The sequence below is a fragment of the Pongo pygmaeus genome, chromosome 22 (genome assembly GCF_028885625.2).
Source record: "Pongo pygmaeus isolate AG05252 chromosome 22, NHGRI_mPonPyg2-v2.0_pri, whole genome shotgun sequence".
Lineage (NCBI taxonomy): Eukaryota > Metazoa > Chordata > Mammalia > Primates > Hominidae > Pongo > Pongo pygmaeus.
The window spans coordinates 40,373,410-40,445,498 of NC_072395.2; the positions used below are offsets into that span (position 1 = coordinate 40,373,410).

Here is a 72,089-nt window from a genome sequence, read left to right on the forward strand (position 1 = left end):
ATTAGAGGTTAGAAAATATAGGGGAAAAAGAGATAGGGACAGATTTATTAAAGAATACAAAATTACAGCTAGATAAGAGGAATAATTTTTAGTGTTCTATAGCACCATAAAATGACTATAGTTAACAATAATATATTCCATAGTTTCAAATAGCTAGAAGGATGACACTTAATGTTCCCAACACTAAGAAACAATAAATGTTTGAGATGACACATATGCCAGTTACTCTGATCTGTATATGAGTATATAGTAAACTGTAATGATCACTATACATGGCATGCATCACAACATGGCTATGTACTTCATAAACATGTAAAATTACTATATGTTAAATTAAAAATATATTTAAAAACTGTTTGGATGTTCAAAATGAAAGAAACACCGCAATGCCTTCAGAGATAGGTCTTTCACAGTTCTATTCTCAATACAAATAAAAACTGGTACTTTTTCAGAAAAGAGCATGCAAGGCAACCAAAGACGAAACAGTATCATGCAAATACATTGAGATACCTGCCACTGTTTAATACACACCAAAATATATAGAAAAGCTCATTGTTAGTTCATATGCTCCTTCTTGAAGTAAATTGAAATACTATTTGAATTAGCTCAGCAGAAAGAAGAACAAATTTTAATGATAATGAGCTGTTTTCCAAAAATGAGACTAGGAAAGCAGTAAATAATAATTTACTGTGTATCCTATAGATGTGTGCAATTATTACATATCAATTAAAAAATGTTTGAAAAAGAAATATAGCAGATTGCTCAAAATTAAGGAAACAACATAATGCCTTCAGGGAACGTAATAAGGGGATCTTGTTTTTACAAGGACTCTCTTTAGATCAGTGTTTCTCAAACTTGGCACGATTGACATTCTGAGCTGGATAATTCTTTGTGGCAAGAGGTTGTCCATGTAAGGTTTTCAGCAACATCTCTGGCATTTATCCACTGGATGCCAGGAACACTTTCACTCAGTTGTGATAGCCAAAAACTTCCTGAAGGCAAAATTGCCCCTGGTTAAAAACTGCTGCTATAGATATACACACAGATTGTCAGGTATTAGATGAATATAGACATTAGATGCAGATAACTATAGATGGAGACATATATATATATATGTATTGGTATAGGTACTACTCGCTTCTCATCATGACTTCATTTTCAAAGTGATAAATGTGAACATAGAGTCTCACAATTTAAAATTTAGTACCTGGACATAAAATAGTTTTAGACATTTTTCTCATGCCATGTTCAAAAATCTCAGGAACTGATTGATTCTTTTTGGTTCACATGCCTCCCTCAGATCAATGAACTTTACCCAGGGTATATGGAGTAATATAAATACAGTAAATCCTAACAAAATACGTAAGGATGGTGTCGTGAGAGGAATAATTAAAAGAAAGAGTCAATGCTCTGTCCCCCTAAAACAGAAGATTACAAAGAACCTAAATGAAATGGAAGAGGGAATGCTATTACAGAATTTAACACAGGAGATTTTTCTGAGCAGAAAGCAGACAGAGGTCTTCAATGTGAAAGGGCTTCACCAACCTCCTAAAAAAATTAACAAAAATAAACACATAGATTGATGTCTAGCATATCAGTTCAATGTATCAACTAAAAAATTTCAAGAGAAAAGACAGTTTACCTACAACAGAATGAGTATTAATTTATATTATTAATCTCATCTACAGTAGCTCAAAATAGAAGAAAATGGAGCTTTAATTTTCTGAGGGGAGTTGTTTTCAACCTATAATTTTATACCTATCAATCAATGAAAATAACTGAGAAATGAAGACATTTTAAGAACTCAAAACTTTCAGCTCACTTCATCCAGTTTAAGGATTTAATGGTGAATTTGTTTGTAAAAATAAGCAGGAAAAAAGAAAACATGAGGAGGGGACGACGGATTCAATGAAGTAGAAAAGCAAAGGGAAGACCCAGAAGGACGTTTGTGCTGAGAACCTAAATTGCAACAAATCCAGACTAGAACAGGAAATAGCCATAGAGAAAAGCGTCTTCATGGGATGATACAAATAATATTTTAGATATTATTGAAAGTATGACAATGCAATTGTTTAAGAAAAATAAAGGTCATCACTAACTCTAAAGAAAACAAGCTACAAGAGGATGTGAAGCCTATACAAAGCAAATTAAAAGAAGTCATAGTATACATATGTAATTAACCTGCATGTTGTGCACATGTACCCTAAAACTTAAAGTATAATAAAAAAGAAAAAAGAAGTCATAATGTTGAGCTATTGCTGGAAAATTCATAGAAATATATTTCCAAATATTCTTCTTTAACTGACAAAGAACTTGTAAATTTGAAACTACAGAAAACAAACCCTCGAATTCTGTAATGAATGATATTTCTCTAACCATAATATTCTTTTTTTTTTTTTTTTTTTTTGAGATGGATTCTCGCTCTGTTTCCCAGGCTGGAGTGCAGTGGCGCGATCTCAGCTCACTGCAAGCTCCGCCTCCCAGGTTCACGCCATTCTCCTGCCTCAGCCTCCCGAGTAGCTGGGACTACAGGCGCCCGCCACCACGCCTGGCTAATTTTTTTCTATTTTTAGTAGAGGCGGGGTTTCACCATGTTAGCTGGGATGGTCTCTCGATCTCCTGACCTCGTGATCTGCCCGCCTCAGCCTCCCAAAGTGCTGGGATTACAGGCGTAAGCCACCGCGCCTGGCCAACCATAATATTCTTTTAAAAAAAGTCGAATTTTCTCTTTCTGGTTCAGATTGGTTAAATAATAATTTACATATCTTAAGATTCTCCTTTTTTATAGATGTACAGTGCTATGAGGTTGATAAATGTATACAGTTCTGGAACCAATACCACAAATAAGATATGGAATATTCATTTCATCTCAAAAAGTTTGTTCGTGTGGATTTGTATGGTTCTCCTCACAATCACTGATCTCGTTTCTGTCCCATTATTTTTTCAGAATGTCATATCAATGCAGTGAGACAGTAGAGAGTCTTTTCTTGTATAGCTTCTTTCACAAGAATACTGTCTTGGGATTTATCCACATAATTAAATCTATCAGAAGTGTGTTTCTTTTTATCACTGATAAATATTTCATCTTATGGAAATACAAGTATTTTTAGGTATTCATCACTTGATATGTACTTATTTTCATGTTTTTGGCAATGTATTTATCAGGATCCCATCAGAAGAGATGGAGTTTCAATAACTGAATAACAGATTTCAGAAAAATTATGAAAAAAATTATAGACATGTTAATATAAAAAGTGTAATTTAAGTGCATCGGTTTCTAGTTCAAGGGGTCCTAAAATCTCTACCAGATTTTAATAAACTATGATAACAGCCTTCAGATGGAAAGCAGGTCACATTAAAAAAAAAAACTGGGAATTAGAATGGCATGGTAATTCTCACAGGAAGCACTAACTACAGAGTCTGAGTAAAAATATTTTTCACCCATCCTATACTCATACATCTTAGAAAATACAGCATCATAAATGGAATATTGGTAGAAATACAAGCATTAAAAGCATGCCTAGTGAGGGTTCATAAAGAAATGAGGAAAATGCTATTAGAAAGTGGAGGAAAAGGAATCCTTATTATGTAGTAACAGAAAGCTTGGTGGAATTGTGTCCTACAGTTATGTGGAAAGCAGAACCTATAAGAAATGAACTTTAATATCTAGCTGAGGGGATTTCCAAGCAATATGCTGAAGGTAGAGCCTTGTTTCTTCCCGTTGCTTACAGTGAAATGTGAGAAGAGAGAGAGATTGAGGGAAGCAGTATCAGGAAAAAGGGAAACAGGACCTGATGACTTGGGAAATTCTCAGCCAATCCAGACTGCAAGGCACTAAAATTAGGAGATTCATAATCAAGAAAGCCTGTTCTGGACAGAAAGCCAAGGTGTGGCTGGACAATCTTTTGCTAGTACTTTGGAAGGATCAAAGGATCAGAGTATTCAATTACACACATGGCCTTTTGAAGGGATTAGAGCAGTGAATCATGGTTCCCCTCAGCCCTCCAAGCAGAAGCCAGGAATAGAGATGGTATTATAAAAAAAAGATTTGTGGATGAGCCTCTTGTCTAGTGGAGAGAATCCCTGAAACATACAAGGAACATTTGCAAGATTCTTAAGAATGTTGTGCCAACAGACATACTCAATGTCAGCTTGAACTAAAAGGGAGACAGAACAAAAGGAGGGAAGGCTATTGAATTCTCCAAATTCTACATGTAGAAAACAAAATGATAAAACTACAGCTGCAAACATATAGAGTCTCTACAATAGCAGCAGAGCCAGGAAACAGAGAATGATTCTCAAGCTTTGAAACCTAATGTTGAATGCAAAAAAACAGATTTTGAAATTGCTCAGCTCTGGTGATTCCTTTTGTGAATTGGATATCTATTCATGTTATCTGATCCCTATCTCGCCATAGTATTTTAGGAGCCAATAGTATGTTTTATAGTTTCACAGATCTCCCGATGGAGAATAATTTTGCCCCAGAGTGGATAACAGTGAAAGCCCCACCCATGACTAATTTAGATAAATTAGATTATAAGATTTGGGCCTTCCATGATAATGAGACCTATATCCTCATTCCTGGAACCTGTGAATATGTTATGTGTAAAGTAGGAGACTCTGGGGATATTAAGTTAAGGATCTTGAGATGGAGAGATTATTCTGGATTATTTGGGTAGACCCAATGTAATCATGAAGGTCCTACAAAAGGGAGGCAGGAGTGTAAGAATCAGAAAAGACCATGTGATTGAAGACGAACTGAGAGAGAGACAGCATGATTAGCAGATATTTGCTGTTGGCTTTGAAGATATAAGATAGGCCACTTCTACAATTCAAGGGTGCAGAAAATATCTAGAAGCTAGAAAAGGCAAGGAAACAAATTTTTCTGTAAAACCTTTAAAAGGAGTGCAGTTCTATTGATCAGTTTTAGACTTCTAACCTCCAGAACTGCATGATAATGCATTTGTATTGTTTTAAAACACTAAGTTGTGGCTTCCCCTTCCTAACTCCACCCTTATTACCACAGCCACCTTGTCCCTCTCCCATTCTCCTACTCTGGGGTAGAAAGAATAGGGGAAAAATAAACAGAAACCAGAAATTTTAATGCAATATGGAAAATGTATTTTATGGAGTTTTCAGAAACTTGAAACAATTACAGCATTTCAATAGAGGGGTTTATCAGAGTCAGATAGATTGGGGCCCCATTGCTGTCTTTCCTTCATAGAATAGATGTAAATAGGGTGGACATTGGACCACACAGACAGTGTATTAAACTGGTGAGTGTCATCCAGGGGCTCTATGTCCCGTTCTGCAATGGAAGGAACTACCATGTAAGTAGAAGGTTAAGTAATGCTGTCAGGTTTACCAGTCTGGCTCAAGGTCATAGTAGGAGATCCAGGCACAGGTATCCTTTTGGAAAATACTTGAAAAGGAGGCTTTCTCAAAGCAAAAGTCTCCAGGCCAATACAAAGAAATTTGTATTGTTTTAAATCATCAACTTTGTGGTAATATTTTAACAATAGCAGTAGGGTGCTAATATACCATCCATACTATTAATCTAGGGTGAAAGCAACATAAAAATAACCTCAGATATAGCTAGATCCAAAAGTTCATTTTATGTACTCTTTTTCTAGGAGGATCTTGAAGGATGTGTCTTCTAAACGGAGTATGGTTCCAAAGAAGACATGGTATCCCAGCAACCAAATATACAACACAGGAGACAGATGAATTTCTCATTCTTGCAGGCTACCATTTCTTTTGGCTTATTACAAAACAACAGGATGCTGCAGCTTTATCAAAGTCTACTTATTTGTCCACTAAAAGTTTATGGCTATACATTTCCAGCCAGAACATCTGAACACCAATATATGGAATTCTGACAAAGTTAAAACCAGGAAGAGATCCTATGAAGGCTGACATTGATTTGTACATCCTTTTTACAGAACAAGAAAAATAATAAGAACAAGAATAAGAACAGCAACAACATTTGCAGTGAGTCTGCTCTCTGTCTATCAATGAGTTATATTCTTTAACACACACATACACACACACAAAATGGGTTTGATATCATTTGGTTATTAATCACATGTATAGATAAGGAAACTGGATTTAGAAAAGTGACATCACATGCTAATGTCATTATATTATTGAAAAAAGAGATTCAATGAGAATTGATGTATTTCTATTTATAATTTAGGGCTATTGTGCCAGCTTCATACTAGAAACCATCAACTCATCATACAGGAAAAAAAATCCAGTTTTACTTAAAGAATAAGGAAAAGATAGAATTAGCCACAAAATCAAACAATATCCCCATATGCCTAGCTGAAATCTCATTAGTGTCACAATCATTTTAAAAATTTAAAATAAGACCACTCACCTGGAGGTAAAGAGCCATAGCATATATTTACTTGCCATGAAAAATGTTTTTCTTATACATAGTGTCTAGGAAGTATGGGATTTTATTTCCTTTTTCACAGCTGGAAAGGCTTAGTAACCAATTCGCTTTTTGTAGTGTAATATCGTCTGGTTTTAGGCAGTGCCAGAAAAGAAATGAAAAAACAATTGAGCAAAATATATGGTTTTAAATGAATGTAAACCATGTGCATGGGTTTCATATCAAATTCTGAAATTTTTTTTAGTTTGAATGTGAAACTATTTAATAAGGACAACATTCCAGCTAGAGATCAATTAACTTATTTGTGATATTGCCTTTTATTTAAAAGAGTAAGCAAATATGGATTGGGTGTCTACTGTGTACTTGTTTCTATGATACCTTTCATTTACTTTATAATACTAGGACTAGTAACAATGCTATAGCATCATTTGAAGCAAGTATCTGACTTCTGTGGTAGTTGTCTTGAAGGCTTTTTTCCTAACATTTTAGGAGAAAACCGACTTAGGAAGATGTATTCCATCCAAAATATTTAAGCGAACTGACCTCTATGAGATGATGGATGCCAATAAGCTAATGGATAAATTCATTCTCTTTTCAAAGAGATAAAATCTTTTTAAAAACATTTATTACTATTTTGGTGCAATTAGAGAGGCAAAAGTCTAATTACAAGTGAAACTAAGAACATCAGAGTGTTACATAAAATAGGTTGATTATAATAAAAGTGTTCTGGAAAGTTATAAAAGAGCTGCTGCTTTTGCTTCCAAAGCTCTAAAATATTTAATAAATTAGAAAGAAAACACATTAGTTAAGTGTTAATTTCACTCAATTGTTTATCCTTAATTTCAATTTCCAGGGGGAAATTATTACTTGGTTTACACAGCAGGACTTTTTTTAACAATACAGAACTTTCAGGAAATTATTTTATAGAAGTAACGTTTGGACTACTAGTGGAAAGTGTCAGGTTGAGGATAGGAATTTACCTCCTTCCCTCCCAATATCCTGTGGAAATGAAGAAAAACTCATTTTAAGGTGTGTAAATCCAAAACATAGTTCTGGAAAGCAAGAAAGTGTGCTATTAATTCATTGCACTAATTTTGAGGACTTTCCAGAGCATAACACTGATATTGGATTAAAGGAGCAACTGAGTAGAACCAGTGTAACCCAAAACAAATGCAAGATCATTGTATTGGAGAGAGTCATCCTTCCCAACTCTACTTTAGAGAAACTAAACTCTAAGTGAACATTCACGAAGAACAGGGAATGATCCTAGGGACATTTAAAGGCAGAACCTATAGAAGGTTCTATAAAGGATTCTATAAAGTCTATAGAAGAATTTAGCCTAATGTAACTCCCCCTCCTGATTACCAGCTATACAGATGAGTGAGATATTCTTTTGTCAACTGCTTTACTGACCTCTTAACATATACCCAAGCTTTATATTACAGTTCCACAGGGCTAGGTAATGTGCTGTTTATTATTCTCTGTCATCTCTCCAACTTGATTTAAACTTTCTGCATTGTTTAAATATCATCTATCTCTTGATGACTTCCATTTTTCAAGTTTCCAACTCATAGCTAGATTTGAAGTCTGATTGCCTACTGACATGCCTACTTTGATGTTTCAGGACTTCTGTAGTGACCACTCATTGGTCAGGGTTCATTCACCCATTTTGTAGTAACAATTCATCAATCGCCCTTTAGAGAATCAATAGTTTTCCAATCTTCCCATGTTGTTCAAATTAGGTTGATTTCTTTTCTGCTCCAAGCATCAACCTATATTCCAGATTTAGTCAATCACATGAATCGGTTCTGATCAATGAGAGACAAATAAGTGGTTTTTGCAAAAGATATTAGAAAAAAAGAAAACATTACTGGGGTGGACAAGGTGAAAATAATATAAGCATGGATTTTAAAGGGCACACGCAGGCACATACGTATACGAGGACACATATATAGACATAGGGCCCAGGGTAGAGGGACAAAGACAAAATTGTTACAAAACAATTTGAACCTCATCTTCTAATATCTTCCTCACATTATCACATTTTTGTCACCTTTGAGATGTTGCCATGTAGTTGGATTTTTCTTTACCAGGAATGCTCTGTGACCTTGGTCTTTGCCTGTTTCCTTCTCAAACTTCAGGTCTCAGTTTAAATACTAACTCCAGAGAGATTTTGCTCAACTATCACTCAAAATGGCACCATCAATATTCTCTGTAAAGGCTAGAAGATGTGGCTGCTATATCACTGTGTAGTGGTTTCATTCATTTGTTTATTTTTATTATCTGTCTTTTCCCTTGAAATTCAAGCTCCGAGTCAGTAGGCACCAAGTCTGTGCTGTTCCCTGTTATAGTCCTAGAAGCTGGGACTATAACTAGAAGCTAGTGGCACATAGTGTGCTCACTAATTTTTTTTTTTTTTTTTTTTTTTTTTTTTTTGAGATGGAGTTTTGCTCTTGTTGCCCAGGCTGGAGTGCAATGGCGCCACCTCGGCTCATTGCAACCTCCACCTCCTGGGTTCAAGCGATTCTCCTGTGTCAGCCTCCCGAGTAGCTGGGATTACAAGCATGTGCCACCATGCCTCGGCTAATTTTGTATTTTTAGTAGAGCTGGGGTTTCTCCATGTTGGTCAGACTGGTCTCAAACTCCTGACCTCAGGTAATCCATCCACCTCAGCCTTCCAAAGTGCTGGGATGGGATTACAGGCATGAGCCATCCTGCCCAGCCTCACTAAATATTTTTTAATGAATGAATGAATAAATGAATAAAAACAAAAATTGTATAACTACCAAAAATTGGAAAGTTGAAGAGAGAGTCCTGAAATTATAAGTATACTAAATTCCTCATCTTATATAAAAACAACTTAATAAATATTGCATAAAATTGGTAAATTTAAAAAGGAAGGTATAATTATATCAATGTTAGGATAGCAAATAGCAGAATAATTTATACAGAAACTTAACAGGCTTCCTTTCAAATGTAGAACTTGATTAATCATAGTGTTAGTCTGCATAGTCTGGTATTTTTTTAATATGCGTAACTAAGGGTGAAGGTAAAGGAAGGAGGCTTTTAAAATTAATTAGATATGCCTCTGCTTTATTTATTGACTTTTTCACATGTATTTACTTTTTTCACAAGTTTTACTATTCTAAATTACAACAATCTTCATATCAATTTAGTTTAATTCATAGAATAAATTCAACTCAGCACTAAAATCTGAAGTATTCCCTATATTATAAATTGATAAGCTTGTTTGTTTTACAACATAAATGAAAATTACTTAAAATATCTTACTAAAATTCTAAAAAAAAATTCATAGAAGTTGGATAATAAATCAGTGTAAAGTACAGCCATGTATTTTCTGTCACTGTTTTCAAGACACCAGCATATCTAAGGATGATCAATACTTTGGTCCTGTTCTAAGGGAGAAGAAAAACAGAAAAAATCTGACATTCATTTAGAAGGTACCTATATGTGGCCCTCTGCTATGTCCCTGTCCTTCATAAATTCACACAACAACCCTGACAGAAGATTTTGTAATGAAAGGGACATTCAGATATTGAGAAACTACTCTAGGTTTCTACAGTTAAACACATAACAAAACTAGGTTTCACTATTTTTTTCTGGCCTATTCTATTTCCCTATAACATATTGTTTTTATTACAAAAACATGAACATTTTGAAAATTTGTATTTAAAAGCATAAGATGCTTACTTTAAGGTTTATTTTCACCTTATGCTATTTCTATTTGTCATTTAAATATGTGATGTTTCTTTATACTTATGTTGCCCTAATATAAAGTATATTTTGGAGAAAATACCTTGTATATTTATGGAGGTGGGCAGGTATGTATGTGTTTATGCAATTTACTTGGAGTGAAGTTGAGCACATTCCTTAGTATTTTTTTCAGTGAAAAATGTAGGACTATCTTCAATGGCAAAAAGTGAAGAAAAACATTAATGGTTTTTGAAACACAATGTTTCAACAAACATTTAAATGAAATTTACTTCGGGCAATAAGATTTCTTGATTGTGTGATATAGACAGATATTTGTGAAGATGGATTTGGCTTTGGTAAAGGGAAATTAATTTATAATATTTAAAATAGAGTTATTACAACTGATTATTACAAAATAATTTGACTTTTTACTTATGCCAACACTCAGATTCTGAAGAAAGCTCAGCAACATTGTGCAATATCAATTCTTTCCTACTCTGTGCATAAATAACATTTTTTCCATGTGCAGGAAATTTGCAAATTTCCAAATGGAGGATTTGAATATACTCATACTCCACTAACTAAAAACAGTTATATGTTTTTCATGAGCCCTATAGCAATTCTTATACTGGAAGATGCACATTGACCACTGATGGTTTGGCTCTGTGTCCCTACCCAAATCTCATCTTGAATTTTAATCACCATGTGTTGAGGGAAGGACATGTAATCCCCATGTGTGGAGGCAGGATGTTGATTAAATCACTGGGGCAGTTTCCCCCATGCTACTCTCATGATAGTGAGTGAGTTCTCAGGAGATCTGATGGTTTTATCAGTTTTTTGCATTTCCCTTGCTTACAGTTCTATCTCCAGCTGCCATATGAAGGAGGTCCCTGCTTCCCTTTGCCTTCTGCCATAATTGTGAGTTTCCTGCAGCCTCCCCAGCTATGTGGAGCTGTGAGTCAATTAAACTTCCCTCCTTTATAAATTACCTAGTCTCTGGTGTGAGAATGAACTATTAAAACCACATAATCAAAAAGTCAAATCTGAAGGTCATGTTAAAAGAGATGCCATGGATTGTTTTCCAAAAGCAAAAGAAAGGTAAAAATTAATCTGTCTGCCTTCATGTATTTGTCCTCTAAGAGTGATACGGCTTTGAGATTTCCTCAATGAAAACATCCATGTCATACTAATAAGGAAAAGTTATGTCTGAGTAAATTTAACTTATTATGTTTATTTAAATATTCAGATAACATTATATCACTAGTTAATATCATTCAAAGTTTATTGATATTTAATTTCATATGGGATTGTCTTCAATAATTTGGAAAAACTTTTCCAAATTTGACAATCTTCAAGTCTAAAGTTAGAGGTAAAGCAAATATGTGTGTAACTACGTAAAAATTATTTGAAAGCTAGTGTGTGTGTTTGTGTGTGTGTGTGTGTGTACACTTGAATCATGAGGTTCTTTGACATTTATCTTTTACAAAAAAATTTGTATTATTTAGTTTTTAGTTCAGATTCTCGGATTTAAGACTTCAAAATACTTACATTGAGCATGCTAGGTAATTATCCTTTATGTTAGAGATATGGGTTAGAAGTCAGAAAAAAAAAAAACAGGGAGAGTAGAGGACAACATGTTTATTCAGCTTGTGTTCTCTCTTTATAAATAAGCAATTGAATACTAAGTACCTTACAAAATACTTCTATTGTTTGCATCCAGTTTTAGTCTGCTCTCACTCTGCTATTAAAAACATACCCAAGACTGGGTAATTTATAAAGGAAAGAGGTTTTATTGACTCATAGTTCCACATGGCTGGGGAGATCTCATAATCATGGTGGAAGACGAATGAGGAGCAAAGTCATGTCTTACACAGCCGCAGGCAAGAGAGCTCGCGCAGGGGAACTCCCATTTATAAAACCATCAGATCTCGTGAGACTTATTCACTGTCAGGAGAACAGTATGGGGGAGACCCCCCCATGATTCAATTATCTCCACTTGGCCCCAACCTTGACATGTGGAGATTATTACCATTCAATGTGAGATTTGGATGGGGACACAGAGCCAAACCATATTAGACGTTCAAAGTAAATAAGCCCTAAGAAACTCAAATAAAACCATTGATTAACATTAAGTACTTGTTATTGAAATAAAACACACAGCTATCCTTTTATAATTAAGTAAATATTTAATGTCCGTGTTTATGTAAAAATATACACTATGTTGTAAATTAATGTGCAGGAATTTTTTTAAATTTTTCAATTAATTTTATACCTGAAATTTCAAATCATAGCTTTAAAGCTGAAATAGGTAAATAGGTGCTGAAATTCATTATGTTGATTTATGCTGAGTACATGTCCCAGTTACCAACTATCGCATGACAAATAAAAGCAAACTTAGTGGTGTAAAGAATGACTACTTTATTGTGTACCCAGATTATGTAGGTCAAGAATTCAGTGTGCCAGCAAGAATGGCTTATTTCTGATTCATGGTATCTGGAGACTTAACAGGGAAGATTTCAATGTCTAGGAGTAACTGCAACCTAGAATCATCTGGATACTTTTTCATATACATGTCTGACAAAACCAGATTGGGAGGATTCAAAGACCAGGCTCACCTGGGGCTGTCAACTGAGGATCTACCCTGGCTTCTGTCACAAATTCCACGTGATGTGAACCTCCTTGAAGCATGTCACACTACAATAGTTGGTCTTTCTATATGAAGCTTAAGGCTCTACTGTGATCAGAATGTTTGTGCCCCCTCATAATTCATATGCTGAAATTCTCACCTTCAAGGTGATGGTTAGGATGTGGGCCTTTGGGAGGTTGATTAGGTCATGAAAGAGGGGGCCTCATAAATGGGATTTGTGCCTCTTTTCCCCTTCCCCCATGTAAGGATATAGCAAAAGGACATCATCTATGAATAAAGAAACAGGCCCTCAATAGACAAAATCTGTTGGCATCTTGATTTTGGACTTTCCAGCCTCTATAATCGTGAGGAATACATTTCTGTTGTTTATAAGCTGCCCAGTTTATGTTATTTTGTTATAGAAGCCTGAATGGACTAAGACAGGCTTCTGAATGAAATGTTTCAATGAATACAGTAGAAGTTTCATGGCATTTTATGACATAGCTTAGGAAGTCAAATAGTATCTTCTGCTATATTTTATTGGTTGTGACAGTCAATTCAAGGGAGAAGGATACATCCCTACCTCTTGCTGGAAGATTATCAAAGAATTTGTGACCATGTCTTAAAATCACCAGAGTAGGCCTTCTATTCACAAATGATTTGCATTTCTTCCACATGCAAAATTCACTTCTTTCCAAGACCCTCCCACCTAAAGTCTCATTTTATTCCAGTATCATCAGGTTCAGACTCAAGGTTCAAAATCTCAATCTCAATCAAGTCCAGGTGTCCATAACACTTCCCAGGTATAATTGCTCTTGATGCACCAAAAAAACAAGGTATCTTCCTCTCCTCACACCCAGCATGCAATGGTGAGAGAATCAAGGACAATGTAAAAGAAAAGACCTATCAGAATAATTGCATTTAATGTAAAGTTATTCAGTTATTTCTGCTATATGCAAATTCCAATGATTGTATTTTAATGTGACCAGTTTTGAAATGTAATTTTAAGTATTTCATACTTACAAATATCTACTCATCATCAGCATTGGCACATTATCAATAAGATGTCATTATTTCAAAGTGGAAAAGGAAGATGTTTTAAAACTGTATTCAGTTTCCCAGAAACAAGAAGATGAAGACAAAAGCTAGATGATCAAACAGTTTTAAAAATATTGCCAATAGCTTAACAATATAAGACACGTGTGCAAGGGAAAACTTGCTGAAGCTTGAATTGTGTCTTCTGGGAAATAAAAGGGGCAATGACTAATTGCCACAGGATATTGGCAATTGCAGATGCCAGATTGTTTCACAAAAATAGGAAAAAAATAAAACTACCAATCTCAGATACTTTACCTCACAAACAAAGAGCCAATTCCTTTGATCTTAAATATTATAATAATCAAAATGTATCCCAAGGTAAAGAAAATAATACTATGCAGTGATCATGGAAGGATAAAAATATTAGTAGGTATATGCTACAACACAAAACCTTTGGTAGAAAACATTCTAATCTGGAAATCAATGACACAATGGCAAAATATTGCAATTCTGAGCAGGAAATAAAGAAATGCTTTTTATTGTTCTTTAGTTCCAGAAATAATAACAATAGAAATAGGGTGATTATGTGGATTAAGTCAATCAAGATTTTTTTTCTAGTCATATTGTATAAGTACTTGAACTATACAGAAATTAAAATACAAGGAAGACAAAACTTCATGGCCTGGAGCCTGTGAGAATTCTCTATTGTCTCAAGTCCGGTGTTTGAATTAAACAAATCCCATCTGTTCCAGTTCTACTATCTTGAAGTCAATAAATTTTTATTCTAAAATTTAAAGTTACAATATCAGACTCCATTTGATAATACCAGTATGTTTAAACTCTGGCCCATTTCCAACATTTTACATTACTCCATTGCTGTACTTACAACATCTGACTTGAGTACAACTATCTGATTTGGCTTGGTGTATATTTCACTGGTGTACTCACCTGCTCCCTTGATGATTCTAATAACACGATCTCCAAAGAATGGAAAGGAATTCCTGGAAAAAACAGTGTGCTCCTAAAAATTAAGTAGAATTTTCTTCTGGGGATTGCCTTGGCAAAAGGAGGTAAGAGAGGGGATTCCCTGACAGTGTACAGGAATTTCCACTGCATTTCCTCAGTAGTGCAGGGAAATCAGAAACTTCTAACAGTCATTCAAGAGTAGAAATAATTAAGGGGAATATAATAATTTACGTTTTAAAAAGAGACATATTATATAGTTCATAGGACCTAGCAGTAATCAAGTTAAAAAATCACTACATAAATAACTTGAATATATCTACTTATATGTTATCTATCTATCTATCTATCTATCTATCTATCTATCTATCTATCTATGTAAACTTTATAATACCAGAGAACAGAAACTGATTTGTTTTTTGTTAGTTGGTTTTCCCCCCGGAAACGTTAATGGCATTGGGATGTACTATGGTTTAGGTAATTAAGATGTTTCTGAAAAACAATTACTTAAATGAAATTGCAGTAAATTATTTATTAAAGAGAAATTTAAAACAAGTTGTATTCTATAAGTAAATAATTCAGGTCTCATATGATGGTTTTAAATCAATATTTGGTTTTGTGTCTTAGGTTTTCTGGTAGTAAAACAATTTGATTAGATAGACGATAGACAGATAGTTGTCATTAAACAACACAGTATTTCAAATAAAATTCCCCACCATGAATATTAGCAGATTTTACCATATTATAAATTTTTCAAACATAATTATATGAACGTTAAAACTAAAGATTATAAAGTGACAAGTATTGTAGTTCATGAAATTCTTTCCAGAACATGCCTGACTAGACAATGAGCACACACACTAAATATTCACTGTTGTAACTTAAGATGATAGTTTGTACACAAAAACATTGAAGAGTGTTGAGACAATTTTGAAAATACCTAAATAAGCAATATTTACATATTATGGCTCAAGGAATAGATATTAACAAAAATTATCCTCTCTCAGGCCACTGTCTAGACCACAGGAAACCTGGTCAACAACATATGGGATGTCACCAGATTCAGACTCAGAAGTTTCCATAATGCTGTGGCCAACAGCTAGACACAGTGAGTCATGGCTGCCCCAGTAACCAAACTCTCATCACACACAGGCTGTTTAGATAGTAATGGAACTAACATGAAATAAAATCAGGCCAAATAACATCTTAAGGTTCTAAAGAAATATTTTAGATTCAGCAGATCTTCTAAATTCAGCAGTATCCAGAAAGTTTTGCCAGAGCAAGAGAAGTATAATAAATTAGAAACAAGTTACTTTCCACAACTCAGGTTGCTTTGAAAAAGAAATTATTAGAAGAAAAGGATTTAATCTAGACAGTTACAGGTAGTCACATCCATGTCAATATTTATATCTCTGTCTATATAGTAAGCTTGATATCTGTGTACATCAGCGAATAATAGTACCTACCTCAAATGAAATTAAATAAAAAATAAATGAGATACCACAATTGAAGTTGATTAGCATGTTAGTTGTGTAAACAGTCACATGTAAGCACAAGTGTATACACACTACTATTATTGGGTCCTTATATTTCTTGGAAAAAAATTACATTTATATTTACCAGAGGAGCAGAGTTATAAAACATAGCAATATGCTATTCCACATACAACAATAAGCATGTCTTGGAAGGCAAGCTAGATAAAAAATTGACGTATAAGATGGAGTTTAGAAATCAACTGTAATTATATCTCTGGAAAATTCGTGCACTTTAGGGAAATCTAGCTCCTGCCAGCTTTATTTGTATGCTTTGATTTATCTTAAAGTAACGTCATGCTTCATGCCAGTGACTGATTCCACACATAACATTCTACAAGTCACAGGAGTCCATTCAGGAAGGAAAGATATGTGACTCACTCACTATCATGAGAACTCATTCACTATCATGAGAACAGCAAGAGGGAATAATCACCATAATCAGCACCTCCCACCAGACCCCTCCTCCAATTCCACGTGGAGGAAGAATTTGGGCAGGGACATAAATCCAAACCATATCAACCTTGCTTTTACATAATCTACGTTTGTCACCCAGATTTTCAGTAAAACTTTCCCTCATTCATCACCAATGTGTTCAAGGCACTTCAGGGAGAAAAATATTTCAATATATTATTTAGAAAGGGAAGAATAAGTTCAAAATACATGAACCTGATATGGATACTGGTCAGGAGAAAACAAACCCACTGGACAAACTTGGAAAGACAGGGGAAGTTTTTTGCACATGAGTGGGGACAATGTTTCATGACTTGGATGAGTTGAGTTGGATGATGTTTCATGAGTTGGATGAGTAGGGAATAAATATAGCAGATCTAAGGAAACGGGAACACACTGCACATACAGTGTATGTGTAATTATGAACATACAGCAGCTGTAAAATGTAGTCTATCCAGTTGGAAATAAGATTATTTAAATGTAAATATTCTCTAAAAGGCACATTACTTACCTGAAGTTTTTCTGATTTGAACATGTATGTTCTTAGTTGCAAGTATTGGTTGAGTCACATAGTTCATGTATATGTGTATATAAGGGGCTTGAAATGAGGATATAATAAACATAAGAAATGTATATAAATACTCTTCTCTATATGATAAAACTAAACATATCCCAATATACAATTCTTATGTACATCTAATATGGAAACAGTACAATGATAATGTAATATAGTCCACTCACTACTCACCAAAGAGATGGTGAGAATCCTAATCTAGAAGAACCAATAGAAAAATAAATTAATAGTGTGTTATACTCATCTTCTCTTTTTGGTATTATGTCCTCTGCTAATTCTTATACTTTATAGCATTATCATTACATGTAATCTGCAAATTTTATAGTTTTTACTATAACTATAACTTACAGTTTGATTTTAGAGTTGAAAGGCACATAAATCATTTTAAGTAGAGTATTTACACAGATTTTATTTCTCTCTACCATGAAGTGCAAAATACCAATAGCATACTTTCCTGACTAACCTGGGGTAGCTTTTCTTTTATTCTTTGTCCCTGGAAATCACTCAGACACTGGTGTTCCATGAAGCACCTAGTTAGGGAGTGTACCTGGTTAGTGACTGTTCTCACGCTGCTAATAAAGACATAATTGAGAATGGGAAATTTATAAAGAAAAAAGAGGTTTGATGGGATCACAGTTTCACATGGCTGAGGTGGCCTCAATCATGGCAGAAAATGAAGGAGGAGCAAAGGCACATCTTACATGGTGGCAGGCAAGAGAGTATGTGCAAGGGAACTTCCCTTTATAAAATCATCAGATCTCAAGAGACTTAATCACCATCATGAGAACAACATGGGAAAAACCTCCCCATGATTCAATTACCTCCTACTAGGTCCTTCCTACAACATGCGGGGATTATGAGAGCTACAATTCAAGATGAGATTTGGGTGGGGACACAGCCAAGTCAAACCATATCTGGAAGTATATTTAATTTTGCCTCATCTGACTAAAGTTTTTCCTTTTTCTGTTATCCAAGCTGGATGTGTATTTCCTTTTCTCATTGTTCTATTACACTGATGAACAACATTGTGAAATAACAGTAATTGACTAGTACTAGTTTAAGAATGCTGTTGTTTTCTTATGATACATTCAGTATCTTGTAGTCTGCACAAATGCTGTAATTAAATTTTATTTTTTCCTCCTCCCTCTAAAAAAACTGAGATAAAAATAGAGGTGCCTCTATGTTCCAAGGTAAATTTCTTGCAAAAAAATGACAATCCATCTCTAACCTTTCTATGGCATTTTATTTTTAAAAAATGGTTGATGAACTAATACCAGAAGATACTGAATAAATATATATAAATGAATGGAAGAAAATTAATATTGTAGTGAACCATAGGGTGATGATGCATGTTCCCCACTACTGTGACTGACTTAATGATGGTTTCTTTTTTATTGAATAATTTTCAGTGTAACTAACAGATCTGTAAATTATAAACTTCACTTAATTAATTTCTGTAGTTTCTTCACAAGACATTTAGCTCTGGAATTTTATTGAACTCTACATTACTAAAAATATATTTGCAAAAGTAAGCTATGAAAAATATCTGGATGATTTCATTTCATTGAAGTTTGGTAGAAAATGAAATCAAACTTCTTGTGTATCTTAGAATGATGTACTAAGTTGACCAATATATGTTGCATTAAACAGAAGTACTGGAACAAACAAATTAACAGACAAATATGTTTACAAAGCCCAGATTTAGAGTCTTATTTTATTAAATCCAGATCCTTCTAGAGGATCATTGAAAGCATCTGTAATTATTTCAAATAACATTATCTCTTAGCCTTGCAAAAAAATACAGTAGCTTTTTTTTTTTTTTTTTTTTTTTTTTTCTGAGACAGAGTCTTGCTCTGTTGCTTAGGCTGGAATGCAGTGGCATGATGTCAACTCACTGTAACCTCTGCCTTCCAGGTTCAAGCGATTCTTCTGCCTCAGCCTCCCAAATAGCTGGGATTACAGGCACCTGCCATCATGGTCAGCTAATTTTTGTATTTTTAGTAGAGATGGGATTTTGCCATGTTGGTCATGCTAGTCTCAAACTCCTGACCTCAGGTGATCCGCCTGCCTTGGCCTACCAAAGTGCTGGGATTCAGGTGCAAGCCACCACGCCCAGCCACAGTAGCACGTCTTATCTGCAATTTAACTTTCTGTCCTTTCAGTTATCCAGGATCAACTACACTTCAAAAACATTAAATAGAAAATTCCAGAAATAATTAATAAGTTTTAAATTATATGTTGTTCTGAGTACCATGATGAAATTGCGTGCTATCCCTCTCCATCTTGCTCTGGACGCGAGTCATCCCTGTGCTCAGCAGATCCATGCTGCAGACACTCCCAGCCTGTCACTAAGTAGCCTCTTTCAGTTATCAGGTTGACTGTTGCAGTATCACAACCTTGTGTTCAAGTCACCCTTATTTTATGTAACAATAGCTCCAAAGGTCAAGAGTAGTGACACTGCATATTGTTGTAATTGTTATATTTTATTATTATTGTTGTTACTCTCTTACTGTGCTTAATTTACAAATAAACTTTATATTAGGCATGTATGTATAGAAGAAAAAATAGTGTATATAGGATTTGGTAATTTTGGTGATTTCAATCATCCACCAGGGGTCTTGGAATACATACCGCTAAGACAATTGAGGACTCCTGTAACAAAATTTATTTTCTATTTACATCCATCCTGTTCTAGGCGACAGGTGGAAATGGAGAGTGGCAAAGAAGAACATACTCTACATTTGAAGGAGTCTTGTTCACAATTCTATCCAGGCTACCAGCACACTTCCCAGGAACTCTTGTTTTTAAACAAGTAAAAAAAATGGAGGCAGTCTTGGAGGTGAGTGATGGGAGAGACACACCATGGATACATAGCTGGTGGTCTTCTCTACCTATTTTTGCTGAGATTCTCTATGTTCATGGAGTTGGAAGTACCATCTTCAGTTAAAATACCTACATTAACCAGCCACATTCCCTCTGAACTAGGGTTTAAACTTAGAAAAATATGACGACAAGTAGGACTGCACCTCAAGCAAGAAAAATAAAATATGATTTCTAACTTTTCCATTCCTTCGTGTTGGAAATAAAAAAATAATAAATCATTGTTATTGATGCCAGATTTTGTGTAAAGAGGTAATGTTTATGTGAATCAAAATAGATTTATAAACCTTTCAACACTGCAGCTTGGCCTTAGAACCTTTCCTGAGATACCTCCTTTTTGTCGTGAAAGCAGATGGCACACATATATGCAAATTAAAAATAGACTTTGGTTATAAAACAAAAAAATAAGATTCAACAAGCTCAACTTAAATTATTAGCTCACCACAGGTGAGTCCAATAGTAGCTATCATTAAATTCAGACCAGCCCACCATTGTAAGAAAGACAGTAATAGTTATGCAGTATCTGCAAGGCATTTTGAATCCATTACATAAAAATGTGTGCTTGGAATACTATGCTATAGTAAGCATTATGAGAGTATGCCCACTTTTACCCTGAGGAGTGTAATTAAGTGCAATGCTCAAATGAATGGTTTGCAGTGACATGTATTATCCTCGTAAGCTGGCTCAAAAGAAGCTCTGAGTCTGTGCTATAGCTTTCACTTCTACCTATCTTTAACATGTATTATGCTCCCTTAAGCCTCTGGGAATGATTCAACGAAAATGTGTTGCTTGCTTCAGTTCACATTATCTTACGGCAGCCACAAACCTTAGACTATTTTTACACAGATTCTCAGTTTTCCTAGTTGAAATATAAGACCATTAAAATGAGAAGAAACAACTAATTGAACACTGCAGATCATTTTATGTGTTTGAAGCTTCCTCAATGTGACTTCTGCACAGTTACTACTTTAAGGAGTAAGCTGAGAACATGAAATTGCATGTCTTCAAACAGTCTAATGACATCTATAATTCCATAATAGTTTGGCCAAAATCACTGCCGGATGTATAGCACAAAATTAATCTCATACAATGAGGGTATGTTGACATTTTCAGGTCGACCTGGGCTAATGAACTTCTTGCATTATTCGATGTGGAGTTTCCAATTGAATATGACAAATTTGGAGATGAAAATTGTTACTGAAACATCAAAGATATTCCTTTATAAAAGTGAACTCATATCAGACCTACTCAGAAACCCAGTTAATTTATAAGAATGTATAAATCCTACATAGGCGTTAAATGGAGACTAGGAAGGGTGGAGTGAGAGGAGAGCAAATGATGAGAAATTACCTAAGGGGTACAATGTATGTTATTCAGGTAATGGATGCATTAAAGCCCTGATTTTACCACTACGCAATAATCCATAAATTAAAATTATACTTATACCTCATAAATTTATACAAAAAACAATGTTATAGGCCACAAGCAACGTCAGTGAAATAAATAACAATTTTAAATCCCAAGTTTTTTCAGCATTTCAACTAATATTTATGGAGTTTGCAAATATTGTAATATATTTGTTTAGAAGTTTAGATTAATTTATATAAAAAATATCTTCTATGATAACATTTGTTCTCTGAAGATTATGAGCTTAAGAAAGTAAAATATGGATAAGAACAATCATGTGATAAAAATCTGGACTATTAAAAAAATAAGAAAAAAATACAGTACCAAATCTATTTTTCTGGTACAAATAAGTTGATTATAATTTACTTCCAATACAGTAAAATAGTAATATAAGGGAAAGACGCTTTACTTTTGAAATTCAGGCATCTTTATTTAAAGTTAATTAAAATTTCTCATATGCTTCCAGAATGTATTATATTTACAAGTAACCTTGTGCCCAAACATCTAGTTATATATTGCTACTGTTTCACTATTTTTTTTCCTCGGGTTTTATTAAAATGACTGTTTTTATCGTTTTTCATAAATACGTGTAATCCTTTCCTGCTAGAGCATTATAGTGTTCATGCAGTTGAACTCAAATGGCAAGCTAGCTTTACACAATAAAGTGTGAATGGCAATGACAAGCTCGCCTTATTCCTGTGAATTGACACCTGCCATTGTTCCAGAGAGAGTACTCTGTGTTCTTGAGTGGAGATGATGAAGATCAGAACTATACCTGAGTTGTGATGAACACGGAAAGTGATTTGGAGAGTTGCACTTTTCTTGGTATGAGCCAGTTACTTGGACATCATGGGCAAATGATTTATCTGTTCATTTTCTGTCATATCCAACCCCAGCTGTTGTTTTCCAGATATTTCTCAAATTTTCTTGTCCCACTGATGTTATTTTTTTTTCCAGAAACCTGAGCCTGAGAACTTGCTTATGGATTGTCTGTAATGCCAGGAAATGGAATAGAGGACTCGGAAGAGTGAGAGAAGGAAACGAAGCCAGGAGGAGAGTATGTTACGAGCTGTGAATAATTTGGACTTGATTCCACTGAGCTCCTTTGAAGCATCTGAGAATTTGACTGCAGAGTTGTGAACCTGAAAATCACAGAAAAGAGAATATTTATCTATTGAACCTTGTCTTCATCTTGCATTGGTCAAGAGTTTTCCTATGGGATATTAAGACACTTGCACTTTCAAGTTTGCAGAAGTATGGGAACCAAAGCATCCAAAAAGCCCTGAGGCAGGAAGCAAGCTGAGACAAGGTGTTGGTGATGATGGTACACCTGGATGAAGCTAACTTTAGCAGCAATAGTTGCTAAATGAATTTTTCATTTAATCTAAGTTGCCACATTCATCAGCATAAAATTGTTAATGATAATCTTTTAGAACTTGGAGGGTGGTAGGAGAGAGAGGAGCAGAAAAAAATAACTATTGGGGTACGAGCCTTAATATCTGGGTTTTGACATAATCTGTACAACAAACCTCCATGAAACAAGTTTACCTATATAACAAACCTTCACATGTACCCCCAAATCTAAAATAAAAGTTGAAACAACAAAACAAACTAGGAATTTCTATTTCTTGTTTTGCATGCCTGATATTGGCAATGTGTCTTCTCATCATATTTTTCGTGATCAAGTTTGCAAGAGATAGTTTTGTCAACCTTTTCATATAATTCACTTTTTACTTTGTTAATTTCTGAAATTATGTTTCCATTTCTTTTTTATGTATTCTTTTAGTATTCTTTCCTATGCCTTTTGGTTTGATTTCTTCTGTTTTCCTAAGCTGTTAATGGGGAAGATTCAATTATTTGTTTTCAGCAATTCTACTTCTTTAGTATTATAAGAGTGTTTACATATAAAATAAGTTGATGTATTAAATAATATTTAATATTTAAATTATGTATATATACAAAAGAATTATAGAGCTATTAATTCATCTAAATGCTTTATTAGCTGTATCTCACAAATTTTATGTCATGTTTCTATTAATATTCATTTTGAATTCCCCTCATGATTTCTTTTTTGATAAATGTGTTAATTAAAAGGGTGTTGTTTAATGTTCAAATATGTGAGACTTTTCTGGTTGTATTGTTTTATTTATTTTTGATTCAATCCCATCATGTTTAAATATTATTAGTATCAGTAAAATACTCTGTATAATTTCAATGTCTTAAAATTTATTGAAACTTTATGTGTCTTTATAGAGTCTACCCTGGTAAATCCGTTACTTGCACCTTGGAATAATATACACTCTGCCCCTGTTGACTGAGGTACTCTATAAACATCAATGAAATCAAAATAGTTGATGATATTTAATGTATCATTTAGACCTTTAAAATGTTGGTGATTTTTCTTTAGTTGTTTTATCCATTGTTTAGAAAGAGGTACTAATGTCTTCAATTATAATTATCAAACTATCTCTACTTTTAATTCTGTCCATTTTTCCTTCATGCCACTGAAAGCTCTGATATATTGAATTCATAGATGTTCATGGTGCTATGCCTTCCTGATGAGTGAACTGATATCATTGTGAAATTTCCCTTTTTATTTTTGGGAATAACTAATTTCTTGAAATGTTTTTTTAAAGTATAACTACTCTGATATTCTTATGCTTAAAGCTTGCATTAAAAATATTTTTATATTCACTTACTTTCAACCTACATTTTTCTTTAAAATAAAACATACTATTTTTAGATAGCATAAAACTTGGTTTTGTTTTTCAATTCATTCTGAAAATACGAATTTTACTTGGATTAATTCATTAACAATTAATGTAACCACTGATATGGTTAAATTGTGGGTGGTTTCCTATGTTTTCTGCTTTTTTCTCTGTCTTAACTTGGTTCTTTTTTCTTTTTTCTTTTCTTTTCTTTCCTTTTTTTTTTTTTTTTTTTAATGGAGTTTTGCTCTGTCTCCTAGGCTAGAGTGCAATGGCAAGATCTCGGCTCACAGCAACCTTCACATCCCGGGTTCAAGTGATTCTCCTGCCTCAGCCTCCCGAGTAGCTGGGATTACAGGCACATGCCACCACGTCCAGCTAATTTTTTTGTATCTTTAGTAGAGACGGGGTTTCACCATGTTGGCCAGGCTGGTCTTAAACTCCTGCCCTCGTGATCCATCCACCTTGGCCTCCCAAAGTGCTGGGATTACAGGTGTGAGCCACTGCGCCTGGCCAGAAAAACATCCTTTTCATCTACCCAGATATTTACCTATTCAGATGTTTTTTTCTTCTATTTTGAGAATATACATTTCTTTGCTATCATTATTTTTCAGCCTACAGAAATTTCCTTAACATTTCTTGTAGTGCAAATAAGTTGGTGATAATGTACCCTTAATTCTTTTATCTGACAATATTTATATTTCACCTTCGTTATTGAAAGATGTTTTGCTGAGTATAGAATTCTGAGTTGATAATTTGTGTGTGTATATATATACATATATATGTAGCTTGTATATATACATATTATATATATATTAGAAGATAGAAATGTCTTACAGCGTTGAAAAGCCATATATGTATATATAGTTCAAAATGTTTTTGAACTATATATATATATGGCTTTTCAACGCTGTAAGATGCTTCTGTCTTCTCTTCGTAATGTTCTGGAGTAATGCATAAAAACATATATACACATCCTCGTGTATGCAGTATTTGATTATGCAGAATTCTGAGAAGTTCAAATATATATAGCTTTTCTACACTGTGAGACATTGTTTCTATCTTCTCTTCACAAATTCAGATAAGAAATTAGCCATTAATTGGAATCTTGTCTCCTGTATGTAACAGGCTGATTTTATCTTGTCACTTTCAGGATATATACTTTATCTTTGGCTTTCAAATATTTGGCAGCAATGCACCTAACTTTGAGCTTATTTTCTTTTTTTTCTACTTGATATCTATCAAGCATATTATATCTGCAAATGTACATCTATCATCAAACTTAGAAAATATAAAACAGTTTCTTAAATATTTTTTCTCAATTTTCTTTTCTTCTACTATTATAATTACACATTTGTTGCACTGTTTGATATCAAGATCATCAAACAAGCCCCTAAGTCTCTGTTCATCTTTCTAATTTATTTCTTACTGTTTTACATCTTATATAATTTTAATTGATTTATCTTACTTTCCTCAGTCATGCTTATTCAGTTATCAATTCCAATCTAGGAAAATTCCTTTACTTTAGAAATTTTATTTTTAGTTCTAGAATAACTAATTAATTCCTTTTTATTGTTTATTTTTCCCCATTTGGCATACCTATTGTGCCACAGAACCAATTTCCAGGGTGAAGCAGAAAACCAGAAATATATACAAAAGGAACTTTGAGAGAAAAAACAAAATGCATTTTTACAAAGGTGGTTATGTAATATTCATGGATATTTTTGCCATATATTTGGCTATCATAACTTAGGGCAACTTGAATATATTAGTAAAATATTATGGAAATGCCATGGTACTTTTGTTACTAGGTAACATAGTTCACTAACATAAGTATTGTTAGTTCTTGGAAAGTGGCCATGTTATGCGTCTATGCTCAATTATCTAATTCGTAAAGAATCTTAATTAAAAAGGAACTTCAGGGAGTGTTCCATAGATATTTTTAATGCCATCATGGGACTACTGAACTAATTTTACTGCTATCATAGTATCATGGAAAGGTACAGAATTATAACTAGAAAAGGTAGAGAAGTGTTCATGTAAGTGCTTAAGTGATGTTCACATAATGAAACCTCACATACATATTAGACATTAGCAACAGATAAAGTACAGCAATATTTTAAGTGCTTCTTAGAAAACAGTGACAGTTAAGATTAGGTTGATATATATTTGTTATTAAATTGGAGGATTTTAACTATCAAAATACCTTAATAATAAAAATAATATTGTGATTTGATTGTGTAAAAACATTTTTGGTCTTATGTTAGATAAACTGGTAATGTTCTGGAATAATGCATGAAAACATACATACACATCTTTGTGTCTATACAGAACAGTGTGTACAAACAGCATTTTACCTGATAAGTGATCTCATTTTCCTCAATCTAGAAGTAAGCCATAACACTTCCGCGTAGCCTTCGTAGAATTTTCATAGGTTAAAGCTGCTGCACATTGATCACAGAAGGATATCTCAGATATGTATGCAGTATCTGATTATGCAGAATTCTGAGAAGTTCAAAATGTATTTGAAATACAGTAAGAAGGAATGGATTCTAAAGTGAACTTGTCCACGATTTCAGTTAAGACAGCAAAAATAACACAGTATAACCATACATACAATAAGACAATCATAGCTCAAAAACAAAAATGAGAGCCCTAAAGATGAAAAGACAAAATCATTGTAGACAGGAAAGGGTATTCTGTCAATCTAGTTCCCAATTCTTCTTCTTTTCTTTTTAAAAAAATATTAAATTGACTAATAAAACATATACGTTTATTATGTACAACATGTTGTTTTGAAATATATATATATATATATAGTGAAATGGCTAAATTTAGCTAATTAATATATGAATTACCTCACACACATTTTTGTGGTGAAAATATTTAAAATCTATTCTTTCAGCAATTTTCAAGAATATAATGCATTATTATGAACTACAGTCACCATGTTGTACAATAGAAGTTTCTAATTATTTTCTACCAAATTTTATTTTTCTTTACATTATTGAGTTTTACTTTTATTTTCTTTATTTCACTCAACTTTTAAGGATTCCCTACTTTCCTTCTTTGATTTCTGGTCTACAACGCAATAAAGAACATTTTCCCATTAGTACAAAATAAAGATAAATTATGATAATCATTATTATAATAGTATATGTCAGGCTTCTTCTACAGCAAATAATTAAGATTCATCTTGACTAAATTAATACCCCATTACCAAAAAGTTCTGTTTGTGTTTGTTGGGGAAGCAGTTGATTGATTTCATTAACTTAGAGGATCAGAGAGTCAATTTCAGTTATTGCTCTTTCTAATAACTCAACTGATATCAGAAAATCCCTACTCAGCTCTCCATTTAAAAAAAAATTTTTTTGTTAAATTTTATTTTTATACTAAAACTACCATGAGTTCAATATATTTGTTTTTCCTTTTTTCTTCAAGTTTCATTCAGCATAGGGAAGGTATCAGTATCCGTCTCCAGACTTATAAAATAACTGGTCTATGATCTTAGCAAGTCTCTCTTCTGTCATTGGAAAATTCATGAAAAACTCCATTTAAACTTGCTTCTGTTGCCTGCCTAATCTTCTAACATTTACTGTGACGCTGGTCTCATCATACCGTGCCAAGGCTTCAGTCATGAGCCTAACCCTTATAGAAGGAGTGAGATATTGGACAGGGTCAACCCCACCAAAGGCACATAGAAAGGATGCTCACAGGAAAGGTTTTCTCTGACACCAAAGGAGAGGATGCATGGGATAAAACAAGAGATTTCTACCGTAAATTATGATAATGAAAATATATTCCTTTTTAAAAAATATAAATAAATCCTAAAACTAATGAAGTGAATCATATTTAAAGCAAAATGAAAAGATAGGATTTGCACATTATTTAACGCTAAGATAATTACTTTTTTATAAATATGTTCTATGTTCTTGGGTTCAGCATCATTGAGAGGCCTTTGCTGAACAATACTTATTGGTGCCTTCAAGTCCATGAAAAGTTTTTAAATTTAGTTTCAAATTTTAGAATAAACTTTTCTTTTCATTCTTTTTTTCTTTTTTTAACATTTTAGTCCAAAATCAGATGACCCTTTATATGACAACACCTTCAACTGGCAAAAAGAAATCATATTTTCATAAGTAGACAATTCAAATTATTCAAAGCAGTATTAATTTTATCTGACATCTAATATTAGAAAATGTATTAAGATGAATTATAATGTGGTAGAAAGGAAAAAGTTGTCATAATATGCAACAGTATTTTTAATTGGACACTTACAAATCTTTTTAAAAATTATATTAAAATGGAATGTTAGAACAGGCTACATTAAGTTTCAGTAACAAATGACTTCCAAATCTCAGTATTGTAGTTCTATTATTTTTTTCACTTATATAAAATGTTTGTTCAAGCCATTCTGCAGAGAAACGTTTCTTCCTGGGTTGACTTAGCCTTTGACATTGCTTCAATCTTATAGAAACTGTATATTAATATGTGGTTTACCTATTGCCATTTTAGAGAAAGAGAGCACTAGAGAGTTCTAGCAATAAAATTATTATACTCACTTGTCATTTACTTATGTGTAATTAGCCAAGATATTACACGCCCATACCTCCCTTGAAAGAGGTAAGGGTTCTATTCTAATGACATAAAAGGTGAAGAAAACCAGACTTTTTAAAGCTGATTTGTGTGAGAAATATAAAGCTTTTTATGTATGTGTGTGTTTATATTTATATATATCTTCTATCTCTATATTTTCTTACCAATTTGTGTGTATCTGTGTGTGTATTTATATACAAACACCATTGTAAAATGTATTCTTAATTATGTACTACTAGTAGCATGTATGCTAAAGGCAGTACTACATGTGTTTTCACCTATTAACTATTAATATTGGCCTGAATCTGCTAGTTAGTGTAATTTTCACAAAACAAAATAAATGTTTAAATGTGAATACTTGAAATAAAGAGACCTACTAGCATTTTTGCAAACACTTGATTTGCATGCCTGGAAATAAGGCAATTAAATGAAAAGTTTTAAGAAATAGTGCATATTCACTAACCGGGACAGTTAAAAATTAATATATTTTGTAGAAACCCTGAGCACTTGTTGCCCCCCACAAAGACAGCCAAAACAATAAATGCAAAAGTACATGCTGATGAAAATAACTGAAGGAAAGCTTAGAGTACATAAAACGAGTAACAAAAACCCTGGTGGGCATAGGAACTCAGTATGGCCACATGGAGAATGGAAGAAAACACTTGGACTATACCACACCATTCCCCAGCCTGGATCAGCTGGGAACCAGGAGAAACCTCTCTTGGGGAAATGTGGGGAAAAAGTAAGCAAAGAGAATCCCAGAAGCCCCCATCAACACCTGGGGAGCCTCCAATCCTCATCAGTGGGTATATCTGCAGTCCTCACAGACACTAAGCTTAGCTGAAAGAACTGCTTGGAGTCCACATAACTGTGCTTCCCCCAGAGAAGGAGCTGATCCTGTGACCTGTGTGTCTACTGCACTGCGCCGTCTTGGAACTGGAACTACTGCTGGAACTATTTTGTTCTGGGGGGCTAGTGGCCATGGCACCCTTTCATCCCTGAGGCGAAGCTGCCACCAAACCACCATTCCTGGTGACTCTACATTCCCAAGCCAAGCTGTGAGCCACTGTTACACATTGCGCTATGGAGCCAAGCAGAGTAGAACTGCTCCGCAAAATCCTACCAGTCAGAGCTGGATTCCAGGCCCTCAGACCTGAGCTAAAGCTGTGCATTTCCTTCTGCGCTTTGGCAGAGCTGTTTCATCCACCTCACCCATTTGCTGCTGTATACTGCCACATTGTGCTGGAGCTGAAGCAATGACTGGCATCCCAAGAAACAATGCCTATGCTGCCCAGAGAATCATAAATCCCAGAACATAACAAAAAAGGAAACTATAGGCCAATATTACTGATGAATACAGATGCAATAAATTCTCAAAAAATACTAGTAAGTCGAATCCAGCAGCACATTAAAAAGATCATCCACCATGATCCTAATGACTACTGGGTACATAACGAAATGAAGGCAGAAATAAAGATGTTCTTTGAAACCAACAAGAACAAAGACACAACATACCAGTATCTCTGGGACACATTTAAAGCAGTGTGTAGAGGGAAATTTATAGCACTAAATGCCCACAAGAGAAAGCAGGAAAGATCTAAAATTAACACCCTAACATCACAATTAAAAGAAATAGAGAAGCAAGAGCAAACACATTCAAAAGCTAGCAGAAGGCAAGAAATAACTAAGATCAGAGCAGAACTGATCCGAACTGAAGGAGATAGAGAACTGAACAGCAGAACTGAAGGAGATAGAGACACAAAAAACCCTTGAAAAAATCAATGAATCCAGGAGCTGGTTTTTTGAAAAGATCAACAAAATTGATAGACTGCTAGCAAGACTAATAAAGAAGAAAAGAGAGAGGAATCAAATAGACGCAATAAAAAATGATAAAGGGGATATCACCACTGATCCCACAGAAATACAAACTACCATCAGAGAATACTCTAAACACCTCTATGCAAATAAACTAGAAAATCTAGAAGAAATGGATAAATTCCTCGACATATACACCCTCCCAAGACTAAACCAGGAAGAAGTTGAATCTCTGAATAGACCAATAATAGGCTCTGAAATTGAGGCAATAATTAATAGCCTACCAACCAAAAAAAGTCCAGGACCAGATGGATTCACAGCCAAATTCTACCAGAGGTACAAGCAGGAGCTGGTACCATTCCTTCTGAAACTATTCCAATCAATAGAAAAAGAGGGAATCCTCCCTAACTCATTTTATGAGGCCAGCATCATCCCGATACCAAAGCCTGGCAGAGACACAGCAAAAAAAGAGAATTTTAGACCAATATCCCTGATGAACATCGATGCAAAAACCCTCAATAAAATACTGGCAAACCAAATCCAGCAGCACATCAAAAAGCTTATCCACCATGATCAAGTGGCCTTCATCCCTGGGATGCAAGGCTGGTTCAACATACGCAAATCAATAAACATAATCCAGCATGTAAACAGAACCAAAGACAAAAACCACATGATTATCTCAATAGATGCAGAAAAGGCCTTCAACAAAATTCAACAGCCCTTCAAAAGGCCTTCAACAAAATTCAACAGCCCTTCATGCTAAAAACTCTCAATAAATTAGGTATTGATGGGACATATCTAAAAATAATAAGAGTAATGTATGACAAACCCACAGCCAATATCATACTGAATGGGCAAAAACTGGAAGCATTCCCTTTGAAAACTGGCACAAGACAGGGATGCCCTCTCTCACCACTCCTTTTCAACATAGTGTTGGAAATTCTGGCCAGGGCAATCAGGCAAGGGAAAGAAATAAAGCGTATTCAATTAGGAAACAGGAAGTCAAATTGTCCCTGTTTGCAGATGACATGATTGTATATCTAGAAAACCCCATCGTCTCAGCCCAAAATCTCCTTAAGCTGATAAGCAACTTCAGCAAAGTCTCAGGATACAAAATCAATGTGGAAAATCACAAGCATTCTTATACACCAATAACAGACACACAGAGAGCCAAACCATGAGTGAACTCCCATTCACAATTGCTTCAAAGAGAATAAAATACCTGGGAATCCAACTTACAAGGGATGTGAAGGACCTCTTCAAGGAGAACTACAAACCACTGCTCAACGAAATAAAAGAGGACACAAACAAATGGAAGAACATTCCAAGCTTATGGATAGGAAGAATCAATATCATGAAAACGGCCATAATGCCCAAGGTAATTTATAGATGCAATGCCATCCCCGTCAAGCTACCAATGATTTTCTTCACAGAATTGGAAAAAACTACTTTAAAGTTCATATGGAACCAAAAAAGTGCCTGCATTGCCAAGTCAATCCTAAGCCAAAAGAACAAAGCTGGAGTCATCACGCTACCTGACTTCAAACTATGCTACAAGGCTACAGTAAACAAAACAGCATGGTACTGGTACCAAAACAGAGATATAGACCAATGGAACAGAACAGAGCCCTCAGAAATAATACCACACATCTACAACCATCTGATCTTTGACAAACCTGACAAAAACAAGAAATGGGGAAAGGATTCCCTATTTAACAAATGGTGCTGGGAAAACTGGCTAGCCATATGTAGAAAGCTGAAACTGGATACCTTCCTTACACCTTATACAAAAATTAATTCAAGATGGATTAAAAACTTAAATGTTAGATCTAAAACCATAAAAACCCTAGAAGAAAACCTAGGCAATACCATTCAGGACATAGGTATGGACAAGGACTTCATGTCTAAAACACCAAAAGTGATGGCAACAAAAGCCAAAATTGACAAATGGGATCTAATTAAACTAAAGAGCTTCTGCACAGCAAAAGAAACTACCATCAGAGTGAACAGGCAACCTACAGAATGGGAGAAAATTTTTGCAATCTACTCATCTGACAAAGGGCTAATATCCAGAATCTATAAAGAACTCAAACAAATTTACAAGAAAAAAACAAACAACCCCATCAAAAAGTGGGCCAAGGAGAACAGTATGTTAAGTAAAATAAGCCAAGCACAGAAAGTTAAACACACCTGTGTTTTACCCATATGTGGAAGCTACAGTGTTAATATAGAAGTAAAGAGCAAAATAGTGATTACTAGAGGCTGGAAAGAGTGTGGGAAGGAGAGATAGTGAGAGATTGGTTAACATACACAAAATTACAGCTTTAAAGGTGGGATAAGTTCTAGTTTTCTATAGCACTGTAGGATGAGTATAATTAACAATAATTTGTTGAATATTTTCAAATATCTAGAAGAACAGATATCAAATGTTCCCAACACAAAGAAATTATAAATGTTTGATATGATGGTTATGCTTATTACCCTAATTTGATCATGTATATGTGCATCAAAATAACACACTGTTTCCGTAAAAAGTACAATTATTATGAGTCAATTTAAAATAATAAAAACAGGCCAGGTGCCGTGGCTCATGCCTGTAATGCCAGCACTTTGGAAGGCCAAGGAGGGTGGATCACTTGAGGCCAGGAGTTCGAGATCAGCCTGGCTAACATGGTGAAACCCCACCTCTACTATAAATACAAAAATTAGCTGGGTGTGGTGGCACACGTCTGTAGTCCCAGCTACTCAGGAGGCTGAGGCAGGAGAATTACTTGAACCCAAGAGGCAGAGGTTGCAGTGAGCCCGGGATCACACAACTGCACTCCAGCCTGGGCAACAGAGTGAGACTCTATTTCAAATAATAATAATAATAATAAACAAAAAAGAAAATGAATGAAAATTAACATATTAAAAAGTAATAAATGTTATTAAAGTAGCCCTATATAAATATTTTTCATGCATGAAAACAATAGCCAGTCTGAAAATATTCTAAACCAAAAGACAATATTTTTGTAGTAATTTAATTAAGAATGGATTCATACCAACGAGTAAATTTTAAAAGCTATAAGAATAAACAAATATGGTAAGATGTAGGTAGTAAAGTCGGGCACAGTGGCTTACGCCTGTAATCCCAGCACTTTGGGAGGCTGAGGCAGGAGGATTTCTTGAGTCCAGGACTCAAGAGTCAACAACACCCTGGCAACATAATAAGACCCCAGGTCTACAAAAAATAAAAAAGTAGCTGGGTATAGTGGTGAGTGCCTGTGGTCCCAGCTACTAGACAGGCTGAGGTGGGAGGATTGCTTGAGCCTGGGTGGTTGAGGCTCTAGTAAGACATAATCACACCACTGCACTGGAGCCTGGACAACAGTAAAATCCTGCCTCAAAAAAAAAAAGATATAGGTGGTAAATAAAAGTACAAAAGTTATAAATTATGAGCATAACATAAATATATTTAAAAATTATTTGAGAGATTAAGAACAATAACTGGGAAATATTTTGAAAATTATGAACATAAGGGATGACTTTACATATTTGCAGGAAGAAATCCTGTTAGGTGTGTTTATACCTTAATAAGAAAATGCTGTTTTTAAATATATTGGTAGCAGTGATCATCACAAGAGGCACTGCTGTTGAAAACTGTCTTTATTAAATTCAGAGTTTTACTTACAGTTAGACCAAGATATTTTTTTGTAGGGCGCTCAGATACTTTAAAAAAGAACAGGTAAAGAGATGAATATATGTAAGAAATCTAGACAAAACAAACAAAAAGCATTCAGATCACATACAAGTAACTTAAAGAGCTATTTCAGAGCCAAACAAAAAGTTGGGATCTCCAAATAGTCTCTGGACAGGACCAGAGGGAAATTCCTCTTTGCTACTTGAATAAATTCATGCTTAGGACTCAAGAGGCCCCAAGAAAGTATGAGTGGAGGCCCATCCCTAACCCCTGCAGAAGTGGCAACTGAGAATCCAGGCTGGGTTGTCCTTTCCCTGATCTTAGTCCAATCTTCCCATTCTCCTAATATCTAGCTTGGATGATGCTTACCCACAGATATCAGTGTGAACTTAAAAAACATACATACATGCCATATTTGGTTAAGAATTAGTCTCAAAGGCCTGTTAACAGAAATACAAAGAACATATTTTTGTGATCAGAAAATTGGTCTGATAGTCATGAACTCTTGTGTTTTTTTATTTTGTTTTGTATATATTTGTTGAGACAGGATCTTGCTGTGTCTCCCAGGCTGGAGCACAGCAGTGCAATCATAGATCACTGCAGCTTCAAACTCCTGGCATCAAATGATCCTCCCATCTTGGCCTCCCAAAGTGCAGGAATTATGAGTTTGAGCCACTGTGCCTGGCCTCATGAATTCTTATTATTTAAATCTATTTAACTTAATCGTCACCACACAGATTTGTGAGACGAGAAAGCTGGGTGGCTAATGGGTAGGGAAATAGTTGGAAGAGACACAGAGAGATACTGCTGACAGTGATGGGCACTGGGTAATGAAAAAGCTTCTACAGTAACCTTGATCCAAGTCCTAGGCCAAAAGTAGCAATAAGGTTCTAGTCTCCTCTTACTTCTCATTACCTCTATGATTTCAGGAAAAGCAATCAAAAGTGACTTAAAGAGCTATTTCAGAGCCAAACAAAAAGTTGGGATCTCCAAATAGTCTCTGGACAGGACCAGAGGGAAATTCCTCTTTGCTACTTGAATAAATTTATGCTTAGGACTCAAGAGGCCCCAAGAAAGTATGAGTGGAGGCCCATCCCTAACCCCTGCAGAAGTGGTGACTGAGAATCCAGGCTGGGTTGTTCTTTCCCTGATCTTGGTCCAATCTGTCCATTCTCCTAATTCTCTAGCTTGGATGATGCTTACCCACAGATATCAGTGTGAACTTTAAAAAACATACATAAATGCCATATTTGGTTAACAATTAGTCTCAAAGGCCTGTTAACAGAAGTACAAAGAGCACATTTTTGTGATCAGAAAATTGGTCTGATAGTCATAACCTCTGGTGTTTTTTTATTTTGTTTTGTATATATTTTTTGAGACAGGATTTTGCTGTGTCTCCCAGGCTGGAGTGCAGCAGTGCAATCATAGTTTACTGCAGCTTCAAACTTCTGGCATCAAATGATCCTCCCATCTTGGCCTCCCAAAGTGCAGGAATTATGAGTTTGAGCCACTGTGCCTGGCCTCATGAATTCCTATTATTTAAATCTATTTAACTTAATCATCACCACACAGATTTGTGAGAAGAGAAAGCTGGGTGGCTAATGGGTGGGGAAATAGTTGGAAGAGACACAGAGAGATACTGCTGACAGTGATGGGCACTGGGTAATGAAAAAGCTTCTACAGTAACCTTGATCCAAGTCCTAGACCAAAAGTAGCAATAAGGTTCTAGTCTCCTCTTACTTCACATTACCTCTATGATTTCAGGAAAAGCAATCATCAATTTCTGGCATTAATTTTCTCATCTTGGAAAAAAAGAGGTAATATTTTGAAATAACGCATGTGAGTGTGCTTTCTTGTTTCAAATGCTCCAAGGTTGGGGTTAGTGTTATTATCAAATGTTTATTGAAATCAATCAAAGTTGGCTCCTGCTCCTAGTTTTATAATGGCAATATGATAATCAATAAACCCTAGCCAGACTTGGGTTATTTACAAGCTGTGTGGAAGATTAAAGGATCAAACTATAATGACAGCATTGTTGTGATTTTTACCGTTATGTCATCTAAGCAGGCAAAAACATTGTAATTTTACTTAAATGACTACAATAAGATTAGAAAGGACACATTTTTTAAAAGGATAATATTAGAAATATATAAAAACCACTTTCCTGGAGTTGACTAAAATAAATGTTTAATTGACTCCATGATATGAATTATCAGTTCATATACTCCTGTTAAGTCAGTTATGATCTCTATTACTGAAGCCAGTCTCCTCTTTAACTTTTTCTTCTCACTAGCTGAGTGATCCTGGATAAAGTCTTTAGCAATATAGACTTCAGCTTCTTTGTCTACACTTTGAATCTGTTGGCTTACAAGCCTCTTGTTTTATTATTCTATGATTCTCTCACTCTTTATTTTGCATGGCTAAACTCGGACCAATCACATAGAGAGAGGAATGACATTGGCCTTTCCAGTAGATCTGATACCCTAAAGGAAGCCACTGGCCACCCTTCATGATTATAGTGCTGCATCTATGATGAAACCATTTTGTAATGAGCTTGGAATTCTTCATCACATTTTCAAAATAACATGTGTATTAGTTCATTTTCACACTGCTATAAAGAAATACCCCAAATTGGGTAATTTATAAAGGAAAGAAGTTTAATTGACTCACAGTTCTGCATGGCTGGAGAAGTCTCAGGAAACTTACAATCATGACAGATGGCAGCTCTTCACAAGGCAGAAGGAGAGAGAAGTGTGTGAGAGCGCAGGAAAAGCTACCATTTGTAAAACCATCAGATCTGGTGAGAATTCACTATCGTGAGAACAACATGGGGGAAACTGCTCTCATTAATCAATTCCATCTCTCCCTCAACACGTGTGGATTGCATTTCAAGATGAGATTTGGATGCGGACATGAAGCCTAACCACATCAACATACTTCAATTTTATAATGTCTTATCTTTTGTTAATTATTGTTACACATGCAAGAAGTTAATTATTTTGTTAATTATTGTACACACGCAAGAAGTAATTATCAATTCTATGAAGGGCAGGTTTAAACTTTAGGGACAGAAAGCAGATTAGTGTTTATCTACAGCAAAGTGTTCTGAGAAGTGATTGACTAAAAAGGTTCCAAACAAACCTTTTGGAGGTGATTAATGTTCTATGTCTTGATTATATTTTTGAGACCACAGGTGTATGCATTTCTTTAATCTCATCACACTATCCATTTGAAATAGGTGTATTTCTTTTTATCTTATTCATACCTCAATCAAGTTGATTTAAAGAAGAAATAATACACCTAGGGTTTTTACTATTGTTGTTGTATTATCTTTCTTTTGATCTCTTCTTGGTCACATGATTAATTATAAAAATAAGAAATAGAATTCAATATCTTCATCCATGCCATAGTTGCCTGTTAGAGTATGAACATATTGTTAATATATTTATCTACTCCCTCAACTTTCAAGTAAAATATTTTGATATTTAGTTTTTAGGTCAAATTATTTAATGAGCAAATTATCATGAAAATGTATAAGTCATTTTATCATCTTTGTCTTCTCCATATGTCTATTAAAAATTTAAATATATGCAAACAAATAATGTGCCAGGATCATACCTGGTATGTTTTAGGTGTTTAATAAATGTTGGTTGAATGAATGAACAAGCATCACTGTCCTGCCTATAGCCACATCCCTACTTTCTTTGACAATACAAATTTGCAAAATTTAAAATTTTGCACCCAATGATGATGGAGCAAGAATATCTATTAGTAAAGGAAGTTATAATCTGAAACAAAAACTTTTTATAAAAATAAATTGATTTATAATAAATGTAATGGCTAATAATCCTAATAATCGTGTAACTCCAGAATGCATTTCTGTCAGATGGGCCAACTTTGTTGGCTTTAGTGTCTTATTTATAAATCCATCCCTTGGGATTGTCTTGTCTAGTTGTTGCTTTGCATAACATCAGTTTCTTTGATGCTTTTCCATTCATGCACCCTCTTAATAGTTATCTCCTGAAATTACATTGGGATCTGGAAATCCCCTTTCAGTCTTTCAAAAAATACCCTCAAATTTATTTCTAACTCATAAAAATTAATCTTCCCATTTTTGTGAAAGGATTTATGAATAAGCAGAGATATTTATTTATGTGTAACTACCAGACATTAAACTTTGCTCTGGATTTCAACAGTTTTTCTTGTGTCTTTTGTTTTCACAATAATCATTGAGCCCTTTGCTGGCCAAATGCTCTGATACCCTTAAGGAGAAATGTTTTCCTGCGGTTTTTAATAAAGGGCAGAGCAAATCTTGGTTTATGAAGATTAAGAAGTATATTCACCCTATTTAAAGTTAATCCCAACTTCCTGCCTAACTCTCTTTCAAAGCAATTTAGCTTTAAATCTTAATTTTTTTTAGGAAATATAAATGGAGAACTTAGATAAACAGTAACTGTAAAAATTTTAAAATCACAAATTAAGAGAATTTCTATAATTATAAATTTATTGATGTAATGTTAGCATTCCATTTAATCTGATATAAAATAGTAGCAATTAGTGAATAGAAAGCATGGCCAGTGGAAAAATCATTTTTGTGATAATGCATATGCTTAATACATAGAAATATCTTTCTTAACGGTAATAGGTAACATTTGTTGACTGTTTACCATTATCAAGTACTATTCTTAATGTCTGACATTTGGTCTTCACAATAATCCCATGTATTAGATATTATTACAAACTATTTCAGAGGAAGCTGAAACCCAAATAAGCCCAAGTGAGATACTCATTGTGTAACTAGAAGTGATAGAGCTGAGATTTTTAATTCTAGACAATCTGAGACCAGAGCCCTTACTTTTAACCAATATGTTAAACAGCTTCAAAATAATACTAAAATCCTTAAATCATGCATTTAGAATCATCAAATGCATCATCAAAAGCAAGTGGATTGTTTGAGGAAAAATTTTCAAAAATTGAAGAAAAGGTGAAAGAGATTTTATTTTTCCCAGCAGAAAGAAAGGCTTTAAAAGATAGGAAAGATAATGCTGTTATTTCTTATTAAAAGCATATGATCCATTGTCACCAATACCACCAATAGATAATGAGGACTGGAACTCTTTGTCTCTAAAGGATGACCTGAAACACTATGGAAAAGGAAGATGCATTACAACACACTATCAAAGCATCATTTTCAGATACACTGAGTCCATCTTCTCATGGACACAATGATATAGGTACCATCATACTGCCCATATCCTGCTCTGTCCTCCACTAATTTCTTTGCTCTTCAGGGACCCTGGCAGTGGCTCCTCCTAGATTGTTCCTAAGCCCCACATCCCCTGGCACAGCTTCCTTGGAAGAGTTGTCTGGCATCTTTGACACCCAGTGACTACACTGATCGTGCTTCTAAGGCACTCTTGTAGTCAGTCATCACGTTGCTGGGATGCTATAATTAGTGTGAGAAAATAATTATCACAATCAGACGATCAATTCTATATTTGGGCTTTGATTCCAAGTAGATCTGATGGCTATAGTGCTGTTTGCTAAGAAAATCTGAAAGAATTTGGAACTGAAATAGTGAATTCTTTGGGGCTCAGGTGGAATAGAATTTCTCTCCTGACTCCATGTGCGTTTGTCACAACAAAAGTGCTGGAGAAGGAAACTACTGTAGAAAAGGCACGCAACACCATCAAAGGCCACCAGTGGTTGCAAAAAGCCATCTATGCAACTGTGATCTCTGGAAATACCAGCTCAAGGCTTTTTTGTTTGCCTCAATCTGACGTGGCCTCATCTACCTCCTTTATTTTCAGTTGTGATCTGGATTAGATGACAATTCCAGTGATTGGTTTAGACCTATATAGCTAGCTGGCATTTTTTCAGCGAATCAAGGAGTCTGTATGTCTCTCTTCCTACACACCTGCTAGGTCTCAACTTAGCTATCTGCTATAGCTTGGGTATTAAAAGAATGCCTGATTGGTCTAGGCCTGGCTTACTCCTCATCTGCTGCCTGTAAGGCCCACACAGAAACTACCCATGTGTTATGTAGTCTCCTTTCCCTCTCAGGTCTTCAAACAGCTACAGTGTATCTCGGCCTTCAGCAGTTCAGATTTCTTCTCCCAGCAAATCTTCTAGAGCACAGCTCAGAGCAGTAGCCCTGCAGAGCTATTTACTCTTCAGTGACAAGGACCTTCTCTTCCTCTTCACTGTAATGATGCATCCTTATGGTTACTCTGTGGGCCTGCATATCACCTAAAATCTGAAACTGCTCCACTTCTAAAATCTTAACCCTCAACATACCAATATTGGAATACATCTTCTTCTTCAACATTATTATTTTCATTATATCCCCTTCTTGCGCTTAACTAGATGCTTGTTTCTGTTCCCCCCACATTCACAGAATGAACTGCCAATCCTCTTTCAGCCTTGCTTCCTACTATGTGCCTCTTGGCTACATCTTATGACTTTATGCTATAATGACGCTGCCACCACTAATTCTGACTGCTTTCCCTCTGTGTGTCTGACTAACCTGTTTTTAAATCCTCTATGGTTGGGTAAAGCCAACTATTCCACCTCTTTGTTCCAAGACCCAGGCTACTCAGGACTGGTTTAGAACATCAGAAAATGGTGGCAATTGACAACACTGCAAATTCCCAAACTCCAGCTCTGGACTGGCACTTCGATACTGCCCAGAACCCCTTCTACAAGTGCAATCAGCTCTCTGTGCTTTGCCATCTAATAATTTTCTGCTTAGTACAAGAATAGTTTAAAAACTCTTGGATTTCTAAAACAAGGACTATCACAACCAATTCCTACTCAGCCTGTCTAAATCTATAATCAACTACTTTGCAGTAAAACTGATTTTTTTTCCTACATTATCCATTATAATAAAAGGCAATAAAAGGTATTTAGTAACCCTTGTGAAACTTCTGGTATAGCCTTCTCCTTTTCTCCATTCAAACAGTCACTAAGTATATGGATTGCACTATTTTATTATTGCTCCTCTCAGTCTCCTACCCTGCCAGATTTCTGGTCACCATTGCCTCTTACATGGTCCCAAGGACACTGGCTATCCTCACACTGCTGTCTGATAAATATTCCTACAATGCAAGTCAGGCTCAATTATAGGACTGTGCATAATAATGGATAGTACAATCCTACTAACCTTTTCCTTTACATAAGATTAAATCTAGACTATCATGCAAACCTCCCCCATCTCCAGCCATTTCTCATCTTGAACACTTCAAGTAGCCAGATTTCCTCACCACTGCGAAAGGCAAAGTGCTACTCTGTGTACTTCTTTCTTTGTTGAAAACACAACCTTAAGTTGTTGCTATTATGCAGCTTTTTTCTCTATGTCCAAAGTGGACATGTTAAAGTCTTCTAAAATTCTCCATAAGTCACACATTATATGTGTTCACTTGCCAGAGAATGTATATGGGTATTTCTTGGGATAACTGAATTTAGCTATTGCTATGAAGAAACATACTTGATATCATCTGCAAAAGAATATATTGCAATTGTAAGTAATGAATAAAATATGTGGTGAAATCAGTGCACCAACCTAGTGTTTTGAATCATATTAAAATATTTAGCACTTATCCTGTGCCAACAAGAGTTCAAAATGTTTTATATATATTAACTACTGTTAATCAGCTTAACAATTTTGTGATTTCTACCATTTTATTTTCACAGATGAAGAAACGGCTATATAGAGAGAGAAAGAAGCTTGCTCAAGGATACACAGCTAGAAAGCAAAAGAGTTGGAGTTTGAACTTCGACAGTCTAACTCAAGGTTCTTTCTCTGTGTTTAATCAGTCAGCCACACTGCCTCTTCAGAAGCACGCATAATGTATGCTCTAAAAAGTAATATCAATGTATTAGGTGTCAAACAGTAAATGAAATTTCTCAGAATACTGCTCTCTACCATATCAATAGTAGATTTAATACAACCACCAGGCAAATCAAGCCAAGAAACTCAGCCCTGGAGGTCAGATCAAACTGGTGGCCAGCCAAGAAATAGACAAAGGAACGTTCAGGGGCAGAGTTTAGGGAGGTTGGAGTGTGTGTTCACAGGGGCAGAGGGAGTAAGGGGTGATGTGCGGTCAAGGTTTACAGGTTAGGGCATGGATCACAAAGGTGATACCAGGGAAGGGAGTACAGGAAACAATCCCATCCAAGTAAGAAATCATCAGATGCACGGTTCCGTTTTTAAGCTGCCAAAATTAAGAAGGTGGGCGTGAATTTGCACAGGACTGTGGAAAACAGAAGTTTCTGGGTCTGGCTTGGGATTTTACACAGCTGCATTATGGGGGTATCACTATATGATTTCTAAACAAAGATCTCTTGGTTTGAGAAGCTTTCCTGGACAGAGAGACTGCTCATATCCGCAGAGTGGGGCAGGGATAAATGGGAGAGAGATGGCAGAGAAGTTATGTCTAATGAAGCATCCCAGGTATTCTGTTGTAAGTGCAGAGGTGAAAATAGAAAGCTCTGCTCCTTAAAAGCTGTGAGAACTTAAGAAAGTTCATGACCATTTGTAAGCTAGGGTTATTAAGAGGGTCTGTTTTATATGGATCAATTAAGTAACTAGCATCTTTTGAAATATAAGTTGAACACAGCTTTTTTAGAAATTTGTAAACTTTATTTTGATAAGCAAAAACACATATAAATATTCATATTCCTCTCCTCACATTTTTATAAGGATTCAAGCTAGAAAAAATTAACTATGTTGATAGGCTTAGAGAAAAATTAGGTGTCAGTGTCCCACAGAATTCTCTCCATCTATTTGTTACAATGAATCTTAACAGTTTATTTTTTAATAAGTGGAATATGTTAATCAACTAATTGAGCTAAAGTTATTACTTAATGAGGTAGAAGGGTAAATTAACTGAAATGTGACTGGCATTCTTCAATATAAGAAAGATACTGCTAGCCTGGGAATCACAGGGATATTCTGTGGATTCACAGACACATTAGTCCGTGTGCCTTCAGTATGGCTTTATGTGCAGCTTGTTCTAAAATCTCAAGTTAGCAAGTTTCTGTATTCCTAAAAGGTAATAATTAGAACCAGAGTATCTGGGGAAGTCGCCACACAGCAATAAATATTGGGTCTCCAGAGCCAAGTCTTAACATTTTGTTTTCTTCATAGCTTAAATTATTTATGAACATGTGTTTGAACAATTCTTAAATCCAGTAGCTAAATTGAGTTGCATTTAGGCCTAGAGGGGTCTAGGCTAGGGCTGTTCTGTGGAAAATCTGTAAAGTCGGGGAGCAGAAATAATTCTGCTTAATCTTTGATTGTCAACCACAGTGGGGGATGGTAAGAATAATGGGAGACTTTATATAAAGGCAGCTGCTTATAATTGGGGCATTTTCAGCTGACCACAAACATTTGTTTCCACTGAGATATTCCTAATGAGTGATACTGTTGAAGGCAATGCATTAATATTTATGTGATTATTGTTTTATATCTAAGAAGGGACCAAGCGCGTAATCAAATATTCATGTTACCAGGCAAGCAACGGGCTCACTGCCTGATGAGCATAGAAATCAATACCATGGCACCAGCTTTTGAGAAAATAAAAGCTTTATTGCAAGTTGATTGGCAAGGAGACAAGAGGCAACACAAATGTGTCTCCCAGAGCTGGGGGCTGGGGCAAATTTTATAGGCAGAGGCTAATGATCTGATTGGATCTTGCAATAAGAAATGCTGTGAGGCATGATCGGACTGGATTGTGCCATGAAATGATGCCAGGACTTGATCTGATTGGATCATATATCATGACATGAGGTGTCCACTTATTAATTCAGTCCCCCATTTCTTGGTCTGAGCACTTAGGTTCCACCCATGCTTGCAGGCTTAGATAATCTGGACATGCTCAGATTGCATAACTTGCAACCTAGGGAATCCATGGCAACTGAAAACTCACCATTTTATTACACAAAGTTGAGTCAGATTAGGCTGGTTCTGTGGTTATAATAATCTACCACAGAGTTTTTTAAGATTTAACTTCAAATATCCTGCATCAGAACCATCTGGAAAACTTGAGAATCATCACAGAATGTACAAAAAGTTTGCTAGTGTAGCCCGGTAATATTCATGTTTGATTCTTTCTGGGCCTCTGCCAATGCTTTCTGAGAATATTCTTGAGAATCATCCACTTTGTAGCTACTCATAAATACGACGTTTGGTGACAGATCGCCTTCACTTCCCCAGTACTCCCAACAGTTGTGAGTGCCTTTACTTCACTGTATTATGTCTCTTCCTACTCAAAATACACAGAATGCCTTCTGCTTTCCAGACTGAATCCAAACTGACATGCTCAGGTGATAGAGAAAAGACACTGAAATTAAAAATGTGACTTCTGTTTTATTATTGCTAATAATGAAGCCTCCTTTTACTCTTTTATAGTAGGTGATCTCCCACCAGAGTGTACCAACATGTGGATCGGTCAAGATAAATCACTACAGTGTGTCGAGAAACTATTAGAACACCTATTTAAAGGTAGTCTCAATTTTTATTAAGTTCTAAAAACATAAACGAATGTCAATATTTATATGTGTAAGCTGTTAAAAATTATAACAAATACTCTAATGCTCATTAACAACCCTGGTAACTAAAACATCAGCAATATTTCTGAGTTTCTCCTCAAATTCATCTTCTCTTTTCTGCTGTTTGTCTCTTTCCCAAATTATACATTGGTATTACAACTGAAATTTTTGGTCTTCATTTCTTTACTGCTTTTGCAACTTGCTTTTATATTAACTAACACAAGGATTTTCAGATTTAATGTATGTAACTTCTGTAGTAGCTACAGTTCACCCTTTTTTACTACAGAAAAGTTTTGTATTATGAGAATGTAACACAATATGTTAATTTATTTTTCTCCCTGTAATTATTATGATTCTTTTTTTGGTACTTTTGTTCGTTCGTTTGTCTCATTTGTTTTGCCAGTATACACAGTGCCACTGTTATAAGCATTCAATATTTGTTATGTAACTACTGGCAAACATAGGTCAATGTTTCTATAGAATATTCTCTCAGGAGATTTCTGACTTCTTGGGTCTTCACATTCTCAGCTTCATTAGATAATGCCAAATTGCTTTTAAAAATATTCCCACTAGTGTAGAGTCTATCTGGTTTGTATGAGTTCCCGTTATTCTACATCCTTGCCAAAACTTCATGTTTTGGGACTTGTTAATTTTTGCCAATCTGGTGGGTGTAAAATGGTATCTCATTGTGGCTTTAATTGGAATTTCCCTGATTACAAAAGAGGTTAAACTCCTTTTATAGAATTAAGAGCTATTCATCAAAATGCCCATTTGTGCATACTGCCAATTAGTATGCTGAGTTATTTATCTTTTTCTTACTAATTTGTGGGAGGTTTTCATATGTTCTGGAGAGTAATCCTTTGTTAATTACATATTTGTTGAACCAGTATGCATTGTATTTCTTTGCATTTTTTGTATTTATTGCTACACAGAAATTATTAACCTTTTCCTCATCTATTTCTTGATGCTTTAAAAATTAACCCTTTGGGCCAGGCATAGTGGCTCACGCCTGTAATCCCAGCACTTTGGGAGGCTGAGGCGGGCAGATCAGGAGGTCAGGAGATCGAGACCATCCTGGCTAACACGGTGAAACCCCATATCTACTAAAAATACAAAAAGTTAGCCGGGCGTGGTGGCGGGTGCCTGTAGTCTCAGCTACTCGGGAGGCTGAGGCAGGAGAATGGCGTGAACCCGAGCGGAGGAGCTTGCAGTGAGCCGAGATTGCGCCACTGCACTCCAGCCTGGGGGACGAACGAGACTCCGTCTCAAAAAAAAAATTAACCCTTTGATAGAACAAAGACATAAAATTTTCTCCTGATTTCACTTAAAAATGTTTCATAACTTTGCATTTTTTCGTATAGACCTTGAATTCACATTATAAATATCAAAATTGGCCGGGAATGTAAAATGGACAGGAAAGCTCTTAAAGTACTTAAAATAGTAAACAAATGGTGATAATAAATATGAATCCTGTGTTTAAACTTTTCATGTTGTTGTTTGTTTTGAGATTATTAAGATAATAAATTCAAAATGAAATTACAAGTAATTTTACTTTGCGGTAAAAAATTTACTAATATGGTAATTTTATTGGAATATAGAATACTTGTAGGACACTGGCATATTCGAAAATATACATTGTGAATTGTGCAGTAATGGAACCTAGTCCTTCTTTGAAACTGAGTGAATGTGCTATAGCTTTAGTAGGAAAACTAATGAGACCTGGTAAAAAGGCACAGCTTTTTATATCTGTTGTATACTAACTCTTAGGGAATGTTTTTAAAGCATTCAGACAGAGGCAACAGAAAAATCTAGGTTTATTTATTCTGTTTGTTTTTCATTTAAGAATATTTGATCTTCTTACCTGCTTAATTTCACCTGGTTTGTTCAGTTACTAGTATATAAACTTGTACCGAACTTTCAGAAATGTAATTTATACAACATTCTTGTGAAAATGTTTACTCTTTATCTTAAAAAATTAAAAATCGAAAGTTTGACTGCATTTGTGTCCAAACTTCTTGAGATTCAAAACATTTTTATGAGTGTTCTAATATGCATATACAGGTAAGTTCTAAATTAAGGCAGTTTAGGGTCTTTTTCCTCATATAAACATTCTATAAAATAAAATGATGGTAAACTATTATTTCACTTTTTATGAACAAAATGAAAGAGAAAATTTCAGATCTCTCTACACTCCATTCTGGACTTCAATGTGCACAGAAAGGCATCAGGAGTTAACTTAAGAGGAAGAATAAAATAAACATCTAACTCCCTTTAAAGTGTTATATTTTTATGGCAAGTATCTGGATTTGTTTTTATGAAGTCTTTTAAAATTACTTTTGTGCAAGCTACCATAAAATATAATATTGATATTTTGGAAAATATAGGGGTTTAATTCTAAACTTTATTAAGTTAATATTTATCTCAATAAATTTGGAAAGTAATCTAACTTTTTTCAGCCACAGTTAGTTTTCTCACCTCCTAGAGATCACACAGTTATGTGAAAAGCAAATGAAAAAGTACTTTGTAAACCTTAATATTTTTATATTCCTGTAATATATGATGTGGAAATGAGACAAAACAATGTTATCATTTAGAAGTCCCAGAGGAAACTTTTAGTGAATCCATTAAATTTATGTCAAATCTATTTTGAAGCTAAATATTATTTATTTTTTTGAACTACATAACATAAAATTAGAATTTTCCCAAGAGAGGTTATAGATGAAATTATGGATTTAACACTAGTTAGTTAAGAATGTAATTTTGTTTTAATACTGCAGGCTTTCAGCCAGGATTATACCTCATACATTGCTCGAATATTTTCCTCAAAATAATTGAATACTTTGGAATGGAATTTTACATTCACTCTATATGCCAGCCCTCAAGCCTCAACTAAGCTCAACTTGGAAAACAATGCTGTACACATCACCCAAGCAAAAACTTTCTCACATTAATTAAGAGATTCTGATTGGATCCCAGCAATCAACTCATATGGCGCCATCTCATCCACATTATTTGTAGAGTGAGCCATGATGTTTATTACTGTTGGCCTGGCAGCTGTGTCTTCTAAATTTTGAGGTGGTTACAAATGGAAATGGGCCACATACCCCAAACTTACTTTCTTTCATTACTTCATTTTTTCTGGCACTTGTAGTTGCATTTATGGAATTTATATATTTCATAATACTGTCTCCTTAAGCAAGGATTAGCAGCAGCATCAACAATAAATATGACTGAAAAGAAACCCAGGATTGTCTCCAGAACAATACAATGTTCATCGGTAGTGGTTATATCCAATTCAAATGATAGATTTGTTAGCCTCTTCTTTTGCTTAGATTTGTTTGGCTCAAAAATAGTTTCAAAGATAACCAAATTAGGTAGATCAGTATGTTCAGGAATAGTGATTGCCTAAACAACAACTAAAAGTTGTGTACTAATTTTGATTATTTCATATCAATATTAATTACTTTAAGATTCATAAGAAAGCAAAGGAAATATAAATATACATGTTAATTATCAGTCTTTTTGTCATTTGTTAAAGGAATTAATTTTATTTTGATGTGGTTAAGGATAATGTCAGCCAAAACTAAATCTATAGATTTTATCACATTGAAAAAAATTTAGATGTAAATATGAAGAGAAAATAATACGAAGATCGAAGTATTGCCCTCCAGAGCTTGAAGGAAAGCCTTCCTACCATGAAGTCTGTTTATACTAAAATAACTTCTGCCTTTTTATCTGTTTCTCTATGTATTTATTAGAATCTCACACACATAAAACATGTCTACTGAAAGAGATTGTTTGCAAATTAGTGCCCAAAATGTACTTCCTTGTACGTATGCTTTTGGATAATCGCCCAATCCTGCACTGACTTTTTCATTGCCATGTGACATTCTCTTTTTAGTCGGACAAAAATAAATGAAAAGCACTTGTGTACATGGCCTAACTTCTTTTGCTACTGAGAACGTGTCCCAAACCATGTGAACAAGCCCAGGCAACACTCTTGGAGGGTGAGAGGACACTCAGAGGGAGGTCCCACCGATCCCCCCATTTCCTCTTAGCCATTCCACCAGTTGGATATAAAGATTAGTTACATGAGCCCAGACCAGGACCATTACCCAGCAGAACTACAGAATCAAAGACAAATATGTGATGATTGTTTTTGCCACTAAGTATTGGAGTTTTTTTTAGTAAGACAAAATGCATTTATCATCATTATATTTTCAATAAAACAGAAAATACAAAAGAAAGCAATTTGTGGTGAGTTTATTAATCTGATCTTTATTCTTACCTTAATATGTATTTCCAAGAACTGAGTTTTGACACATTCTCACATTTGCACATTTATACAGTATTGGAACATGCAGTCTTATATACAACTTTTTTATAGAATGACTTGAACACTACAACTAGCTAAATTAAATTTTTTAAAATGGCTCATGTATAATTCTGAATTTAAAGTTTTAAAATTAATTTTTAAAAGCCATCTTAATACATTTTATGTACTGAAATTATGTTTATGTTACTATGAAATGGAATCTTTGTTTAGAGCTTTTATCTTTGGATAATCTGTTGTTTGTAGCACTCTACCCAAGACAGAATTTGCATGTGATTTTGAATGCTCTATAGGGATGCAAGATTTTTCTAGACTTCTTTGTCAGACTTGCAATGAGGGTGCCTCATTTACTTGGCCCACCATGCTCAACCACTTGCGGGAGGGAACACATGAGCGAGCCAGTATGGGATCCATGGGACTGCTTTGGGCATTGGCAGCAGCAAGCTCCATGTGAGCCCTGCGGCAGCACCCAGGTGGGGGTGCCCGTGACACCTGAAGCCCCAGACATGTTACAATGCTCTCTTAGCTCCACTGTACATGGACTGGTGTGTTATCAGCTTGGTGGGCCCCTTGCCTCATCGCATGGGGTGGCTGCCCTCCACCAGCGAGGGAAAAGGGCCAGTGTGACAGCTTTGGGGGGTACCTGCCTTGGGTGGGTCCCGAGCTCTTGTCCAGAGTCCAAGAAGAATGAGGTCACGCAGACACTTGAAGGATAGTGGAAGTGGAGAATTTTATTTAGCAATGGAAATGTCTCTCAGCAGAGATGGGAGCTGGACAGGGGATGGGATGGGCAGGTAATCTTTCCCTGAAGTCAAGCCATCTCTCCTCCAAAATCCAGTTATCCCTCTGAAGTCAAGTTGCCTCTCTACAGTCAAGCCACTTTTCTCTCTTCTACTGACTGAGTCTGGGGTCTTTACAGGCACAGGATGTGGGGCAGGGTAAGCCATAGGTAGTTTTGGAAAAGGCAACATTCTATTGGTAAAAATACATTATTCAGAAAGAACCAATCAGGAGAGAGTGGGAAAATAGGGATAGAAGTTTTCACTTTGGGCAGCAGGTTTTAGGCTTTTCAGCTGAAAGGTGGGGTTTCACTGGGGACCCTCCCGTCTGCCAAGAATTTCTGTGCCTCCTGCCTCTATCAATAGGAAAACATATTCATGAAGTGCAAGAGCTGTTGCCAAGTCTCATGAATATTCTCAAATATATTCCCCTGAAGGAAAAAAATGATGCAAGGGGAAACAATATGAAACAGACTTTATAGAAATTAATATATACTCCAAGCCAACAGAAGGATTACAGATCATGCCTTCAACTACAGAACGTACAAGAAGAAGCATCTGGGGGAACAGTGGGCAGAGTAAATGCTGTGGAGTTACAAAAGAAATGTCCATAAGTCAACCCTGCAGGTAATAAAATAGGTTCTGTACAGTGGTATTTGTTTGTCCTTAAGCTCCACTCACCTATGTGTTTAAAATTTGTATACCTGTTTTATATCAATTTATTTTGTTCAAGTCCATATCAACATGGGTTCTAAAACTGGCTTCACAGCTATTTCTGCTAACTTCCTGGAAAGCCTGATTTTTATCTAGAAAACAAATAGAATAAACTCAAGTTTCTCTCCTCTGGTCTTCTCGTATCAATGGCATAGCATTATGTTCAATGTTGTCATAGGGACCACCTCTTACACTCTCACAGTGACCTCTGTTGCAAAAGGGAACCATTATTGTCCCGAATCCCTAAAAACACAACAGGGACAGGGCTGTGCTTTCTAAGAAGATTTGACAAAACCAAGAAAAAAAATGAAATTAAAAGAAAAAGTAGCTTATCACTATTATTATGCACTCTTAAAATCCAGAGTAATGGGGTGCACCTCATCATCCCTGATTAGAACCTGGTAGTTTTCTATGTAGTAGTGGCCAACTCAGCCTGACCAACAGGAATGCATTCCTGAAACTCCCTGCTCTTCTTTAATGATAAAAGATTTTATTATCTGTCCAAGTTCAAGTCCCATCCCATTTTCTTCTCAATATATACATAATTCATGATTAATAATAAAACAATTCCCTTGGAGAATCTCTCCCAACAGAAAATTGGCTGTATCCAAGGCACAGTAAACAAACATAGTAGTTGAAAGTACATTATGCCAAGTTTGTGTTTATTATCTTAATGACACTATAGGTATCTCACCCTCAGTTGGCCTAGATTTTTGATAACCAGAATGGGGCATCTCCTTTACATTATATTTCTCCTAAAGTTAAATAAAAGTAATATTACACATAAAAGTCCTTGTTGCTATGATCTGGTTTTATTCTACTGTCTATTTTGAGTAAATGCAGAGACTAAGACAAAGAAACAATAGGACTAAAAATATATTGCTAAAAATCCATTTTTGGTCCTTATAGTACTTTAAATCTCCATTTGGGAACACTTTTTTTCAAACAATTTTTTAAAAACAATTCTATTGATTTTAAAAAATGGTTTAAAGTTGATCAAGTTTTGGTATATGTTCAATAATAGTTTATAATCAAGTTATTTCACTCAACTTTTATTGGTGAACAGAATATTTAACATCGTCTTATAAAGCCTCTATGTGGGTTCCTATTTTAGTATGTTCTACCTTATATGTGCATGATATTAAGCAACTCTTCTCTCAGAATAAAGGTGTACACTCCTCTAAAGACAAACATTGATACCCTGAAGGCAGAAACAAATTTGCCACCCTCCTAATGGTGGTTTTCTGGCCACAAATCCTACTACAAGTTACCCACAGTAATTTCAAGCAATTCATAGCAATATCCGAGTTGCCAACAGATTATCAGAAGGCACAGTACTGTGAGTCGTTCTTCTGGAATGCTAAGACAGAAATGTGAAAAATAAATTAAGTAAAAATGAGCTGAGATATTGGAACCCTTCAGGAGAAACAGACAATGGACTTGAGACATCAGGAGCTCTTTTGAAGATGGCCTACCACAGTTATCAAAAATCAACTTAACTTCAGGAAAGCCATGCAAAAAGGAGAGTTGGGCCTTAAAATGCCCACATTAAGTAGCTGTTGGATGAGATAAGTGAATACGAAATAATTCAATGCTTACTACCTAGAGGCTTCAGTCCCGCCCTATAGTGATATGACCTTTGAGGGAATTCATTGTGTTAAATTGTCATGCTTACTGATGAGCTCAAAACTGTCTAATAATCTTCTGAGTAGACTGATACCAAGTGTACTTCATGACAGTATTTTAACTCTGAATACCTAGGTGAACTTAAGAAGGCCTTTGGTGATCACTGCAGGCATCCTCTGATTACAGATGGTATGTAAAGGAATAGGGCTAGATAAAAATTTTAAGGAGGGCCAACAGATAAGAGAAGGGGACATAGGACTGTACTTTGAGGCACTTTAGAAGTTAGAGGTCAAGGAGAAAAGGAGGAATCAGGAGGAAACTGAAAAAGAAACACCTATTGATGTGGAAATATAATCAAAAGACTGTGGTATACTGAAAACCAAAGGAAAGTTGTATTTTAAAAAGATAGGAGAAATCGCCTGTGTCAAATGTCACCTAATACTATAAAATAGAATATTGCGAGAAAGAGCGTGTCGTAAGGGGGTAATCATTTTTGGCTGATCTCTGTTCTGATTGGCTAACACCCATGCCACACCCTAAAAGGCAACATTAGTCCAACTTTTCTGGAATTTGGACGAGAAGTGCACAGGGGAGTTAGAGTTGGTTTTAAGCATACTCTACCTTGTCCCAAAGATGTCATGTTGTCAACATCTTCAGTGGCAAGAGTATGTGGAGACAGTGGAAGAATGACTAGGAAGGGAAAGAAAAAAGAAATAGGGCAAGGGACAGTTTAGCTTGTACATACATACATACATCAATATTTCATTCCTTTATAAGAAATTACCAAAGGAAATGAAATAGAAGTTTTTCTCTATTTTTGCTATTCCTAAATACTAAGAATTAAATTCCTTGTTAAAACTAAACTATATCAAAAGAGAAATACATAGAGAATAATAAATATTTGAGGAGCTCATTGATATTGACACCTATTAATCATCCTAAATATCTAAGGACAATACACAATTGTGTTTTTATGACTGATTAAATTTCAAAAAGTGATTACTTCAGAATAGATTGTGTGTTGTATTTTTTAAAAATTATATGCTATATTTGGTGCACAGTCATTTCCCATTCTTCATATGGCACATGGCGCTTTCTTTAATGACACATGTGGGCTGGGAAATGTCTCAATGAATGGAAGGTGCAATTCCAGTCATTTAATACACCCTGCTGCCAGTCGGTGCATGTTGCTTTTTGCCATTCACTTAAAAATTCCCTTTTGTTTTATCAACAACTTCACCGCTGCTAAAAACAGGTTGTCAAGAATGACTACACCTGGCATTTTATTCATAAGGAAATTTCACATTACATCATAGTATTTGGAAAGAGAATGTGGAAAGTTGATATTCTCTCAAATCCTTGCGCTTTACTTCACTTTTTTACACGAAAAGTACTGTTAACAAGTATTTTCATGATTGGCACCAGCAGTCAGGCTGTAAGAAGTTAAGCATCCAGCACATCTCAGCGGTGTAGCCATTGATCCAAATGCTCTCCTTTCCCCCTGAAAAAAGCAGGGGTCACAATTTGGTTATGTGGTAGTTATCTTCATGACCAAGCCAATTCATGTTGACAGACTATTCTATTCCATTAATTTCTAACCCAACATGAGGCTGTAGGTGATGGAAATCAGGTTACATTTTTAGATATATAATAAACCCATTTTTTAGAGCTAACTCACTCATAATCAGTGTTATCTAGATAAGAGCTAGGATGAGAATTGATCGCTACAAAAAAAAATTTTTTTTAATTAGCTGGGCTTGGTGGTGCACACCTGTAGTCTGAGCTACTCTGAAGGTTGAGGCAAGAGAATCCTTTGAGCCCAGAGGGTTGAGAATCTAGTGAGCCATGATTGATCATACCATTGCACTCTAGCCTGAGCAACAGAGTGAGAACTTGTCTTAAAAACAACAACAACAAAAAAACAGATGATCCAATTAATAGTGCAAACAAAATTTCAGGGGTGAGATATCTGTATTTATTCTATCCATATATAATAGAAAGTCCATTTGTTCAAGTAAAAATTTTAGTTGTGACCAAATGCAAGATGCTTAAGTCTTCCAGCAAATATCGACTGTAATGTGATCTTAAGGATGAAATGTATTTATTTATTTATTTATTTAATTTTTGAGACAAAGTCTCACTCTGTCGCCCAGGCTGGAGTGCAATGGCACAATCTCGGCTCACTGCAACTTCTATCTCCCAAGCTAAAGCGATTCTCATGTCTCAGCCTCCCGAGTAGCTGGGATTACAGGCATGCTCCACCAGTGCCTGGCTCTAATTTTTTATTTTTAGTAAAGACAGGGTTTCACTATGCTGGCCAGGTGTCGAACTCCTGACCTCAAATGATCCACCCGCCTCGGCCTCCCAAAGTGCTAGGATTGCAGACATGAGCCACTGCGCCTGGCCAAGAATAAAATTTAAAGAGCAAATCAAAACCAAACAGTGTAATTATACAGGTTATGGTGAGTAATATTTGGGGCACACTTTCTAGGAAGAAATCAGTAGTGAAATAGATTCGTTGTAATTGAATCTAATTACTCAGATAACTTTATCACACACTTGTAAATCACTGAGAAGCAACAGGAATTGGCCGAAGACTCTAGACTTGGAAGTAGGAAGCTTGGCTTCAGCCCTGAAGGGTTTCTAGATTATTTTTTAACCTTGATAAAGTACTCATAGCATCTCAAGCCTTTTTGTAAAGAGAGGAGTAGTTTTCATGATCATTAACCTTTTTGGATTGTGAAAGCTTCTGAGTCTAGGATGAAAGCTAATGACCCATTTACCCAGAAAAACACAAGAAAGAACAAACCCAAGGTTTAAGGATACTCAACGCAACCGAAAACAATACCGCCAGTTAGTTTTTCTGTGCATATACATTTATCTGTATATGTTCTACAAAATATATTTTATATGTATAGTTTTGTACCTTTCTATATGTTCCATTTACAGTTCTGTAACTTTTTTCTTTCATAATGAATGGGTATTGAAATTTGTTAATTTACTTTTCTGCCTCAAATGAAAGGCTCATATAATTTTTCTTTGTTAGCTTGTTGATAAGGTAGATTATATTGATTGATTTTCAAAAGTTGAACTAGCCTTCCATACCTGAAATAAATCATATTTGATTTTGATGCATAATTATTTTTATACATTTGTTGGATTTAGTTTGATAGTATATTATTGAGAATTTTGGCCTCTACATTCGTGAAAAGTATTGATCAATATTTTTCTTTGCTTACAATGATCTATTTGTTTTTTGGTATTAGGTGAATTGTGGTTTCACAGAATAAATAGGAAATGTTATTCCTCCTATTTTCTGGAAAAGATTGTAGAAAATTGGTATGATTACATTGTTACATGTTTGATAGAATTTACCAGTGAACCAACTGGCCTGGTGCTTTCTTTTTTCAAAGGTTATTAATTATATATTTAACCCATTTTGTATTTATAGGACAATTTAGAGTATTTATTTCTCTTTCTTGCAGTTTTTGTCCTTCAAGGAATAGGTCCATTCCATCAAAGTTATGAAATTGGTGGGTGAACACTTATCAATAGTATTGCTTTATTTTTGTATTACTATCCATGGATCATGGATAGTAAATAATGACCATGCCCTCATTTCTGATATTGGTAAGTTGTATCTTTCTTTTTTTCTTGGTTAGCCTGGCTAGATATTTACAGATTTTCTTGATCTTTTCCATGAATCAGATTTTGTGTCATTAATTTTCTCTATTGTTATCCTGTTTCAATTTTATATTTTTCTTCTGTAATTCTTATTATGTCATGTATTTTCTTGCTTCAGGGTTAGTCTTTTCCTCTTTTTACAGTTTTTAAAAGTTTAAACATAGGTTATTTATTTTAGATCTTTCTTCTTTTTTAGCATATTTATTTCATGCCAGAAATTTTCCAATAACCATCACTTTCATTATATTTTATAAATTTTGATGTTATATTTTTACTTTCATTTAGTTTTAACTATTTTTTATTTCTTTTGAGATCTTTTTTTGGCTCAAGATTTATTTAGCAGTTCTATTTTCTAACATCGAAATATTTGAGGATTTTCAGGTCTGTGATTGCTTCCTTGTTGAATTCCATGTAATCTGAAAACATACTTTGTATAATTTCTTATATTTTAAATTTCAGAAGGTGTGTTTTATTACCCTACATATTGTCTATCTTGGTAAATGTTCCATGTGAAATTGAAAAGAATGTTTATTTTAATGTTGGGTAGAATATTCTTTAAATGTCAATCAGGTCAACTTACTGATAGCGTTGCTCAGGTCAACTATACTTGTGTTTTGCCTACTTGATCCTATTAATTATAACATGTCGTGTTGAATTCTTCATGTGCAATAATTGTTTTGCCTTTTTTACCTTTCAATTCTATCAGCATTGTTTCGTGTATGTTGACACTCTTTTTAGAGGTATACGTATTTAAGATTGTTGTCTTTTTGAAAAATGGACATTTTTGCAATTATGTAATGTCTCTCCTTATTGCTGATAGTTTTTCCTGTTCTGAAGTCAGCTGTCCGATATGCAGCTATCTACTGCAGCTTTCTACTGATTATTTTTAACACAGGATATCTTTGTTTATACTTTACTTTTAATCTAGTTGAATGTTTGCTTTTAAAATGGGGTTTCTCATTAACGACATATAGTTCATTGGGTATTGAGTTGTTATTTTAATCCACTCTCACAATCTCTGTTGTTTAATTGGCGCATTTATTCATATTTAAGGTGCTTATTGATATAGAAGGATTAACAGATAACATGTCTGTATGCTAATATGTTTATATTGTTTTCTATTCCATTGTATTTGTTCTATGTTTCTCTTTTCCTTGTTTATCTGCCTTCTCTACTTTTAATTGAATATTTTCTATAATTCAATTCTTCTGATTTTATTTTTATTCTTAGTATATCAATTAATATTTCATTGTTTAATAATTGTGTGCTTTTCAAGAACCTATGATATTTATTTTTAACATTACACATAACTACATTTCATGGAGATGTATCCTTTATGACATTTCTGTCATTTATTTAATTTTACTTGGCATAGTCACACAAAACATTGTTACTATTATCGCTTAAAATACCTGTCTTTTAGATCAATTAAAATTAAGAAAAAATATGGTTTTTGGGAGGCCAAGGCGGGTGGATCACAAGGTCAGGGGATCAAGCCCACGGTGAAACCCCGTCTCTACTAAAAATACCAAAAAAATTAGCACGGCTAGGTGGCGGGCGAGGCTGGAGAATGGCGTGAACCCGGGAGGCGGAGCTTGCAATGAGTCGAGATGGCGCCACTGCACTCCAGCCTGGGCAACAGAGCAAGACCCTGTCTCAAAAAAAAAAAAAAATGGTTTTTATTCTACTTTCACTTACCCTTCCAACACCTTTTTTATGTAGATCTAAGTTTCTGACATAAATTAATTTTTTTCTGCCTGAAGAACTTCTTCAAATGTTTCTTGAGGACAGGTCTGCTGAAAAAGATTTCCTCCATTTTTATTTCCCTAGAATAGTCTTTACTTATTCTCACTTTTGGAAAATAATTTTGCTAGATATATTTTTCTCTGTTTAGTTCTTTGCATGGTTTATGACAAAAAATGTGCTGTAATTTTTATCCTTATTTCTTCATATGTAAGTTGGATTTCTCTGCACCTCTTTTCTCTTTGTTTCTTTCAAGAGTTTCTTATTTTCTTCTTTGAATAAGAAATGTGCAGGAATAATTTTTGTGGTTATTAATCTTGATTAATATTCTTAAAGCTTCCAAGAACTATTTTTTGTGTCTATTACAAATTTTGGAAAGTTGTCAGGCATTAATACTTCAAATAATTTTTCTGGTATTCCCTGGTATTCCAGTTGTGTATATGATATGTCTTTTGATATTATTGTACTGTTTGGAGCTCTTATTTTTCTGTTTTAATTCATTCTTTTCCATTTCCTATTTCCTGTTTGCCTTTTAGTTTGGGAAGTTTTTTGTTGTTGTTGTTTTGTTTTCTTTTGTTTTTTTGAACCTACCATCAAGTTTGATCTATCATCAATTAAAACTTTTTTATTCCCTGCTTTTATTTTTTTATTACTCTTTTGAGTTTCTCTCCCTCTCTATCTCTCTCTCTGCTTATATTATGCATCTGTGCTTGTTGGTTGTCTATTTTTTCCATTAGAGTCTTAAGAAAATTATGATAGTAACTTAAAAATCCCTCTCTGGAAACTGATAATGCCAATATCTGAATCCGGGTCTAATGATTGTTTTGTCTATTTTCCCTCTTTATTGTGGTTTTTAAAAAATATTTGTTTGGTTTTGCCTTTCAGTATGACTTGTGTTTTTTTCTTGTTGTGGTTGTGGCTGTTATGAGGTTGAAAGCCACACATGCTGTATTGGATAATACTAAATGAGGTAACTAGGCCTTTATTGTGAGAGTCATGTTAATCTGGCTAGAAGTTAGTTTGTGTTTATTATTTGTTATATGTATTAGTTCCAGTGACTTCAAATTCCCCCTTTTGACCCTGGGCTTCTCTGTATATCTCTCTCAGAGAGATTCTGTATTTTTTAGTTCTTTAAATAAATAGATTGTTTAATAAACAGATTTAATAATTTAGACTAATAATTTAAATTTAATAAATTCTTTAAATAAGTAGATTAAATAAATAGATTTTTAAAGCTTCCTGTAGTCATCCTTTTCTTTCAAGGTTGTTGGTCAACCTTTTTATTCCCATCTGGTATTATTCCCCAGGCATCTATATTGTTAAACATTTGCTGCTAATTGTTTTCAGCAATCACCCAGGGACAGGGATTTTCTTATTGGATGAACTCCATTGGATGAGCTTTTTTTTCCCCTATTTCTACTGAATGAGTTATTTTAATATTGAATGAGCTCTTGTCATCACTAAGTGAAATAATCACAAACCCTGTGAATGGAGCTCTTCAGGGAGTTGCCAGGTAAAATAGTGACAATTACCTGATGATGGGGCTTTTTGACAAACTCCATTCCTACTATACCTTCCCTCATAGCTGTTAAGTTGCAGTTCTTCACAACTACCATGGTTTAAAAGCTGTTGGTTTTTAAGACAACAACAAAGCTGGTGAGTGGAGAATGGAAATAAAGCATGTTAAAAAACAAACAAACAAACAAAATTGTTCTTACCAAATTTTAACCATTTTGCTTGAATGAATATTCCTCGGCTAGTATAAGCCTCTAGTTAAGTGTTCTAAAACAGTTGATTTTGGCCATTTTGGCCAATGTTCTCTCATTGTTTTTGTAGAGGATTATATTTTTGGAGTTTCTAACTCCACAATTCCAAAAGTTTCACTCTGTGTTGTTCTATAAGTCAGTTCTCACATTGCTATAAAGGAATATCTCAGACTGAGTAATTTATAAAGAAATAAGGTTCAATTGACTCACAGGTTCACAGGCTGTACAGGAAGCAAGGCTGAGGAGGCCTCGGGAAACCTACAATCATGACAGAAGGTGAAGGGTAAGTAGTCATGTCTTACATGACCAGAGCAAGAGGAAGAGAGGCAGGGGGTGGTGCCACACACTTTTAAACAATCAAATCTCATAAACACTCATTCACTATCATGAGAGCATCAGTAGGGGGAAATCCACTCCCATAATTCAGTCACCTCTCACTTGATTACACCTCCAACATTAGGGATTATAATTTGACATGAGATTTTACACAGCATCCTAAAGAGCCATCTAAATAATGAGATACATATATGTTTATACATATATCTCATCATTTTGAGCTGCGAACTTTTACTGGAGGCAATAGAAATACTAAATGTGAATAAAATATGTGTAATGCTCAATGGACTTTGCTTCAAAACATCATGTTGTAAACATCATGTTATTTATGTAATTATGTATAAGAATTTTGGAATACAAACAATATTATTTTTATAGCAGTAAGTACAAAAATTTGTGGCACTTTTCTGTTGCTTCAGCTTTTCATAATTTATTTTTGTGATTGTTTACAATGCCCATTCCCTAAGACACCCTTGAAAAACGTATCTATACACTGAGCAAATATTCCAGAAACAACACATCAAGTTGTCACAGGGTGAAGCTCAAAATTGGGGTTCAGCCTGGAAGATCACGTGGGTTTTTGGCACAGGAAGAAATTCAAGAGGGAGCCAACAATAAACTGAAATCAAGTTTATTATGAAAGTAAAGCAATAAAATTGGCTGTTCCATAGATCAAGCAGCCCCAAAGGCTGCTAGTTGGCTATTTTATGGTTATTTCCTTATTATACACTAAACAAGGAGTGGATTATTCATTGGTTTTCCAGGAAAGGGGCTAGTGGCCAGAACAGAGGGTTCCTCCTCCTTTCAGACCATAAGGAATAACTTTTGAACACTTCCGTGGCATTTGTAAACAGTTATGGTGCTGGTGGAAGTGCCTTTTAGCATGCTATTACATTATAATTAGCGTATAACAAGCAGGTAGGACAATCAGTGGTCACTTTTCTTGTCATCTTTGTTTTGGTGGGTTTTGGCTGGCTTCTTTAAAGCATCTTGTTTATCTGTGGGATCTTTGTGACCTGTAGCTCGCAAGACCAGCCCTGCCTAGAACTCCCTATCTCAAAGTTATGAAAATGGCAAAATGTCCTTTAATGAGTGTATGTAATTACTAAAGGAATGCTATTAAGTACCAAGTGACTGCTTTTCAGCAAATGACCTTCACAATATGTACACTGAAGAAATGTTCAAGTTTTCACACTGTAATACTTGCAATATGTGCTTACTTTTAATTAAAGAAGAAGAAATAAGTCATTGATGTCAGATAGCTGATACAAAGCCTGTGATACAATCTCAAACACTGTGTTAGATGATGTGTGAAACTCACAGCGATGCATTTTTTATCTGAAAGATGAATCCTAGCCTTGTACTAGTGATTCACAAAAATTCAAGCCCCCTTAACCATTTGGTGTCTTCCCAGACACAGGATTTAACTCCAATCAGAATCCTAACTGTAGTACATATCAAATCTGTTAGAAAGTAGATAAATTCAGCACACAGAGAATATAACATTTAATGAAATTAACAAGGGAGGAAATACTTATTTAAAGGGTATGCTAATGCCATTACTTCATATTTTCGGTTTTTATGGACATTTCCAAAGAAATTAATCCTGATAGATTTACTAGACAGCTTATCATACTATGTAATCATAGACTCCTGAGAATTATCTTATTTTCCAAAACATTGTTTGATCATATATCCTTAATTTCTAGAATCACAAGTGGAGGGAGGTGTAAGGGCAGATGTTCCCTTAAAAAGCAAATTCAAAAAGAAAAGAGTAATTGCAAAAGGATTCCTTGGCATTTGTCTTGAGAATTTTCTTTAGAATAACACTCATCTTCAAGTCAGTGCATGGAATTTCCTTCCAGTGTAGGGAAATATTTGAAAAAATGAGAGGGACCATTGTAATTTTCAATATAACTGGGTGGTAGTATGTGGGTGTTAATTAATTATTTGTTTTTACACCTAGTGAGTCACCTCTTATTAAGGAATAAAGAGTTCATAAAACTTTCTCATCAGTGCTAATTTGTTACCAAGAAATAACTTAATGAAGTGGATAAATATTATTTAAATTTTGTTATATCCCACCTACAAAGGTAATAAGACTAAAAACGTGATGCTTCTCCTTTATTTCTAGCCATTGTAATTTTTTCAAAATTTTTCAACAAATAAATACGTTCTAATTTCCTATTGCTTTTAAAAATCAATCCAAAAAGATTAGACTGGCTCAATTATATGAATACCACATTCATTCCAGCAACTTGTAGGGGTAGCAATAAGACTCACTACAGGTGTAATCTATGGCCTAGTCATTTAATATAAATTTTGGACAATCACGCAGAGGTTTCACTTACCTTTACAAGCACATCAATTGGGCATACAGAAAAAGCTGTAAAATAAACAGCTTTTCATTGTTTTTATTTGCCAGTTTTTTTCAGAATTCTCCAGTATATAATTTCTGATTGAGTAATCACATTTTTCTTTCATGTCCATGTCACCAGGGGCTCCAGTGAATCCATGCTGGAGCTTCAGTTTGCTCTCCTGGGCATTGTCTTTAGGCATGAAGTAACTTGAGTAGATTACAGAGGCAGAAAGTGGTCCTGATGTTGGCTTTCTCTCTGCCTCTTGTCTGTACGAATAATTTCTCTCCTGTCTAAGTAGTTTAGCACACATGTAGCTCTCTATTCTATTGCTTCACTCAAGTTGCAGCACTTTGCATGTGAGTGTGCATGATGATGCTGGGGAAAATGAGGAGAGACATGCTATTCTGAAATAACATTTCAATAGAAAGAAGGTATCCTAATGAGAAAGGAAGGATTCATAAATCCTTCATGACTTTAAAAGCTTATTGTTTTTAAAAATCAACCAAAAGGATTAGACTGGCTCAACTACATGAATACCACCCTCATTCCAGAAACTTGTAAATGTAGCAGTAAGACCTACTGCAGGGGTAATGCTGATAAAGAAAGTATCCTAATGGGAAAGGAAGGAGTCATATGGCTACTTGTGAACAGGTGCCTACACTTTGATTTCCTTCAAAATGCAAAAATCAGGAACTCACCGTTTAGAAGTCTGGCTTCAAACTATTCCCCTTTTAGATAAGTATAAGTCACAAAATCATAAAAATATGACAATAGACCACAGTTAGGTAATTTTCATATACATATTCATCCCTCAAAGAGACTGTAATTAACCTTTTAGCTCTTCTTTCTCTGACCATAGAGAGATAACAATGTTTTATTTTATCATTGTCTACCAGCAGTTTAATATTTCCGTTGTCCCGTAGGTCTGTTACCATCCCACCATCCCCATCACTTGTTCCTTTATACCGCTACAGCTGAGATGGCTGCTAGCCTTTCTCACTTGGAGCAGTAACTAACATTTGGTGGCCTTCCAATGCTCTTCCCTGGCCCGCTATTTGTCAGCCAGTTTTCCTTACCAGGAGAACTGGGCGGACCTTATTGCAGATAGTGAGAACAGCAGACAGAGATCCTTTTGAATAAAATTAGACAATTGATTCTACTTCTTTAAGTCTTTTGTAGTACTTTGCTTTCTTCTTTCTTCTGCAGATGCCTAAGGGAGAAAAAAAAAAAAGGGAAAGCCCGAAAGAAATCTCTGGTTAACTGGAGAATCCAGGAAATATGTGTCATTTCGAAACTCAATTTCACATCAGACCAAGGGTTGGTAGTGACACATCCTACTCATAAAACCATCCAGACAAGTCCTCACAAGCTAGTAGTGTGTTTTTTGATTTCTGTGGTGACCTCACTTAGAGGAGATGCCATTGGTTTGGTGGCTATTACTGAAAATGAACAGGGGACACTTATGTACCCGAAGAAGTGAAAACAAAAACATTCTGATGAAACTGTTTTGAATTTTTTGTGCCTAAATTTTTAACTAATTTTTTTCTACCATGATCAACTTGAGGAATCCTGTTCCTTTGATATCAGTTAGTGTTATGAAGGCATCAAATTCACTGGAGTACAGGAAAGGGTTATTGTCATTGTTTGTAGGTGTCGGGGGATGGGTATGCTGCTGGGGTACATGAGAGTTCACAGATGTTGCAAAAAACAGAAATTATATTTAATAACACAAAAGGTATCATTCTCTAAAATAAAAATACAGACTATACTTTTATAATTCTATTAATTCATATTTTATAAACTAACTTAGTAGTTCTATTTTTTTAACTGAGTCAATAACATTTTAAAACACTTGTGAAAAAATAATTTTGTTTGAATTATCAGCAGTTTCTAGATGTGAGGATCTGATTTTAATTTACTTGTTTATCAATATTTATGAAGTTAGAAATATTGAAAGAAAAGTGTGAAAATAATTAGACTAACAAAAGCTTAAACATCAAACAAAAGTTAAAAAATGAAGTTATTTCTGACAACTACATGATTAACATACAACTGCTGAATTATGTAAGTTATATTACGAATATCTTAATTTATTTAATAATTCTCATGACATGTTGATTGCCTACATATTTGTGTTCATGTAGCAACCACATTTATTCACTACTTTTTAAAAGCATATTAATATAATGTTTTTATAATTTTAATAGAAGGAACGTTAAAATAACACTTCAATCAGATCTTCCTCTTACACAGATAAAATGGCACTTTTTTAAATAAAAATGCGTCATTAAATCATTTTTTCCACACAAAGAACGCAAATAGCAAATATCTCAATTATAAAGAAAAAAAGTCTTCTGAGATCTTTCCCGATTTAGAAGTCTACTATTCTGAATTGGCTAAAATAAAAGCAATGACTTTACATAGTTGAACCCACTCCCCCCACCCTTAAAACTGAAACGTGTTAAGAGAGTGGTGAATAAAAATAACTGAGCTGACAGATTACATCATCTAATTTACACCCACACAACCACTAGCTCCTTTATTTCAAATAAAGCTCCTTTGAGTCTTGATGGTAGAGTCACATAATCTCAGATCTGCATGGCATTCCCATTTACAGTGTTTCTCCACCAGGGAAAATTGGTGAAACTCAAAGTTCTCAGGATTATTCTGGGAAGAACTTAGAGATAAAACATGCACTGCCTAAGAGGAGTGGAATGTGAATGGAGATGAGGCTGTAGACCTAGGCAGGGATCCGACCTAAGGACCCCAGTGTCAGGCAAAGATTCTATCCTGCAGAAACTGAGAATCATCAGAGAATTTTACCCGGAAGAAAAACACAATAACATCTGCCCTTTATAAACCTCATTCCAAGCAAGAGTGACACACATTAATACCTTTAACAGACTATTTATTTAAAGAAATTTTTTAGAAAATATAAAATACCCTTAAAACCAGAAAATTTTGATGAAGCTCCCATCTGTCCTTTCTTCCTTCCTTCCTACTTTCCTTCCTTCCTTCCTCTCTCCCTCCCTTCCTTCCTCTCTCTCTTTCCTTTCCTTTCCTTTCCTTTCCTCCTCTTTTCCTTCCCTTTCCTTTCCTCCTCTTTTCCTTCCTTCCTTTCTTCCTTCCTTCCTTCTTGCTTTCTTGCTTTCTTGTCTTTCTCTCCTTCCTTCTTTCCTTCCTTCCTTCCTTCCTCCCTCCCTTCCTTCCTCTCTCCCTCCCTCCCTTCCCTCCTTTCTCTTTTCTTTTTTCTCTTTCTTTCTCTTTTCCTTCCTTCCGTCCTTCTTTCCTTCTTGCTTTCTTGTCTTTCTTTCTTGCCTGCCTTCCTCCCTCCTTCTTTCTTTTCTTTCTCTTTCTTTCTTCTTCCTTTCTTCTCTCTCTTTCTCTCCTTCTCCTCTCCTTCGCTCTCTCTTCCTTTCCTGTTCTTTCTTTCTTTGCTTTCTCTCTCTTTCTCTTCTTCCCCAAAGTTACAATTGTGATTGTAGACACCTTAAAATTTCCAACTGAAAATCTTGTATTTTTTTTAGCTAGTTAGTTTTGAAAGCCATAAAGCACTTTTTTTCTAATCAATTTATTGAATATATATTAACACATTAAAATATGTCTTTGGCCTATTATTGCTTAACCATATAGAAATACTTTATCATCCATGTGAGGTGTGTAATTTTGTTTTTGTTTATGTGTGGTTTTTGCCAGTATTCCCAAATCCCCCAGCCAATATGCTTACCTGTGAGTTCAAGAAGAATTTTTTTAATGTACAATTTTTTGCTTATCATCCTAATGCAAATAGTCAAAAAGTGGAGAAACTGTGTTGAAATAGGTATATATTATTTTAAATATATATGAAGTTTGATGAAATGAACACTAATTTTACATTTAAAATTTTTATTAACTCATTTATTCTATTAATATTTCTGAAGAGCCTATACTCTGGTAGTTCCAGAAATTTTGTTACTTAAGTGAACAAAACAAGATTCAGGCCCTTCTGGAGATTACATTAAAGCAGAAAGTTACATTTAAGACAGTTATAAATGAGTATATTTTGCCTTGCTGAAAGGAAAATATTGTAAAGCAAGGCAGAGGAGAGGAGAGAAAAGAAATCAGAGAAGGTTAAAGAGAATTGAGGAGATTGGAGAAAGTGAGGAACACAACTTTTTATTTATTTTTAATTTTAATTTTAATTTATTTTTATTTCCAACTTTTATTTTAAGTTTGGGGTACATGTGCAGGTGTGTTACATAGGTGGACATGTGCCATGGGTTTGCTGTGCAGATTATCCCATCACCTAGGTGTTAAGCCTAGCATCCATTAGCTATTTTTCCTGATACTCTTCTTCCACTCACCCCGACCCTCTGATAGGCCCAGTGTGTGTTGTTGACCCTCACATGTCCATGTGTTCTCATCATTCAGCTGTCACTTATAAGTGAGAACATGCAATATTTGGTTTTCTGTTTCTGCATTAGTTTGCTGAGGATAATGGTTTCCAGCTCCATCCATGTTCCTGCAAAGGACATAATCTCATTCTTTCTTATGGTTGCATAGTATTCCATAGTGTATATGTGCAACATTTTCTTTATCCAGTCTATCATTGATGGGCAATTAGGTTGATTCCATGCCTTTGCTATTGAAGATTATAACTTTAAATAGAGCCATCAGAGTAAGTTTCACTAAGAAATGTAAATCTGGACAAAAGCATGAAGAAGATGAAGGAGTTAGGCAGGGAGACATCTAGAAGTATATTCCTGGCAGAGTGACCATGGTGTTCCTTGCATGTTCCAGGAATAGCATGAGGACATCAACATGGTTATGTGTTGTAGCCAGTCATATTCAGCTGTATTTAGACATCTTTTAGTAAATAAGAGCTGAGTTAAATGAATGCTGTGACTTTGCAAGTGAGTTCGATAATGGGAGAGAAGAACAAGGATAACATAAAGAATTTATTATAACAATTGTCCTTGGAGTTTAGGCTGGATGCAAAGAGAAAAAAAGGGATACTGAGGCAATAAGTGAAGGTGAAAAGATTGTAGAATCAATAGATCACAGATAATAGTAGGGTTGAAAAAGTCTTAAAGTTGAGTCATGAGAGGGAATGTCTGAAAAATACAGAAGAGAGCCAGATACATGAAACTAGGATAATGATGAAGTTGTAGTTATTGGTATCTTGGTGCCAAGGCCCAGGGCAACACCATCCAATAGAAATATAATGTCAGACACACATGTATTCAAACTGTTTTAGTACCTATTTTTTAAAAAAGTAAAAAGAAAAACTAAATTTTGTTTGTTAACATATTGTACTTAATTCAGGATAGATAAAATATTACCACTACAATTTGCAATCAGAATAAACTTAATAATGTATTTGCTATTATTATTATTATTATCATTATGATTATTCATTATTATTTTGGAAGCCAGTGTGTATTTTATACTTACAGCACGTCTCAGTTCTGATTGCCACATTTAAAGTGAACAATAGGCGAATGTAGCTAAAAATGGCTAATATACTGAACAGTGAGGTCCGGATATGATCGTGAAAATGGATGGTTGAGCTTGGGTACTGGAGGAAAAAAACAAACAGAATTTGAAGGCAAACTTGTTGAAATGATCATTTTTGTAGCTACTCAGATCACTAATAATTAAGAGTGATGGAGAGAGACAAGCCACGAACTAAATCACTGAGAAACCCAAAAGAACAACCTTGATGGATGACAATGACGTAAGAGGTATTGAACTCATGTCATCTGGTGACATAAGAGTCAAGGTTGAGAGTCTTTAGGGAACAAAAAGAGACAGGTCTGAACATAGAAATGAGGAGCAGAGAACACCTACATCAACTCCAGACCGATCAGGTCTGTGGAAGAGGAAGAAGCCACAAGTTGAGGGCTGTAAGGAAAACGCTAAGGTGGGAACAGGCTTCCTGCACCTCAAAAGGTAAAGAGATTATTAGCAGGAGAGGAGTGAGGGAAGAGAAAGGAACGGGACACATGCAGAGCGTTATAATGATTACAGTGTGAAGGTAAAGGGTGGCTTGGGAATTGGGAGGCATAAGGAAAACACAAGATTGAGTCTGGAAAACAGTACTGGAGGGTTTTGGTGAAACCCTCAGTATGGGGTTGGGCATAGGAAGGCATGGCCAACTCACACTTCTTTTTCTTAAACAGCTTTATCAAGGTATAATTTATATATGATACAATTCATCCATTTAAAGTGTACAATTCAATGGGTTTTTGTATATTCACAAAATTGTGCAACCATTACCACAACCTAATTTTTGAACATTTTAATCACCCAAAAAAGAAACCCTCAACCTATTTACAGTCACTTCCCATTGCCCTTCCCCATCTCCCCATTTTCAACCCTAATCTATCTTTTGTTCCTATAGATTTGCCCTTTCTGCACACATCTTATTAAATGGAATCGCACAGCATTAGTAATTTGTATTGGTTTCATTCACTTAGCATCATGTTTTCAAGGTTTGTAGCATGTATCAGAAGTTCATTTTCTAATTACCAAATAATAATCAATTTTATGGATGTAATATACTTTCATTTTCCATTGATAGGTTGAAGTTATTTCCTGAATAGCCCTTTGCACTATTATGAAACATGGTGAAATGGACATTTGTGCACAGATTTTCTTGTGGATTTAAGTTTTGAATTTGTGTGTGAGGGGGCATATATCTAGGAGTGGAATTGCTGGGCCATGTGGTAACTCTGTGTTAAACATTCTGCAGAACTGCCAAGCTGCACTCCAGTGTGACCACTCATTTTACATTCCCACCAGCAATGTATGAAGGTCCAGCACTCACTCTTTCCTGACCCCTGCTAATGAAGGCAAAAATGCCCAGAAAGCCATGTCTTAACTCATATTGTGGCTCCCCTCGTGATCACTGAAGTTGACAACCTAGGCATGATCTTCACCGCAATGCCTGAGTTTACTCTTGATCCCTACGGGGAGGAAGAGGGCTGAAATCAAGTGCAAGAGCTCATCTTGTCTCCTACGAATGAGGGTGAGACTTCAGAGCGGCCCATTGTGACACAGCAGATGCCTACCCTACTTTCAAAGCCCATTAATCGGGGCCAGGCAACACAGGTTTGTAATAAATAAACACTTCAAATATTTACAGTAACTTTGCAAAGATAGATATGTCTAATCCTGCTTTACAGAAAAGGAATATGGGGTTTAAGATGTTTTGAACAACTTGCTCAATGTCACACTGATTGTAAGCACTGGTTAATTCTACAATTATTTGTACAATGCAAATCAGCACAAACATCACCTTGAAAGCAGGGTTGTAGTTTATAACACCTGAATAGTCCTCAATAGTTTTAATTGTTTGTGTTTAGGAGTTATTCTAAGAATTATGGTTTTAATTGGCACACCCAAGTGAAAAATGTGGAAAAGCATTCTACTAAGGTATTGCTAAGTGCTATTAAATAAGGATGACTTAAATAATGGGAATAAGATAAATGTATTATATTCTTAGTAACAGTGAGGAACCACATTTCAAATGACTCCTTTTGGTAAGTGATTATATAATGCGGTTTTACATAATGACATAAGAAAGAGAATTATATGATTAATAGCAAAAATAAGTGTGAAAATGATTTCTAAATTGTAATTCATCTTTCTTCAAAAGGCTATAAATTAAATTAGTGTGGAATCCTTATCTAATATTAATCTTTACTTTGAAGGTTGGGTAACAGCTGCTTGGGTAACAGGTGCACCAAAATCTCAGAAATCACCACTAAATAACTTATCCATGTAACCAAAATAATATTAATCTTTACTTTGAAGGTAAACTGCATTGTTCTCCTCAATGTATAAAAAGAGTTCTAAATATGAAAAATGTTAACTCTAGGCCAGGCACGGTGGCTCACACCTGTAATCCCAGCACTTTGGGAGGCCGAGACCGGTGGATCAAGAGGTCAAGTGATCGAGAGCTTCCTGGCCAACATGGTGAAACCCCGTCTCTACTAAAAATACAAAAATAAGCTGGGCGTGGTGGCACATGCCTGTAGTCACAGCTACTTGGGAGGTTGAGGCAGAGGTTGCAGTGAGCCGAGATCACGCCATTGCACTCCAGCCTGGCGACAGAGCGAGACTCCGTCTAAAAAAATAATAATGATAAAAAAACTGTTAACTTTATACGCATTATGTTTCATAAGTCTTGGAAATAAAAGTTGTTTCATTTTCATTTAAAAGGAGCTACTCAAAACATTAGAAATAATTTTTTAAATAGCTTAAAATAAGGTATTGAATATGTAAATAATGCACATTGATACAATATCATACAAAGCTGCTACATGTTATAATGTAGAATTATATTAAATGACAGGAAACTTGTCAACAGTAAGTTATTAAGTGAAAAGTAGAAGCAGGTTACACAAGGCCTGATTCTAAGTTTGAGAAAGACAAACTGTGATAAATAGAGGCATCTTGATCTAAAATACATCTTAACAAAATGCACCAACATCTTATAATAGTTCCCTTCGAATATTGGAATGAAGCCTGCTTAGTATTTTTTTCCTTTTTGTAGCTCAGTAATTTCTGTTTTCAACAATAAAGTAGATATTACTTTTGTAATGATAACATAATCTTTCAAAGATCTGAGATCCCAAATTTTGCCATATGCTAGTCAGTAGTTTCTGTTTATTCTTCTACTGTTACAACAATACTTTGCTTTGTACGGTTAATATGTAGAGGGCAAAAACTATCTGTAAAAAAATTTTCTTCACCTGTGTCAATGTTTAATGAGTAAAATTAAACAGAAAATTGGAATTGATAAAATGTATTTTTTTATTTTACAAAAATATAGAATGTAGTTTTTAAATGAATGATATATCTTGAGTTCATGGTTATAATACAAAATGACTTATTTTTATCTACGATCCGGTTTGTAAAAAATTAATTGCAACACAATTTTATAGCGAGAGCAACACGCTTCTTTCTCCTGAAGAAAAATGAGCGGTGACACACTTTTGTGATCCAAGCCTGCCCCCTGGTGGCCAACTGGTCACCATGAGGCTGCAGACTATGAGGCAGGCAGCGCCCTCTTTAAAGCTGCTCAGAAGTAACCTCGAAAAGAAAACGTGGCATTACTGGAGGTACATTTCCCTGTAATGCCCCAGGCATCTCCATCAGTGTCTCAACATCATCAAGTGCGGGAAAGATAGCATTAAAAAGTTATAAAATAAAAAAGTTATTTTCGTACTATCTTGACGTGCACACCGTGATGTTGAGACAGACACTGATGGAGAAGCATAGGAATGATGTAATGGTCTTTGCAGACTCAGGGAACAAGAGTGGGAGGGAGGTGAGGGATAAAAGACTGCACCTTGGGTACAGGGTACACTGCTTGGGTAACAGGTGCACCAAAATCTCAGAAATCACCACTAAATAACTTATCCATGTAACCAAAAACCACCTTACCCTACAAAACCATGGAAATAAAAATTTAAATTAAAAAATAATAACTTGAGGTATAACAGGAATGCACAAACTGAAATGACAAGGTTAATTCTCAACACGTACTTCTGCTCTTTCCTAAAGGGAAAAAAATAACACAGACTTGGCAAATTTGAAGGAGGATCTCTAATAGGAAATAATCTGATGAAATTTATTCACCAGGTGCTAAGAAAATTGTATCTAAGCATCCATGTTAAAGTCTAACGGATCATGAACACTAAGTGAAATATATAAAGTATCAGTCTATTTCTAATATGAATCTACACTTTTTTGTCTCTAATTCTGAGAGAAAGAATAATTAGAAGGGGAATTCAAAGAGGAAACATGAAGAGAGCTTCGAGAGTAAG

General features: G+C 35.0%; 1 long non-coding RNA gene across 2 annotated transcripts; it reads left to right on the top strand.

The window, feature by feature from the left end:
• Window positions 1-5,682: 5,682 nt before the first annotated feature.
• On the top strand, window positions 5,683-45,117 carry LOC129022678 (uncharacterized). Of its 2 annotated transcripts, none has more exons than XR_008496512.2 (4): window positions 5,683-5,991; window positions 15,746-15,846; window positions 42,075-42,231; window positions 44,794-45,117. It is a non-coding gene; the product is annotated as an uncharacterized LOC129022678 (long non-coding RNA). The 2 variants fall into 2 exon arrangements; XR_008496511.2 differs by lacking the exons at window positions 42,075-42,231; window positions 44,794-45,117 and adding exons at window positions 22,310-22,409; window positions 22,542-23,186.
• The last annotated feature ends 26,972 nt before the right edge of the window (window positions 45,118-72,089 follow it).